The sequence below is a fragment of the Trachurus japonicus genome, chromosome 6, assembly GCF_045865225.1.
Source record: "Trachurus japonicus isolate A0001 chromosome 6, Traja_1.0".
Lineage (NCBI taxonomy): Eukaryota > Metazoa > Chordata > Actinopteri > Carangiformes > Carangidae > Trachurus > Trachurus japonicus.
In genome coordinates, this window is record NC_140912.1 from 28631 (window position 1) to 95356 (window position 66726).

Sequence of the window (66726 nt, forward strand, 5' to 3'; positions counted from 1 at the left end):
TCAGGAGACTTGGACAGAGGGCATACGAGGGAGTCAGTGGTTGGTGACAGGGTCAGTGTCTGAGAGGGATCGAGATGACACTGAGGCGAGATGAGGAATACTTAATGAGGGTGTGTAGAAGGAGGATCGCTGCAACTAGAGATTTTTTGTAGAATTGTGAGATCATATGAGGAGTACACGATAAGAGTGTGAGGAGCTGCGAGAGAGAACGAGACGAGAGAGACAGAGCGAGTTGGAGACATTCATATTCTATCTGAATCAGGTTTGATTCTTCGGTCGAGTCACGGCGAGGTAGTATGAGAGAGTATGTGTCGTAGGACACACCTTACGACACACACGGGCTATATGGTGTCGCTGCTGAGAGCGGATACGCTCGTAGGATTGCTAGTGGAGAGCGCTCAACGCAGGGCAAGAGATTGGGGATGGGGATGGGGGGGGGGTGGGGGGATGGGGTGAGATGTGACACATGGAGCAAGATAGACATGGTGGACCCTATGACGATGCTTGTGTGGGTGGCACTGGGCATAACGCAACTTGGATATTGGTCTAGGGCGTGAGGAGGATGTTGATTGAGTTATGATAGCACACATGGTCAGGTTTTGAGAGCACACAGGGACGTGATGTCTCTCACTCGAACGACTTGGACAGTCATACACACCGTGTAAGTGAGGAGTTGGACACAGCTAGACACACTGATTCCGAAGGGGAGATTATGGGATGATGATATGACAGGGAAACACATGTGGACGAGGAGTTAACACAACATTGGATGCGTCTAGGGTAGGTTGTAGAGGGGAACTATACGGAATGTGGGGGTTGATCATACTTTGGACACAAATGAGGTTATTACATAAGGTATGGCACAAATAGGTCGAGAGGGTAGGATGTGTTAGTTTGTGTGATCTGGAGTGTGGAGGGGAGAAGAAGTTCTGTTCTCCAGAGTGGGTAACTGGGAGGGATCGTGGATGAGATATGCGAATAGATTAGGTGAGAGAGAGATCTGTTAGATGATGTTATTGGTCATGAAAACGGAAGACAACACTAGAGCTTTCAAAACGGTGAGGAGGAGGAGCAGAGGGCCAGGGCGTTCTCTATTACACATTATTAGTGTGGAGTGTCTAACTATTGTACACATTTCTGGATACCAGGCAACAAACACTAGAGGTTAGAGGGACAACACACGACATACGTGTGTTATAGGCACCTGTGAGAGGAGTATGGTCAGGGGAGTGTATTGGGTTAGTGTCAGGACGGAGTTGGAGAACATAGATTAGACAGTGGTGCTAGTGTGTAGGTGGTCTATTAGTGTGTGTGTAGGGGGGGATGTGGGTGGCACGAGGTGTAGTGTGACACTTGTTAGTGTTATAAGGGACATTGATGAGTATGGGCTAGGCTCTGGTATAGAGGAGATGATCGTGGATGTTATCAGTAGGGGTTGTACAATCTTAGTCATTTGAGATGTCTTGCGGATCGAGTGCCACGATGAATAGTGTGTGGGTATGATGTCAATGGTATCAGATTGACACTTCTGAGTATGGTTGGAGAGATTCTTGACAATATATTTTAACACATTCAAACTACATGTGTCACTTATTAGTGTGAGGGGGACGAGAGTGTATATGTGTGTACACTAGTGTCTCACAGGTCTGTGTGTTGTGAGTAGGTGACACTGCAAGTGAGGTCATGCACCATGAGGTTTAGGTCACAGAGCACACACAGCACTGAATCAGGTGAGTCAGAGACAGGAGTGGTTTTAGAGACATTAGGATACAGTCTATGGCAGTACGGCTGCGTGGGGAGTGGACTGGTGGGTGCTGGGATGGGTTAATGGTGGGGGGGGTTTAGTGGGCGAGGTTAGGTATGATGCTTTATTGTATCCTAGAAAAGGATGGGATGGGAAAGGTGGATAGCGCTGATGGTGGACACGCAACAGACTTCGGGATACACAAGAACAGGACTCAACTGGGAGTTTAGCACAGGCAGATCTCTCTACTGGGGCAACGGACACACAACATTGGTGGAGATAGAGTGATTGGAAGGGGGGTGTAGATCGATCACTATATGAGAGAGGAGGGGGATCAGATAAGTCGAAGGAGGTGGGCTCGCTGCATATCTCTCAGTTGACATACTGTCGAGGGACGAGCTACAGCACAGTGTGTGGCCACAACTATGCGACAACGTCATTAAAGTCTACTAACAGCTGAGATACAGGATTTTCATGAAGGGTAATCATTAGACTATGTTGGATTGATAGTCAAGGTACACTGCTTCACGATGAGACACGTAGGAGAGGTAACAGTGTATGACAGACGTCTGCGAGTAGAGTCATGAACATAATTCGACACACAGAGACAGATACAGATCTGTAGAGTACATCTTTTGGGTTCTGAAGATCTTTGTGAGGAAGGTGCTCACAAGATCTAGTGGCAGTGTGGTAGTTTCAGATCAATACATGTACGTACACGTCGACATGGCTAGGGTCATTTCTGAGGGCTGAACCATGATAGCGACATCACGGTACCGTTGCGTCATTGGTGTGACGTGGTGCATTAAAGGGGGAAACAGGGAGTAATCAGAAGACATAGAGCGGAGAGTAGTGTGGATTTATATCGCGTACAGGAATTGATTAGTGACCTGGAATAGACCTAATTATGGTCAAGGGAGGGAGTCAACGTCGTAGATAGAGTTATCAAGATATGTAGCTGTATCAGGATAAATGATGAGGCACATTCACTACATAGCTCATAAGATCTTACGCGCATCTATAAGTGGTAGTATGTGAGACTCTACATCTTTCAGAACATCTTTCATGGGGTGTAAGGCATCTATGAGTTTATATATGAGTGGGTAATTGCGTGTGAGTACAGGTGTGGTGAAGCTAGCAGGGGGGACACGGAGTTTGACAACAGTCAGGGCGTGCGGGGAGGGGCATATTACACAGAACAATTCAGTACTATGATAAATATTCCAGAGATCGAGAAATAAGAGCACGGACAGAATAGCTCTTTGCATGGTGGAGGGAACTAACAAAAGTCACGTATAGTGACGCGTTAGGAGAACAGAATCTCGTGCCTTGTCTCAGCGTGAGATGGACAACAGAACAGAACTAGTGATGTCATAGATGATGCGAGCATCTATATGTTATGTTTCATGTCACAGCGCATGTGCATGCTCATCCACAGTCACTGTAAACTCATTCCACTGTCTACTACATTTGAGACAATACTCTCATGCGGTCTCGCGCAGCTATTCATATGGGGTACAGTGGGAGGTATCAAACATCCAGAGGTGGAGTTTGGCCTGACTGTTGAGTGCACAGGAATCAGAGCACACTGGGTCATCACTAGGGAAGGCCAACAGGAAGTTGTGAGCGTCGCGGGAGAAGGGAGTCAATTATCTGACGATAGGTGGGGGATACTATAAGAAAGGCAACTTTGAACAAATTCTGATGAATGGTCGATGAATGTTTGTGAGGTCAAGGGGAAGAGTAGTCGGGGGGGGGGGTGAGGGGTTGACAAGGGGGGGGGGTGACATCTGGAGGTTTACACTGGCGCGACAGACAACGACGAACTGCACACAGGGATCATCATTGACAAATAGTGTTTGACACACACAGTGAGAGAGACCTTAAGAGAGTGTCTGAGTATATGAGGCATAACTATGCAAGTAATAAACAACATGAGGTTGTGAGATAGGACTACCAGATAGAGTCATCTTCTCCAATAATCGGTATCTAGCGTCTCAGTGAGCATGGAACCTATTTCTAAGGTTATGGATTTCTTACTAGAGCACTCGTGTCTGGGTCGCTCACATATTCATAACTAATAGCATAATAACACGTTGATGCTGAGTCACGTTAGTTATTCACTCCATCCACTTCCTTCTTCTGTACACGATGGAGGGCAAACACACTAGTATCATTAGAGCAACGCATTGTGTCTACATTCCAGGGCGCACACTGCAGTAGGGGGAATAGATGTGCGAGGACATGACGCGGCAGGCAACACAACAGTAGGGGCTAGACGGCTTTGATTTACAGGGTTAATACTGCGGTCGAAGGTATACAGTTGGGGGTCGGCATGCACACCACTCTTGATAGAGTATTGCACAACATCAACGGCGGTTTATCGAGTCTATTATTATAACAAAGGAGGGAGGGGTGGTAGGCTTCTCACTTCATATAATTATCAACTACTTGAGTTTATCACTATCACACTAACTACAAACTGCTTTCACGTAGGGTAACGACGGGTGGGGCCACCAGCTGATGAGCTACAATGGAGATAATAACTTTCACATAACCTCACCTCTCCTCCAGGTCTGCTAGAGGATGAGCGTCTGGCCAGTGCTCATCAGGCTGAAGCTTTCACACGCCAGATCCAGAATCTACAAGGTAACAAAATAATATAACCCTCAGTAAAAAATATTTTAGACAGTAACAATAACTATTTAATTAGATTTAACATTTACTGTATGGAAACAGGAGGAATAATATAAACCATATACATCACCTTATGTCTGTCAGTAACTTTGCACCATAAACTGTAGCATTAATCAACAGGACTTCCTTCTTCTGAATTTCTATTATCTCTAATGAAGCGTTGCAGACAGTACAAGCTGCATTGAGTATATTTGGATGTAATTGAATGGGACATGTTAAATGCTTGCCCTCATTTGGCTAACAGATTTGGGGGCAATATCAAAGCAACATGTTTGTAAAATGACAGATTTGCTCTCATTATTATTATTATGAGAGGTAGAGTCGACTTTCCATTCCGGAAAAACTAAACTTATAATCAATTATCAACTAATAATCAATAACCCTTCTCTTGTGTTGGGGTCACCAGTGACCCGTTTTCAGGTTTTAAATGCTTACCACATAGATTTGTTTATAGCATCAAGACTTTTTGACTTTGTCAGGAACCTCTAGTTAAACAAAATAAAACCTTTTTTTTCTCACAAAATTCTAAAATGCTCTGGATAAAATTATTATTGGAGTCAATTTTTACCCGGTTATAACGATGAGAACAATAATGAGAGTTAAAACTGAAATCATAAGTGCAAAACCAACCTTTCCATGGATAAGGAAGCCTAACAATGTAACCAACAGATTAGAAACAAATGGGATGATAAATAATTGTTTTAGTGTGTTTTACAGCTGATTTAACACCATAGATGGTAGCAGAAAGCTGACAAGAAGCCAAGGAGTATACTGAAAAAAAAGTCCCAGAGACCCACACCAAAAAATATTAAAACCAAAATGTTCATGCCTGACAATGTAACTAAGAGATGAAAAACAGATTGGATGAAAAAAAATGTTTTCAGTGTGTTTTAAAGCTGATTTAAAACACGGGTCAAAACTGACAAGAACACCATAGATGGCAGTAGAAAGCTAACACAAGGCGAAGGTTAATCATGACTTGCAATAGAGAGTCACATAAAGAAAAATGACTCTTCTCCTCCTCCTCCTCCTCTCCCCACAGCCCAGCTGCGCTCTGTGCAGGAGGAGATGGACAGTCTGGAGGAGGAGAAGGAGAGCGAGCTGGCTGAAGCCCAGGCGGAGCTGCGTGCAGCTCAGGAGGAGGTTATCCTTCTCCAACATGCAGCAGAGGAGGCCGCTGCAGAGAGGGAGAACGACATCGCCTCGCTGCAGGAGGAGCTGTGCCGCCGGCGGGCCGAGCTGGAGCGCCTCAGCGAGGAGACCCAGGAGTATGAGCTGGAGATCACCACACTGAGGGCCGAGATCAGCATGAAGAGTCAGCGCAGAGAGGCTGAGAGGAGAGAGGGTGAGACATGAGCAAGATGGAGGAGGGAGATCAGTTATTAATGAATGGAATAGAAAAAACACCAGGAAGACAAGTCAATGTCAAAGAAGAGGGATGCAAGATAAAGTGGAGGTGGCTTCTGCAGACCGCACCTTCCATAAAACCTTATTGTACCGTACACCAAAGTCAAAATACAATAAGTCTTGGTTGGATACCTCATCTCACACTTTGTGAGAAGGGCCCACTAAAAAACACAAACACCTCTTGTCTCTGCTTGTGCCATGGAATATTTCCAGCTCCCTACAAGCATAAATAGCCCATGTCCCTGTCCCTGCTGCTATGAACACAAGGCGTGATGTTAAGGAATGCTCTATTTCCATGCTCACATCGAGTCAGCAGCCTGCAACAGGCTGTTTGTTTATTTGTTTATTTGGATCCTCATTAGCTGTTACTCCTGCAAGTTGCAACAGCTACTCTTCCTGGGGTCCATGTTAAAACATGCATATACTGTAAATCCAAATAACAATAATATTTTACATGAATACATACATGAATACAGTTTCAACACTAATTTCCCAACTACACATACTCACACACTCACACCCACACATACAAGCACACACACACAGCACCTGACAACAATCAAATTTATAACAAGTTACCAAAAACACTGAGATCAAATTTCATTAAAAAAAATCAAAAAATCAGCAAAAACAGGAGTTTTCAGGACTTTACCCGAAAATAACCTTTTTAGCTGTTTTTTTAAAAAAACGTTCTTTACTTGTTGCTTGAGTTGTAGTTAACGGCAACTTATTCCACTCAGAAATGGCTCTAAACATGACTGTTTTTTTCATGGCATTGTGTGTATGTGTGTATCTATCCAACAGGCATATTGCCTGGGTTACAGGCACTACAGAGACACATTGCCCAGGTCGTCGTTGTAAATGAGAACTGGTTCTCAATTAACTTACCTGGTTAAATAAAGGTTGAAATAAAAATAAAAATGCAGGGCCACTTATAGTCATACAGTAAAATTACATGGTGTGTGTGTGTGTGTGTGTGTAAGCTATACACATTCTTTTGTCAGGTCTACAATCTATATTTATACTGTGAAAGTATAAAAGTGCTCAGCCCACAAATACATTTACACAGCCCATATTCATGCACTTCATTTACTTTGTGATCCAGTCACTCTAGACCTTTTGATAAGCGTATTGGCCATGTTTAGTTATCACAGTTCAGTTATTACAGAAGCAGTTTTTCAGTTATTTTGTGAAAGTGAAACAAACATCTTGTGCTTCTATGGGTTTTTTAAAACCACTTAAAATAGTGGGACACATTTTGTTTAGAGTAGCCTCAAATTGTTGATGAGGTAGGAATATATGTGCGAATGTGTTCAGAATGCATGTGTGTGCGTGCGTGCGTGCGTACTGTACGTGTGTGTGTGTGTGTGTGTGTGGATGCCAGGGATATGAAGTCATTAGGGGGTGGACATAGACATCCAACACATGATGTCACCACTGGGCTCTGCAGCTGAGCCTTGGGTGGGGCTGACTGAGTGAAAGATCTCATATTGTGTAATTGTTGTGTTCTTACATGACAACATATCAGAGAATGAATTTTGTATCTAAGTGTAACCAAAGTCACAGTTGAGATCCGTCTGGCGACGGTGTAGTCCAGCAGTGAACTTTGTACGTCTTTTAAACAAACAGTATAGTATGAACTTTAGTACTGGTAGGTGAGTTTTGTCAACAAGTCAGACATAGCTGCAAGTTCATCTTGTGGAACTTGAATGTTGTAATGATTTTAAAGGCTCAAGCTAAAATGTTGTAATGATTTTAAAGGCTCAAGCTAAAAATGTTGTAATGATTTTAAAGGCTCAAGCTAAAGATGATCTCTGCTGCCTCTTTAAAACATCCTCATCTCTGACCTTCTGTGCTCCATTAGGTGACGTAGACCTGCTGAAGGAGGAGTGCCGAATGCTGAAGGAGGAGTGTCAGACCCTGAAGGAGGACAACAGACGTCTCTCTGAGAGGCTGCAGCTGCTGCAGAGACAGAGGACATGGTGAGGGGTCAATGGCTGCTCACTCATCAGCTGCGCTTACCGGATCAGCTGGAGGGGCATACCCCCTGGAATACAACACCTCATCACACAAATTCACATTCCATCTTATTTATAAAATACTGGCTACCTGTTTCATGAGTGTAGTAGATGTGAAGCATCACATATAAATGCTGAAACCATTAATTCAGTGTTTTTCAACCTTGGGGTCGGGACCCCACGTGGGGTCGCCTGGAATTCAAATGGGGTCCCCTGAAATTTCTTGTAATTAATTGTAATAAAATTGTTTTTTAAACTAATTATTATTCATTTTAAAATTATGATTAAAAAAACACACACAATCTTAAACAACTGTATTCTATACTTTCACTTTCTCAAATATAAATATAGTTGAAATAAAATGTATAAAAATATTTGAGCTGACACATCATGACTGACGGCCGCGAGATCATGTGACTGGGCATGATTGCGGGGCTGCCAAAAATGTGTGAATTGATTCATTGATTGGAACACTGACAGAAAATTAATCAGCAACAATTTTGAGACACAAAAGTTCAATCTTGATCTTAACAGTATTTTCCACATAATGTATTCTGTAGCTGGTCTGGGGTTTTCGAATGTGTCACATCATCTGCTAGTCCAGCTAATGCCCCACCATATATCAAGCTCATTTGAGATGGAATACGGGTCTGGAGAAGGTGTATTCACCTTGGACTTCCAGGAGGTGTGACTATGCACATAGATCAAAATGTCTCTGTACGCAATTATGAAGGGTCCTAAAGGGAGAAAAGGGAAACAGAAGACACAGAGGGGACAATCGGTGAAACAGGAAGAAATTGTATTGAATTGTTGAAACGACATTGAATAAGAAAAAGCCAAAGAATTTTAAGATGCTTCAGATTCGACAGCATCCATGGAGTGTGGTCAGATTGTTCTATCAATTTAACTTTTTCAGAACCAGAATCGGAATCGACTTTTATTGTCACTATACAGAAGTACAGCGAAATTACAGCAATCAACCCGTCCGTACATATACAGCATACAATATATACAATAAGACAGACATAACAGGATGACTGGGCGATAAGAAGGGGGAAGAAAAGGGGAGAAACAAGAGGAGAGGGGAGGAGAAAAAGAAGCAGATCCCAGACTATGCTCCTGTGGGGGAGTACAGTGTGGGACCGGGAAAAAAACCTCAGCAACATAGGCACATAGTCAAAACAAGATCGAATTCTGATGTTTTATCAAGAAATGAAAGAAAACAATTTGACTAATAAAAGATGACTGATTCTTAGGTGTAGTATTATTACAAAGCTGACTCAACAGAAAAACAATTAAAAGAAATAATGTAAGTTGAAAATACAGTGTTATTAGATTGTGTGCATACTGTATGTGACAACACAGGAAATAGAACTGACTACAGTATGTGTCTGATAATCACATGGTCATAATTTAATCACTTAATTATCAGCACATCAGGAGCCAGTTTTTCAGTGTACAGGTTCTTTAGTTGAAACACGTGTTTCATCTTCATCAATCTTTGATTAATTGTTGCTCCTCTCGTCCACCAACAGCTCCAGTGTCTATCTGTCACTGAAAGAAGAAGATGCAGGGGAGGACACAGAGGGGAAGGAGATGGAGACCATCACAGACGAAGTCATGGCAGAGAGCTACATGACCATGGACCAGGCCCAAAACTGTCGCCTGGTAGATGTCTCTATCCAGAAGAATATTTCATTTGATGGAAAGCCTGTGACACCAAGCAGCTTCAATGGAGGTGTTGGTGAGATCTTCTCCCTGAGGGACCAGCTGAAACAGGCTGAGGAGAAGGCCTCACAGGTTCAGAGAGAGGTATCATGGGAAAGTAGCAGAAATATCGGAAACACTTTATTTGACGCCTATCTCTATAACGCATTATAACCATACTTAGAATGAGTTATAACTTATAATGCAGGTATAGCACTGTATAACTATAGTTATAAACACTCATAAATGATCATAATGCTTTATAACAATAGTCATAACACACTATAAAGCATTTTATCATGACTTATAAGGTATTGTAATACGTTATAATTGTTAGTAATTCGCTGACAATGCCCACATCGATAATGCATTATAAATATAGTTATAATGTGTTATAATTGGCTTATAAATGTGTATAACTATCATTATAAACACTCATAAATGATCATAAGACTTTATAACAATAAGCACAACACATTATAGAGCATTATAACTCTATTATAATACTTCACCTAACAAGCCATTATAAAATGCTCTATGATGTGTTGTGCTTACAGCATTATGATCATTTATGAGTGTTTATAATGAGATTTAAACACGTTTATAAGCCACTTATAACACATTATAATTATAATCCATTATTGATGTTGGCATTGTCAGCGAGTTACTAACAATTATAACGTATTATGATACCTGACCTTATAAGTCATGATAAAATGATTTATAGTGTGTTATGATTATTGTTATAAACCATTATGATCATTTATGAGTGTTTATAACTATAGTTATACAGTGCTATAACTGCATTATAACTCAAGTATGGTTATAATGCGTTATAGAGATAGGCGTCAAATAAAGTGCTACCAAATATCAATCAAAAAAATTAGATTTAGTGTACATTGAAGTCCATCAAATACAATACATTTTGTTTTCAAGCCTGATTGTTTGACCTCTGTATCCTCCAGTGTGATGGTCTGAAGATGGAGCTGCAGGAGCTGCAGGTTCTATATGACAGCAGTCAGAGGGAAAGAGCAGAGCTGGAGGAGGAGCTGCAGCGTTGCAAGGCAGAGCTGGAGAAGCTGTCATGGGGGGCTCAGGTAAGGGGGCAGATATGGATCATTTAGTAGTATACAACTGGTATCAGAACAAGGGTAACTGATTCATTTTCACAGTCACTATAAAACGTAACAAAAAACCTTACAAAGATATGTTTTTACAGCTTCACCGTCAACTAACACATAACACACCTCCCATCACACTTGCTGTATGCCATGTTTGTTGAGCCCACTTTCTATGTGTCTCATACTACAGCAATACAGTATATGTTTTGATATGAACTGACCTGGCCTGTCAGCCCATATCAGTATTTCAGTAAGGCTGGAAAGCAGCTTTTCTCCCCACTGTGTCTGTGTCCTTACTTCTCTGTGATTGCAGTGCTTAAATACTGTTGTTGGACAAAAACACAAATCAATTGTGGCATTCAGCCATCAAGCCTGCTGGGCCCTTTCCACCACTTTGTGAACTTCAGATATTGTTCCAAAGTAATTAAAAGTAATTTTATCTTTTGATTATTTAAAATGCTTTTTCTCAACTTGAACAGTGGCCTCTGTTCATTTTAATTTGGTGCTGCATGAAAATCCTTATGCAGGGAAATCAAGAGGTAAAAAGGTAATTAAAATAATTAACAGCATGGCCAGTTTTACTTAAGTCACAGTTACACTTGAAACTATGGATTGTTTGTGTGTATTCAAGTGCAGTGACCAAATTTATTGTCATTATTTTTAGATCTATATTTGTTTATTGTTTGTGAATGCAGCGCAGTGTAACACTGTGTAGCAATCTGTTTCAACTGTATTTGCCTGCAATTACTCAATGTTCAGCACATTGATTTTCCCACGATTTTAAAAAGATTGGACAGTAGGACCCTCTGAGGGAGAGAAATATTCATCAAAAAACCTGAAAAGACCAAACAACAAATAAAAAACAACCACAAAACTATGCTGTTTTGGAAATTGTTGTAGCTTGGTCTATTAACACCTCTTTTAAATACTTATTACTGTGAAAAATAAATAGCTAAACTTGTGTTTTGTCTACAACAGCCATGATAACGTGTCCCTGCGCTCTGTCAAACTGTCTACCCGTGCCTGTCTCTGATGCTGTCCTTGTTTTTTGAATGTCCATGACCTCTCAGCTTGTTAAACCAAGTATTTAGCAAAAAATGAACTAGAAAATAAGGATAGGGAGATGAAAATACCATCATATATGCAAGTCACATCATTCATGTTGGATGTCTTTCTTTTTTTGTCACCATAATGCAGCCAGTAAATATCACACAGGACTGCTCACCATTGACTTGATGTGCATGTCACCATACAGTTATGCACTGTTTATTTAATAGGAAGTGTACACCACTCCATCACACCCCCTTCCCCTTGATATTTATATACAAAGCAGCAAACCATGTCACTCCTTTACTTTACTTGTCACATTTGTTTTATCTGTGTTTATTATTTTGCTACCTCAGTCCATCCGTTCATTCATTCCCTTCATCTCCATGGTCCTTGTGTTTGTTTTTTATTCCCTCCTCAGAGATTCATCCATGCATCTGAGCACCCTGTTCTCTCCATCCCCTTCATAGGAATGATTGTAATAGTAGCTGTGGTCTGGTGCTGGTTGTCGGAGCTGGCGTCCCAGAGGGCAAGGTATGGGCAGAGCCTATTTTTATCTGATACATCATGCTATAGGTGTGGTTATAGCGCACAGATAAAGATTAAAATTAAACAAAAATTAGAATCATTACAAATAATTTTACCATTTATACCACTGATTATACAATATAGCAATGCAAATGGGGGGTTTAGCTTGATTTACTCAGGCTTTGAGACATCTACCTATAGGAATTATGCCTACATCAGTACAATAGAGGTGAGATAAATTTGTTTCTGGTCATTCATGAAAATGGCAGAAGGTATCAACTGAGAAATATGACGTTAGAGTGGCTGAAATCACCATCAGGAATTGAACTGGATGGTAGTAGCCTAGGTAGTTGGTAGCCAACCAACTGATGCGTGAATTCTAATAGCTGAGACCAATCAGTTAATATGAGTACAGCTTCAAAACTCTGTCTGAAATTAAACTGTGCTTCACGTCCATCGAAAACCATTAAGAGTCAATTCTGTGGATTACTAATTTTTGTAATGGTTGAATTTTTCAAAAGTAGCAAAATTGTCTCCTCCATTGTATTGTGGCTAATAACAAAACTGTAAGATAGCCTAAATGTATTTTTTGATTTGATGAGCTGACCCATTAAATTTAGATTTTGGGAACCAATGTTACTTGTTTGGTTGCTATGGGAGTGTTGGCTTTATATTCAGGAAATTAAAATAGACTACTTAAAGATCCATCCATCCATCCATTGTCATTGGGAGGAAGCTGTAGTGCCTAGAGAAAGAAGAGGCATAGGGGGAGCATGGAAACTCCATCCAGAAATGGCCCAGGGCTGGGAATCGAACACAGACCCTCCTGGCTGACCCAGTGCTAACCACTGCATCACCGTGCAGCTCAGTGCTCTGAGAAATTGAGTATAAAGATATGAATATTGAGTACATGGACATGGGATGGGTAGGCAGTTTGTCACATTGAAACAGAATAGTTTATGGTAATGTGGTTATTCTTTCCTTGCCAAAAATTACATGAGAAGATTGATACCATTATTCTGGCTGTGGAGAGGGTTGGGTCCTTTTTTCTGCAGGCGGTAATTACAGTAAAAACAAAACTGCTATTTAGAACTGGAATCCAACTGCATTTGCCAAAGTGACTTGTCGCTAAAGCAGAGGAGATAGACACTGCATAAACTAGTGTTTCTGAATGAATAACAGCAAGTAGCCTACCTCCCCGCAAGAGCTTTTATATTTGTGTCTGGGTAAAACAAACAAGACACAAATATTACGTAGTGGACAAAACAAGCTCAACTCTTTCATTTTTGATGCTAAGTTAGGCTAATAGCACCCTGGCCCCAGCTCCCAATTTAACATAAGCCTGTACAGACATGAGAATGGTAACAATCTTCTCATCTTGCTCTGTGTAAGAGAGCTACGGAACTGCTCTTTTAAAAACAGGCTGTGGTTTATTTGTGGCTGATGGACTCTTTCTACTGCTTCTTAACACTCTTCTTTTCCTGCCTACCCTCAGGGGAGTGAGATAGGTTGGAACTCCATTTTGACTGTCACTGCAGCCACAGCAGTGCTGCTAATGATGACTAGCTTGTTCAGAGCTCTTGTTCGATGTTGACATGGACTTGGCAGCGGCTGCACAGGGACAGACTTCTTCAGACCGGCCCTCGGTGTCTCAGTCTATAGACTAAACTGGAATTCTCTAGATTCGATAGAGCTGACAACTTAGTAGTAGAAAATGTACAGGAAATTTTGTCTGTAATGAGAAGGTACTACATGCACCCAGAGATGGAGAATGATGCTCTCAGTCTCTTTTTAATGGTGTTGGATGAGAAGATTGCTATGCTGATGACCTGCAGAGAGCCCACAAGAGGAATGACCTCACTCCACTAAATGTGAGCGGGTCTGTCTTTTTCTTTTTTCTGTGATCTTTTTTTCTCTTTAGCTAAACAATAAGATAGAATTCATTTTAATGATTAATGTGCACCAAATAGTGTTCAGTTTATCTAACAATTATTTATTTGGTTGTTGAAATATTGTTCATAGCTGTCTCTGGTAGATAACAATGTCTGGAGTCAGAATATTTAACTCACTGAGAACCCTCACAAATTGTAAAGGTTTACATTTTTGTTTATAAGTTGCAATTAGCTACAGTTACATCAGTTACATCCCACAAAATACGAAATGCAATAAATGCACAAAAATCAGAGGTGAAAATTATTGAATAACATATCCTGCCACTGTTACCCTGCCCCGCTCAACATATCAGTGATATCCATTGTAAATACCATCAAATAGCCTAACATTACTAAGCAGCTGTCAGAGAAGCTAATGTTCTAGCTGACATCACCTCTGGTCAATGGAGATACAGTAACATGCCTCAAATTCTTGTGATAATTGACCTGACATAAATGAATAACGTTTTTTTTTTTTTTTTTATTTAAATAAAGACAATGTTTTTTTTCTTTCATGTTTTGCTCTTAATCAATAGCCTAATGATTGCAGGGTTTTCTAAAGGTACACAGTGTGTGTCTAACAACAAATCCTTACTTACAACATTTTACGTTTTCTTTATGTGACACTGCAGATATGATCAACACTGATTGGCATCTGGCCACACCCACAATTAAACTCCTGATACAGGTTAAGTGAATGATCATGGTGGGTTGTTTTTGAGGGTATTTAGACATTTAGACGCTGTCCCAAAAATGTAAATAAGAAGGTGTCAGATTTTTTTTTATTTGTCTAAGCATCAGTTATAAAATATATATGTGTATATGTATATGTGGAAGGACCCAGAGTATTGTTTACATTTGTGAAACCTTTTTTTGTGAAAAATCTTTTAGGGCAAAAAAGCATGCTACAATTATCAAGAAGCACAATATATAATTTATGTTGCTTATGCTGATTATGTTACTTTGTATTTCATGTAAATAGATGTTACATATAGTACTATGGGAGAGGAGATATTTCTTAAATCCATTTGTACTAGCTTTGTAGAAAGTTTATTATATTTTGAAAGATTATCGTATATTTGATAGCAAGATTGTATGCTATGTAAATGTCTAGTGACATCATTACCAACTATCGTTGCTAATCATCTCCCGTACCTCTAAGTTCAAAGGTGGTATAGTCATTGCATGCAATTAGATAACGTTTGATCTAATTTCACAATGTAGTGAAATAGTTTCTGAAACTTTTGTCATTTAACATAACTTTAGCAATGCCTGGCCAGTGATGTTTCTGCATATGAACATACACTAAGGAGAGAGTGTGCCACTGGACTGCAAATGTAACCACTGTCTTTTAAACTGACCGATTTGCAATAGGAAATAAATTCCCAATGACTGCAATAGTACACATGAATGTTGTTAGATTCAGGATATTATTTATCAATGTTTCATGAATATTATCTTTATCATAGTCTCATAAGCTTCTATATTGCACAGTGTTGCTCAGATTGCTGCTTTTCATATTAATAGCAGTGTTGCTTTCAATACAATTGTGGCTATTTTGTTACCTGAAGGTCTATTTTGTACTGTAAATGACTTAAAAATAAACATACTCATCCCACATGATGTCTGAGGGCTTTCTTTTCCTGGAAGGTGGCATCAGCAGCTATCACAGTCACAGGGTTTAAGGTGTCATGGAATCCCATTCATGAAATCAACGGCAGTCAACCTGAGTGAGAACCCTCTCTCCGCTGGCATCATGTTACATAGGTTGTGTGGATATTAATAACCTTCACTCCAGAGACGTGAGCTCACAGAACTACAAATTTTCAGATGGCGGGAACTGATGTATCAGTGTTCCTGATGAGATGTCTAAAACTAATCTCATTACTCCACCGCCACAACTTGTGAATGTGTGACTGTGTTCTGTGTATTACGATGGATCTATAGTTGTATATCTTACTGTGATGGACGTGTGCAATGTAGCGGCCTGGCACCCAAGACAAGTTTCCCTTCATGGGGCAATAAAGTATACTTTAACTTTAACTTTAACTTGCAACATTTAGGTGGAGATAATCATGTAAAAGTAGCATGGATGAGTCATGAGAAACTAGTCAAAGGGTACAATTAGCACGATGCTTCACTAAACATCTCTTAGTCACTGGAGGTACAAGTCAAACTAGTTTTCGAATCTGAACCTGGAAATATTCCCCACTAATTGTAAATCTGGTTTCTGTCTCATTTTATTTTCAGGATTATGATGAAAGAAAGGAAGTGTCTCAATGGTCAGAATGTTGATCCAGATCACCAGTAAACTCTAACAAACTGGCCTCTGGCCTATCTGTCCTAAAAATTCACCCCAAATCCCTTCTTGAATAGTAATAAGCTTTATTCAACTGACAGGCTAACAGGGGAAAGCTCATAGAAGAGATAGCTGATTTTGAGAAGAGCCATTTGCCATTCATGCACACAATGTCAACTGATACCTACAGTTTTGTGATTTGGTTTTCACTTTATTCACATATAGTTAACAATCACTCTCAAGAGTGGGGGAAGTATGTCGAAATAGACAGTTGTGTCACAATGTAACCAACTCAAATAGAAAGATGTTGATGTTCTGTAATGAGAACTGTAATTGTCAACAAGTCAATTCAACATTTTTGTGACAATGCACTTTGTAAGAGACGTGTTTTGTGGCCAAACAACAACCAACCAATCATACTGGCCTGAACTCTCATGACAGAGATCATTTCAATACTGGTGACTTTACAGTCTATGTGATTCATACTTTGACAAAGTAATTGTGAACAGAACAAATTGCTATTTTTCTTTTTTTTAAATGAACAAAATAAATATTTAAAGTATCTTGTTACTTGGTAGTGGACCCACACGGAGACCCCTGTCTGTGTATCCCTAGAATGCTTTCTGCATGTGTCACAGTTATTCTTACCTACCACTACTTCATCATGGCTGCTTCTGGTATCTGGTATCACTGCCATGTCACTGACTGCTGAGTCACAACACACAGTCAGAAAAGCTGCAGCAATAATTTGGAGCTGATTCATTTCAGAAAAAGTCCTTTACTCACCACTCATTTTCTGTCCTTGTTGCCCCTCGTAAAAAAAGAAAAAAGAAAAAAGAAAAAGGATATGAATAGACCACTTTACATGTGTAATATGCTAAAGAATTTTTGAATCAAAGTGAAAAAATATTGTTTCCAGTTGGTGACTTAACACATGGCCAACACTACATTTCCTATTCATTTTCTTGTTGGTGATGAAAATGGATTTGATTGGGTGTTAATGCCTATAACAGTTTCATTTAACCTCAAATATCCTCCCACAGCCCACCCCAGCTTGATTGGCCTTTGCTTTTTCACTCAAAGGCAGATATGTGAAATAGACATTATGCAGTTGCTTCTTCTACTTCACCAGGATGTCTTATAATACAGTACTGTATATTTCTGTGGAATCAGCAAGGGATGTTGATGTGTACAGATTAACTAATTATTCACTGTAAACTGACAATCTGTTGGGACAGGGACGCTACATTTCTTTTTTTAGCTCAATTGTTCAGCCACTTGGACCGTGAGCATGACATACATCCACAACAATCGATAAGAGCCAGCCCCCAGGCACCCAAATAGGAGCGTCTAAAAATAAGGAGCATGCTCCAACTGTTGCGCTGCCGGGGTCTGACCAATCCCTGCCCCATCCTCCCCGTAAACCGACCCCGACTCCTGTTATCCTTATGGATTAACAAATAGACTATGATCACAGAGGCTGGGTGACGTCGCCCGGGGGTCCTTTATAAACCCCTGTCTTTGCTTTCTCAACAGTCAAATAGAGTACGCTCAGAGTCAACTCCTTCAGTGCTGATCCAGCTCACCTGCCACTAAAGAGCCATTCTTCAAAAAGCGACATTCTTCTCGGGGCCATATGAGAAAGGACCGACTTGTCAGGAGGGTGCCAATTAAAACAAGCGACGACCAGCTGCCCTGCACGTTGTAAATCCGAATAATTTAATCCATCACTGCCTTGACCTCAGTGCTTTCTTCGCAAGTGCATCCGAAAAGTCTCTAGGCTGTTTTTTAAACTCCCCCCAAGTTTGAACTTTCCTCCTTGCCATCAACCTGCTAAAGTTTTCTGCGCTGCCGAACGCACAATTTAACAAGTAAGTGTCACCGGGGTATAAAAGTGGATACGGAAAAAGCCATCATGATGAGCAATAACTACAGCGACGAGCAGCTGCCTCCACAATACTACCAGGCCACCGACTTCGGGGAGGACGAGGACGACGAGATGCCGGCCACGGAGAAGGATCTGGCTGAGGACGCGCCATGGAAGAAGATCCAACAGAACACCTTCACCAGGTGGTGCAACGAGCACCTCAAGTGCGTCAACAAAACTGTCACCGACTTGCAGAAGGATTTTAGTGATGGGTTGAAGCTCATTTCACTCCTGGAAGTTTTGAGCCAGAAGAAAATGTACAGAAAATATCACAACAGACCGAACTTCCGTCAGATGAAACTGGAAAATGTTTCTGTGGCACTAGAGTTCCTGGACAGAGAACATATCAAACTGGTCTCCATAGGTAAGTTGGTTGGTCTCTGATGGCTTTGTTAATGTCAGTATATAACATAAAAAAGTGCCCAGGCTATTCTTAGAGTTAATAAGAATGAAGGACACTGACAGTGTGTGTGTCCAGAGCAGAATAAAATGCAGTGCAGTATTTCATACATTTTTATATTTTTAAAACTGTCACATTATCACAAACGCATTCTAGAGCTGTTGTGCTGGTATGTTATCATACCAGGTGTCAGCCGGCGGTGAGATATGTCTTTCACAGCCAGAGGTCAAAAGCTTATTGGAAAGTTACTACAGAGGTGTCACTGAGGTCACTCACTTGTGTCAGGGCCAATGGCCTAGTGGCTCTATAGTGCACTTTAGCTGCAGGACAACGACAGGCTGGAAATTCACTAGGACCATGCTAATGAGAATGACACAATGTATTCATGAGTACAGCGGTTACACACGTCATGCTGCTGCTATACACAAACACGCGAGCAAACTAAGCAGTGACAGGTCCAGGGTCAGAATAACTCAGTGGGTGCTCTCCGCTGCCATTCACTTCCTGTCCACAGACCCACCAGCAACTTGTGTGAGGTGGAGGATTAACTCTGCTGGGATTTTGGAGATCAGACTGAAGTAACAGACAGCAGAAGTTACTAGGGTCACTCACACAACAGGAAGGCTTCACTCTGGCAGAGGGAACAGGATGCCAACTCCTTTGAATGGCTGTGGCAGAACTAGGAGCATGGTTTGGAAAGCAGAGATATTGTAGTATGAAGAGCTATCGGCTTAATTCAACAGCTGTAGGCAGCAATAAGCCTGTGAATATTCTCATTTGTCCAGGTCATAGTTATCTCAAGGAACTGGACTTACAAATAACCAAGTCCTATTGCGTTTGATTTAAATTTCCTTGAGATAAAGGCTGCAATAGAACTCACACAGGGAAAGGTTGTTTAATTTTTTGGGTTTTGGTTAATAATAATGACCCTGCCACATACTTGAGTGAAAATTCCTGCATGACTGAGGCTTTGACCAGCAGACTGTGAGGACTCACCTGGACACACACTGAATGTTTGTGTGTGACATGGCACTGAGTCAAACTGTTCATGACAGTCTCAATCACAGATATCACCACAAAGTCTGCAGCAGTTGTGCCAAGGATAATGTGTGGAGGAATGAATATGTTTGTGAGTGTCTGGCAAAGTTGACACAGCTATGCAGACACACTAGGTCAGACTGTTTTGACAGAAACAGGGCATGATAATAGAAGAAGTTCCTGAATTTCACTTCCTAACACCCTCTTCCTGAATGCAGGTCTTATGGGGGGCAATGCAGCCCTGTTAATACAATGTCTAAGACTTATTTCAGTGACCTAGAGACACTAAAACAGGTTTAGCTGCACATATGTCACAGTGTGTAATTAGATAGCATTTGATGGATGTCTCTTTGACCACACAGTTATCCTTAAAGCCAGACAGGGTGGCAGCAAAACTACACTGTGCCACGTTGTGCCACCTGTCAGTGCCAGTCAAACAGTGACACATCAAACATTCCCCCCCTGACAGGATCCACTGATCTAGGGAAAGATAAATAGCCTCAATAAAACAGTCCTGTGATAAACAGCTGGCAAAGTGTCCTCCTTGCTGAATTAACTGAAGTGTATCACACAAGATTAGCCAATGTAACATTAAACTCTACTACTCCACAGTGTTGCTTGGCCGAAAGGATTTTGAATTAGGATATTAGAGTGGATATAAAACTGGTTGTTAGACAAACGTTTCCTTTGATAACTTCAGAAAAGGAGCTGTGTGCTTGCTGTCAGTGAATGAATCTAAACTCTGTCTGTTTGATTTATCACACTCCAGTGCTATAAGTTTTGGAGGTAATTGAAATCCAAGTGGTATTTATGCAGAGTGGGGATCCACTTCCACATATCCCCAGCTGTCGCTGTCTTCAGAGGACCATTGTGCCTGGATGACAGATTGTCAGGGGTCCACAGCCAGACAGCTGTCTAAGAAAAAGGGGCTTGGGGAAAGCTGTGAGGAGCATTAGATTCCTGTTTCCTCAGCAGTCACTCACCATTGTTTATATTTCTGCTCAGAATAGCTTGGTCATCTCTGCAGCACAGCAAGAAAAGAGTATTTCAATGTGATAAACTTATGGTTGGGCATTAGGGGGCAATGGTCAGTAATACAACATACTCACTCACTAGGAGATTGCTCAAATCTGCACCCATAAAAATTAAAGCTGGAAGAAGCAGTGAACTATAATACCATCCAATACTGTGAGACATGGTGCATTATGTGAACGTTTGGGAGTTATAAATCCTCATCAACAACTTTGTCTCCTCTGTCCAACTCCAGATAGCAAAGCCATTGTGGATGGGAATCTAAAGCTGATCCTGGGTCTTATCTGGACTCTCATCCTCCACTACTCTATCTCCATGCCCATGTGGGATGACGAGGATGACGAGGAGACCAAGAAACTGACCCCCAAACAGCGCTTGTTGGGCTGGATACAGAACAAAGTGCCCCAGCTGCCCATAAACAACTTCAACCGTGACTGGCGGGATGGCAAAGCCCTGGGAGCGCTGGTGGACAACTGTGCCCCCGGTAAGACAGTCCACAGAGAGGCTGGGGTAAACGCTGAGTCAGGGTATCTGCACAGCCTGTTGACAGGCTTGTTGTATATGGCGGTTTTGCTTGGTTGCTATGGAGGTCGGGGTCAAGCATGTGTCAGTCAGTGTATTTGTGACAGTATTATCTTCTCAAGAGAATTTGTCTCCTTCGCTGTGTATATCCCGTAGACATTCTAGGGCACACACACACACACACACACACACACACAGACGAGTACACGTACAGACTTGGCCGGATTCACCAATATGTTCTTAGGAAAGATCTTAAGAAATGTCTTAAGAAGAAAATTAAGAGGTTCATAAGAAAGTGCAATTCCTCAATATTATCTTAAGAACAGTCTTTTTTTTTTTTTTACGAATTTCTTATTTTTCCAACTTAAGAACTTCTTAAAATACATCACTGCATTGCATTGCACGCACCAACAAACAGCATATATATAGTTTGCATTTTAACTCTCAGTTACTCAAGGCAGGAGCTTGAGGTCATGGTGGATGAAATTAATGTACGAAAAAAATTACTACTGGGGAAAATGAATAATATGGGAATAACAGCGGAAAATAAGACAAGAGGGTGGGCCAAAGTGGTCGTTAACTAACATGCTAACTAACAGTTAACAGGCTCTTTGTCTAATTAGTTAAACATTGTATTTACTTACCATGACTCACTAGTCTAAACTTGTCTAAAATTTGTTAAGGAAGGTGATATTAGAGGTTTACCTATTCACCGTAGGAATTTTAAGACAGGTCAAGGTTGTCTTAAAGTTAAGATAAAAGTAAAGAACAAATTTGAGAACTTTGATTTCATGAATACCATTTATTTCTTAAGAAGAAAGTTGTAAAAATAGAACTTTTTTGGAGAATATGACACCAAAAAATGACACCAAAGAAGATTTTTTTTCTTAAGAAGGTTTTGTGAATTTGGCCCCTGGTTCGTATGCCATCCAGTTTGATCTGTATCTGGGGAATAGGCAGTGTGTGTGGGTTGTTGAGGGGTTGCTCATGGCCAGAGGACATCCCTGCCAGCTGTCCGGCACTGACTGAAGTTTTCACTCTTGGTGTTTCAAGCCCTGAGGCCCAAGCCCTGGCTTTCGTGTTTATAGCCTTGCTGCTACACAACACCCCCAAATTTGGGCACCATTCCTCCTCCGCTGTCAAGGGGGATGCTTGGCTCCGCATCAAAATGCAGAGTGATCTGTCACAGGGAGGTGTCTAAGCCCCACATCCAAGGACCACAAGTCCGCAAATTGAGTCTCTGCCAATTTAGTGCCTCTGCTTCCAACGCTAAACACCCCTGACTGTGCTTTATACAAGGAAAGGTGGACAAGTAGCAGAAAGTGTAGAACCCCATGTATAAACTATGTTTTGATCTGAGGAGACACATCTTTCAAACACTGTGCTGCAACACTGACCGTACAAGGCTCTGTTTTTTCATCAGCTATCACCAAACAGCAGGGTTGCTGACGAGTCCAACTCTGCTCCACAGACACTCTGCTTTTAACTCCCATACAAATAAGCAAAACACATTCATCTGATTTTTTTTACAAAGTTACAGGATATGCCTGCTTTACTTCTACATCTATATGGCTATGGTTTTAAGCTGACTTCACTGGTTTCCCAATAACAGTCTGAAAGCCCACCCTGGTTGCTCCCAGCCGACAGCTTTACAGAGTTTTTTTTTTCTGAACTGTTTTTGCAGATGCATATAAAACCACAAATACTGTGCTCCTCTGTATAAATTGGATTATGCTATTCTACAGTGCACGTATGCAGACTTGTTGAGTCCGTGTCCACTCTATTGCCAACACTAATCCAATTTAGGCATTAGCCGGCAGAGAGGAGGTTAGTGTCATCCACAGTGAAAGTGCCAGAGCGTCTGTCAAGGTTATTTCTTTTGAACAGTCGGATACGGAGACGACCTTCATTGTCCCACGTTTTTTTAAATATTCACAGCAGCACAGCAGCAGTGTGGGTGAGGTTGTAGTAGGACGCATAGGAGAGATAGCAGTGAAAGCCCTAGTGGCCTTATTATAGCAAGTGTAGCACTGCCTGCATTCGTCTGTGCAGATCATCTAATCTGTTTGCTTTCCAACAGGTCTGTGTCCTGATTGGGCAGAGTGGGATCCAAACAAGCCTGTACAGAATGCCCGGGAAGCCATGCAACAGGCTGACGACTGGTTGGGTGTCCCTCAGGTAAGATGCAAGATACTAGATATCAATTAGATTTTTTTAATCAAGTATACAGATTTTGTTTTTCAATGTACTGTAGCTCAGCTGGCTGTCAGATAGATGGACTTGGACTCAGCACAAGAGAGTCAAGTGTGTTTTCTCTGTTAAGCAACACATGCTCAGTGAGCACTAATCATCTCCAAGCAGTTTAAGAAACAAATAAAACATATCTGCAAATGCAAACATGCCTCATCACATGTGCGTACACCTGCAAGGCTGCACTGAGCTGCAAAAGGCAGCGCTGTGAATGATACAGAGCCCAGTGTTTTTCCAGGGAGATCACGCTGGAGGATATCATGAAATATTTATTACCCAGCTCACTTCTAATATTTCCATTTACTTCATTGTAGCTCTGAGTGAGTGTGTGTGTAGGAGTTTTATCTGGTAGATTCATGGAGTTGTGGAGGTGTGAGATTTCTTAACACCGTACAGCACCAGTCACAGAAACACAGGTGCAAATTATGTCTGCACTCATCAGAGAAACAGAGCGGGAGTGCAATATTCCCAGCTCCATTCTGAGATTCTGAGTCTTCATATTGTGATGTGCACTATGTAGGTTGTTTACTTGTTTGTTGGAGACACAGGGTTAGCTATTCTCCATGAGGCTTAGCATTAGTAAGATAGCTGGGGTGCTGTGTAATGGCTGTGCTGGGCCTGGGGGCTGGATTCCAGTATGGTGGTGTTAAGGAGATGTGGGGGAGGTCTGGCTCAGGATAAATCCCCCTGGCTGACTTATTGAAGGCAACAATCCTTAACCTCGCTGTCCCGGGGTTAAATATAACTGGCATGGAGCAGGGCTTTGTGCCACTGTGTGATAGACAGGCAAACAGGCGCTGCACTGTGAGAGCAGTCTGAGGTGGAGAAAACTAACAGTCTACACTGAATCCAATTGAAATCCAAATGAAAACCAAAAAAAGTTATATAAAGAGCCAACCACTTGCAAATGACAATACAATCACCTGAAACATAATGAAACATAAATTATTGTTTTACACAGTTTGTGCAGAAATGTTGCATATATCCACAAGTTTCCAAACGTCATCTATGGTCAAAACCGGAAGCCGGTTTTGCATTTCCGGTGGAATTGTACGTTTCCGTTTCCATGGTTTTCAGTCGTTGTCATAGTTGCAGTACAGTAAACGCATGGATCTATTAACGCTGGCTTTTAACACAGATGTCAATTTGTGTGATATCCATTGTTAAAAGCTGGTGTGATGATCCATGCGTTTTACAGATTTTCATTGGAAAAAAAAAAAATCCATGCATTTTCCGCAACTACTGAAACCATGGAAACGTAAACATAAAATTCCACCGGAAGAGCAAAACCGGCTTACGTTTCTGACGTTCGGAAAAAGGTGGATATACATCCAGCACTGAACTTCACACTTTCTGTGTGACTCATGTCAGTTGTCCTTCTTTCTGCGCTGTAGGTGATCGCGCCTGAGGAGATCGTGGACCCAGATGTAGACGAGCACTCAGTGATGACCTACCTGTCTCAGTTCCCCAAGGCCAAACTGAAGCCTGGCGCTCCTCTCAAACCCAAACAGCTTTTCCCAGACAAGGCTAAAGCCTATGGACCAGGTGGGAACCCTGCATGTCTACAGTTCACAAAGATATTAAAAGCCGAAAAGTTGAATATCAAAGCTGTGTGCCACTTACAGCACATACCTTGGTATCTGCAGAGTATTTCACCACATCCTCTATACTTATATGTATTATATGTATCGCAGGTATTGAGCCTCATGGCAACAAGGTGCTGCAGCCGGCTGTGTTCACAGTTGAAACTCTGGAAGCTGGAAGTGGTGAAGTCCTGGTGTATGTGGAGGATCCTGAAGGACACAAAGAGGAGGCAAGTAACAGCTAAAACAGCCTGAACACCTGCTGCTTTATAAGTTTAGTACACTGTCTAATCTTTATGTAACGCTCTTGTACTTTACTACTTGTTCTCCAGGCTAAGGTTAAACCCAACAAAGACAAAAACAGATCCTACACTGTCACCTATGTTCCTAAAGTTGAAGGTGTCCACAAGGTAAGGACCCTAGCTGCTGTTATTTACCATGTACATCCAGTTCATCGGACACGTAGCACAAGAAAGGAAACCCATTCTGTTTGAAGTGTCTCAAGATTTGGCTTGTTTTTTGATTCCTGTAGGTGAAAGTGCTATTTGCTGGTCAAGACATTGATAAGAGCCCCTACACTGTGAACGTGGCCAAGGATATGGTCGACCCCAGCAAAGTCCATGCAAGAGGGCCAGGTCTGGAGCCTACAGGCAACGTGGCTAACAAACCCACCTACTTCGACATTTACACAGCTGGTGAGTATGGAAACTTCAACCACTATGAAGACAACAGCAATGTGGTCTCGTAAAACAGTGGTTCTCAACCTTTTTTACATCAAGGACCCCTAAATTGACACAAATTAGACCACGGACCCCCATTGGACAAAATTTTCAAGCAAACCAGAAATACACAAATATTTGTTCTGAGACTGAATAACGTTACTTTTTTTGTACATTCAAATTAGTTAACTTTATACAGAAATTTCTGGAAAAAAGTGGTACAATTTCTCCAAAAACATTTAAACATTTGTAGGAAGAGGTGGTTAAAAAAAATCTCAAAAAATATAAAAAAAACTAAACAATAATAATAAAGATTCTCAAAAAAAAAGAAGGTAGAATTTCAAGAAAAAGTTGGGGACCCCCTTTAACCCTCTCAAGGACCCCTGGGGGTCCCCGGACCCCACGTTGAGAACCACTGTCATAAAAGACTTGCAATATGTTCTAAGAGACTGAACCTACAGTAACAGATTTGTCTATGGATACTGACTGTTCCTCTGTCACACTTAGGTGCTGGTAACGGCGACATCAGCGTGGTGATCGTCGATCCTCAGGGCAAAAAGGACACAGTTGAGCTCATCCTGGAGAATAAGGGCGACAGTGTTTTCCGTTGCACTTACCATCCCATGTTGGAGGGCCCTCACACCATCCATGTACTGTTTGCAGGCCAGGAGATCCCCCAGAGTCCCTTCACCGTCAACATCTCAGAAGGTGAGCCTCCTGTCTCTGCTGTAAATAACCGTCAGACAAATCAGATTTCTAAGTGTGCTGTTAGTTTCAGGATGATTGATCCATCACCATATGCACTCAGTCATCTTTATTCTACCTATAGGTACACTGCAAAAACTCAAAATCTTTCCAAGGATATTTGTCTTATTTCTTGTCAAAGTGTCTTTTCACTTAAAATAAGACTCATCACCTAAAAATGTACTTGTTTTTAGATAATTTTCATTTGTTTCAAACACATTTTCACTTGAAATACAGGTAAGTAGAAAAATCTGCCAGTGAAAGCAAGATTTTTGTACTTGTAATAAGAAAGAAGAACTTGCCCCACTATCAGATTTTTCTACTTATTTCAAGTGAAAATATGCTTGAAAGAAGTAAAAAGTGTCAAAAACAAGCTACTTTTTTACGTGATGAGTCTTATTTTAAGTGTAATGAGATTTGTTTTGACTAGAAATGACATTTTGACTAGAAATAAGGCAAACATTTTTGGTAAGATGTTGAGTTTTTGCAGTGTAAAACCACCCAGTACAGATGATAACCCTTTCACATATATATTTGTCGTTTATAGCTCTGCCTGTTGTTCCTCCCACGGGAGCCCCCCTGCAGATAGTCCCTCAGTCAATGCGCACCCCTCCTGGAGTAAAGGCTGGGAAGGGGGCTCCCCCTCCAAAACCCAGCCGTCCAAGTTAGTATGGTCTGCTAGGAGCCTTTGTCCGTTGCTCAGCCAGACCCATGCCCCCTTGTGCTTTCTCTGAGACTCTGGCGTCGCGGCTCAATGCGGTGTTTTTTTTTCTTGCGCCCTGCAGCTTGACAGTGTAATTTCATGATATGAGATGCAACGTTATGCCAATAGCTGACAGATTGTCCTAGTCTGCATTTCTGTCCACATCTCTGTGAAATATCTTTGCTTGTGCTCTTGACATGTTTGTTTTTTATTGCACATAAATTTGCATCAGCACAGCATTATGTTTAAGCCTGCAGTCAACATTTCTGATTCACTGATGGAAATGTTGGGTGAAGCTCTTTTGATGCATTTCATTTGTGCCAATATGCCATTCAGTGTTCTGTACTTGTGCGGTATGTGTTGCTGCTGAAAGCATCGTTCTTCTTTTCAGGATCTGTCAGTCAGCCTTTAAGGAATCCCATTTGAATTGAGTATTTTAATGTCTTTTGCCACTAACATCATTGTCAGCTGCTGGCAACTCTCACCTGCCTCTTGCTTTGCTAAATATTTCTCTCTTTCACACTTTGCTGTTATTCCTTTCAGCAATCAACGCAAATGCTTGCAGAGCTACAGGCCGAGGCCTTCAGCCTAAAGGAGTGAGGGTAAAGGAGGTTGCAGACTTCAAAGTTTTCACTAAGGGAGCTGGCAGCGGAGCGCTCAGCGTCACAGTCAAAGGACCAAGTGAGTCAGACAGCTCCATGCATCTCTCCTCCTTTTTTTTGGAATTCTTTGTCTTGTTGGAGTTGTTTCGTCTGCAGAGTTGCATTTTCTCAGTATGAGATTGCATTAAATTGTTTCTTTGACTTGTTCAGAATCCATACTGACTGTTTTATTTATTCTCAGCCGGAGCAGAGGAGCAAGTGAAAGTGCGCGATGCAGGGAACGGTGTGTATGACTGTGAATATTACCCGCTTAAACCGGGTAAATACACAGTCAGCATCACCTGGGGAGGCCAGCCCATTCCACGCAGGTAGGGTCCTGTTGATGCCCGTAGCTGTTCATCATTAACAATGCACATTCACATTTAGAGAAGGTAATATTGTGCATTCTTGTGCGCTGCAGCCCCTTTGAAGTGGAGGTGGGCGAGGAGGCAGGTTTTCAGAAGGTGAGGGCCTGGGGTCCTGGTCTGAAGACGGGTATGGTGGGGAAATCTGCTGACTTTGTGGTCGAGGCCATCGGCACTGAAGTTGGAACTCTGGGTGAGACATACAAGTGATGAAAAGAAGAAAGTGAATTTTTTTCTTTCTTTAAAAAAAAAAAAAATCTGTACTAAATGTGGGGATACTTATTTTTTTTTGCTCAGGCTTCTCCATTGAAGGACCGTCACAGGCTAAAATTGAGTGTGATGATAAGGGTGATGGGTCCTGTGATGTCCGCTACTGGCCCACTGAGCCCGGAGACTATGCTGTCCATGTCATTTGTGATGATAAGGACATCAAGGACAGTCCCTTCATGGCCCACATTCTCCCTGCAGTCAATGATGTCTTCCCTGAGAAGGTAATTCCCACTGGATGAGTTTGTCAACCACCCTTAAAGGGACATTTCACAACATTTTGGCAAATTCACCTATTGACATAAGCCCTATACTGTAGTCTTAGTGGTAGGTTCAACTCATCAAATACACAATCCTACAACTCCAATACTCTCAAGTTGTGACCTGCACATTCACCACGCTATGAAATAATAATGTAACATTATGAGACAGAGTTGTTTTCGAGGCAAATAAGTAACTGGAACCACATTCCAGACACTCGGCGGAGTAAGTAGTTCTGAGTATTTGCTTCATGTGTCGTAATGTTACATAATTATACCTTATTATTTCATAGCATGATGAATGTGCAGGTCACAACTTGTCTACAAGAGTGTTTTGGAGTTTTTGGATTGTGTATTTGATGAGTTTGATGAGGGAAATGTAAAATACTGTGCGCCTGCGTAGCGTTAGCTGAGCAGCTCGTGTCTCTGCCCCGCCGATCTCAAAACAGCTTGCACCGACAATTAAAGGTAACGAACCTACTCCTAAAACTGTAGGGATTATGGCAATAGGTGAATTTGCCAAAATGTTGAAATATCCCTTTAAAATGACAAACAGGTTAATGATCTAAATTTAAACTAAATTTTAAAAAATGTCTCTAAAAATGTGTTTTGTGGATGTAGGTGAAAGCCTTTGGACCTGGTCTGCAGCCGACTGGTGTCATTGTGAACAAACCAACAGAATTCACCATAGATGCTCGCATGGCTGGAAAGGGTGACCTCAAGCTCTACGCACAGGTATGCGGGCAGCGGTCGGTTAAAGTCTCATTGGTTATTTATAGGAATGCATCACGTGGCTGTACGGGCCAGAGCTGACATGCTTTTGTAACCACTAAGGACGCTGAGGGCTGCACCATCAACATCAAGATCACTGACAGGGGAGATGGCACCTATCTGTGTGTGTACACTCCTGTCAAGTCCATTAAACACACCATCATTGTCAGTTGGGGGGACGTCAACGTGCCCAACAGCCCCTTCAGGGTAAGATTCATACACAGATCTATACTGCATGTAAAAGTCTCTTTTTTTATGGTCATACTCCACCAAATAAAGATAAAGTAAGAGGACTGCAGTAGTTCTACTTGAACCAATAGCTTCTAACTCAAGCACACTGTGAATTCATTAGGTGCTGGTTGGAGAGGGTTCTCATCCAGACAAAGTCAAAGTCTATGGGCCTGGAGTGGAAAAGACAGGGCTCAAGGCCAACGAGCCAACATACTTCACTGTGGACTGCAGTGAGGCTGGTCAAGGTGAGCATGCACAAGGAGATGATGTGGGTGGTTACAAAAACACTTCTAAGTTTAGCCGACTCCTGGTGAAGTGAGTGCTTTGAATGTTGAAAATGTGAAGCATAGAATTAACAGAGACAGTGAATCTATTCAGCCATGTTGACCAGGTCAAGTTGACTTAGTTGAAATATATAAAATCCAGTTCAAAGACGACTCTAAGCAGCAGATGGACTTGTGGTTATAGAGCAACTTTAATTCTCGAGATCGACCTTCATTTAACTGTGCTCATTGCTATGCAACAACAGGGGACATCAGTATTGGAATCAAATGCGCCCCCGGAGTGATCGGTCCTGCAGAGGCAGACATCGACTTTGACATCATCAAGAATGACAATGACACCTTCACTGTTAAGTACACTCCTCCTGGTGCAGGCAAATACACCATCATGGTGCTGTTCGCTGACCAGGTAAGAACAGGGTTTCTCTTGGCCTGTGTCACATTACTTATGAAATGATGGATATTATATTTTAAATTGTTTTTTACATCTTCTCACAATTGCCTTTATCAGGAAATTCCCGTCAGTCCATTCAAGGTCAAAGTGGATCCTTCCCATGATGCTGGCAAGGTGAGAGCAGAGGGTCCTGGACTCAACAAGACAGGTGAGATATACTGTACACAACAACAATCACTCACTACAATACTTTCTGTCACAGAAATCATGTGATTTGACCAGGATTGAAAACCTGTGTGTTTCAGGAGTGGAGGTGGGCGCTCCAACCCACTTCACCATCTACACAAAGGGAGCTGGCAAGGCCAAGCCTGAGGTGCAGTTTGCTGCATCAGGCCCAGGAGAGGCGGTTCGTGACTTTGAGATCATCGATAACCACGATTACTCCTACACTGTCAAGTACATGGCTCTTCAGCAGGTACTGGAAGACTCCAATACCATTACAACAGGATTATTCACAGTAAAACGCCAGTTCAATAATGTTCATTCTTTTTTATAATGTTTTTGTAGGGTAACATGACAATTTCAGTGACTCATGGAGGAGATCCCATACCAAAGAGTCCCTTCAACATCACAGTTTCACCACCTCTGGATATTGGAAAGGTGAAAGTGAAGGGATTAGACACCAGTAAGTCGCAAACTAAATCCTGTTCTCTTGAGGTGCATTATAAAAATAATGAATAGCAAAGGTTAAGTGTGTTGTATTACATTTTCTTGCAGAAGTGGAGGTTGGAAAGGATCAGGAGTTTTCAGTGAACACAAAAGGTGCTGGCGGTCAGGGCAATGTAGGTGTGAAGATGGTTTCACCCTCTGGCCGACCAATCCCGTGCAAGCTGGAATCTGACAAGACCAATGGCACTCACAGTGTGAAGTATATTCCCCCAGAGGAGGGACAGTACAAGGTTGATGTCAGCTATGATGGAAACCCAGTGATGGGAAGCCCCTTTGGGCTGGAGGCGGTGATGCCTGCAGATCCTTCAAAGGTAAAGACTGCTGCATGTCGTTTTACACTCTATCCAGACTTCTTGAACACCTGAACACTTGAACAGACTGGCCTGCCCTCCCTGCCTTTCCTCAGCTCTTGTTAACAGTTCTATGTTTATTTTCTTGTCTGTATACAGAGGTTTCTCCAATTTTTCCCAGTTAAAAGGGTTTACCTATAGTTTTTCCTCCATTCCTTTGGATGTGAGGGTCTAAGGACAGAGGATGTTGTTATGATGCTGTGTAAAGCCCTTTGAGACAAACTGTTTGTAAAAATGGGCTATACACTGCAAAAACTCAAAATCTTTCCAAGGATATTTTCTCTCAAAACTAAACTCTTTTCACTTAAAATAAGACTCATCACCTAAAAATGAACTTGTTTTTAGATAATTTTCATTTGTTTCAAACAAATTTTCACTTGAAATAAGTAGAAAAATCTGCCAGTGAAAGCAAGAATTTTGTACTTGTAATAAGAAAGAAAAACTTGCCCCACTATCAGATTTTTCTACTTATTTCAAGTGAAAATATGCTTGAAAGAAGTAAAAAGTGTCAAAAACAAGCTACTTTTTAACGAGTCTTATTTTAAGTATAATGAGATTTGTTTTGACTAGAAATGACATTTTGACTAGAAATGAGACAAATATTCTGAGTTTTTGCAGTGTACAAATAAAATTGCTTTGCCTTGCCATATCTCAAAAATTGACCTAACTGTTCTCATCACAGGTGAGAGCCTATGGCCCAGGCCTGAAGGGAGGCATTGTGGGTAAATCTGCTCCTTTCACAATTGACACAAAAGGAGCTGGTGCAGGTGGACTGGGCCTGACCGTGGAGGGGCCCTGTGAAGCTAAAATGGAGTGCCAGGACAATGGCGATGGTACATGCTCAGTGTCCTACCTACCCACTGAGGCTGGGGAGTACGCCATCAACATCCTGTTTGCAGAGCAGCACATTCCCGGCTCTCCTTTCAAGGCCGCGGTGCGTCCGGCCTTCGATCCCAGCAAAGCCACGGCCAGCGGTCCCGGTCTGGAGCGGGCCAAGGCGGGAGAACCAGCGACCTTCACCGTGGACTGCACCCGGGCTGGAGACGCCGAGCTCACCATCGAGATCGTGTCGGAGACCGGGGCTAAGGCCGAGGTGCACATCCACAAAACTGCAGAGGGGATCTTCTCTGTCACGTACATACCACCTTTCCACGGCGCGCACACCATCACCATCAAGTATGGCGGCCATTCGATTCCTCAGTTTCCCAAAGTACTGCAGGTTGAACCATCAGTGGACACTAGCGGTGTGCACGTTTACGGGCCGGGAGTGGAGCCCAGAGGTAAGAAGACCAAGGAAGTATTTAGCACTTTATGTTCAGTTTTGATTACACTTATGTACTAGTGTTAAAAAGATAATTGTAAATTCAGTGTTTCAAAGTGAAGACATCACCCTTGACTCTTGAAACTGTAGCAACAAATTGATTTTTCACTGCCACATCTTAAAGACTAAATGATTACTTGATTAACTTATAATGGGAACTGGCAGTTGCAGCCGTAAGATCTATTAATTTAACTGGGTCACAAACAGCTGATGAATCAATCATAAAGATTTATAATGTGTCATGTTGGGACTGTTGGAGTTGTTTGATGTTGCTCTTTGGCAACAAATCACATGAAATGTTTCTGGCGTTTCAAGGGGTCCTCAGAGAAGTCACCACCCACTTTATAGTGGATATCCGCGCCCTCAACAAGGCTGGAGGAAACCATGTGAAGGTTCACATTATCAGCCCCTCTGGCACCAACATAGACAACTACATCACTGACAAGGGAGACGGCACCTACAGAGTGGAGTACACAGCATTCGAGGATGGTAGGAGCCTAGAGAAATTACTTAATGTCATTTAACAGTACGACTGAAGGGTGAGGAGGAGAGACGTTAACAACAATGATGGATCTAAGATCTTTATTGAAAAAGCGTGACAGACTTTTAGAAACCTGGAAGCATCTATTTGTCTGTTGTGGATTATCAGAGCTGTTTACATAGAGAGCCTGTCAGAACATATGTATATAGACAGACAGAGAAATCACAAGCACCGTTTGGGAATAAAGCAGGCGAACGGGGAAAAGAAAGGCAAGGGAGAAAAGGGGTATAAATACAGAATGATGCAGTGAAGCAAAGGTTTAAGAGGCAGAGAGCAGGGAGTCAGGCAGACAGGCTCTGTTTTATAAATAGGGTGCTCTAAAACAGAAGCTCTTAACCAGGCAGGTATGTGTGCTGAAGGCTGCCTGCATGCAGCAATACAGCAGGGGAATGACAGGGTATATTAATAGAGACCTATAGCACAAAGCAAAGAGATCACAGAGCACTTCTCCACCACCAGACGTGCTCTGATATCAGTGCAGTGTGGCTGGGAACCTGGCATGTCGGCCTACTGAGAGGGCTCTGTCAGGAAAATGTTGTAACAGAATAATGAATAGGGAACAGATGTAATTCTTTGCACGTTCACCAGTTCATCTGCACTCTAGATGGCATCTTTTATAGATAAACAGATGTTGGATCTCCCTAAAAGGGAATTTGTCTGCCCCATAATTAAAAGCAAGTGGAAAACATTTGCTTGCTTTGAAAACAGAGACCTTGTATGACATCACATGCTGAATAGGTGTACCTGTTTGTGTTTAGGAATGCACCTGATTGAGGTGCTGTATGACGATGCACCCGTGCCTAAGAGTCCCTTCAGGGTGTCTGTGGTGGAGGGATGTGATCCCACCAGGGTGCGTGCCTATGGACCAGGTCTGGAGGGAGGAATAACCAACAAGTCCAACTGCTTCACCGTGGAGACCAGGTACTATGAATCCCAATGAATGGAGACCAGAGATGGTAGTAAAAGTACCCAGATTCTTTACTTGAGTAGAAGTAAAAGTACCTGTGTAAAAAATGACTTTGGTAAAAGTGAAAGTACTGATCCAAATATCTACTCAAGTAAAAGTAAAAAGGTATAGGCTCTGAAATGTACTCAAAAGTATTATTGAAAGTAAAAAGTAGCCTATTTCTATTGCATGATTCACTACAAAGCTAATAACCACACGGTAATTTATCTGGAATCCATTTCATCAATGTTTGAACAAACATTAAGTTTACCTGCCAGACACAAGATGTATCCTAAAGTACTTCACTATTGTCAATTATATGCATTTGTATTGTACAAATGCCTGCTTTGTGAGTAAGTTTGGAGCTGATGAAAGGAGAGAAAAAAGACAAGTCGAGCTGTAATTTTATTTTGCCGCGGAAACCCTGATATAAAAAAAGTAACAAGCCTTTTTGGGAAATGTAAGGAGTAAAAAGTACCGATATTTGCGCAGCTTAAGCAATGTGCAATGAATGAAGAGTTGTGTCTTCTCTCTCAGGGGCGCCGGTACCGGAGGCCTGGGCCTGACCATCGAGGGAGCCTCAGAGGCAAAAATATCCTGCAAAGACAACAAAGACGGCAGCTGCAGCGTGGAGTATGTCCCCTTTACGCCTGGAGATTATGACGTCAACATTAACTACGGAGGTCACCCGATCCCTGGCAGTCCGTTCCGTGTGCTTGTTAAAGACCCTGTCGACCCCAGCAAAGTGAAATGCTCAGGTCCAGGTCTGGGCACCGGGGTGAGAGCGCACGTCCCTCAGACTTTCACAGTAGACTCCACCAAGGCTGGACAGGCCCCACTGGACGTCAAACTCTACGGCCCGACAGGTGTGGATCTACTGGACAACTGTGACAAATAATGCATAAATGTAGCTGTGAGTTTGTGGTATATGTGTTTTATTTCCATAATGTCCTATTTCCAGGCACAGTGGAGCCAGTTGGTGTGAAGAACAACGGTGACGGCACCCACACGGTTCACTACACCCCGGCTCAGGACGGCCCCTACACTGTAGCTGTTAAATATGCGGATCAGGAAGTCCCTCACAGGTTGAGTATGAGTTTTATAAGAACCCACTAATCCGGGCAGTATGTGTAGATATGTCTTAATTAAAGCACTGCTCTGTCTGACTGGGCTGTGGAAAGAGAAGAGCAGCTCACCAAGTTTTCTCTTCCAATTTCTGTCTTTTGTAGGATTGAGTTTAGTAATTACACCTGATAACACTAACTTTCCTCTATAGCCCATTCAAAGTGATGTCTCAGCCTGGGCATGACGCCAGCAAGGTGCGTGCCAGTGGTCCTGGTCTGGATGCCAAAGGTGTGTCTGCAAGCCTGCCTGTGGAGTTCACCATCGATGCCCGTGATGCTGGAGAGGGACTGCTCACTGTGCAGATTCTGGTGCGATCAGCTGCATTCATTTCATTCCAAGATTTCTAACTTTCCAATCATGAGCCGCTGCCTAAAATAACTGGATATCCTCTCACCTGCAGGACCCCGAGGGCAAACCCAAGAATGCCACCATCCAGGACAACAGGGACGGCACCTACACCGTCTCCTATGTGCCGGACTCAACAGGCCCCTACACCATCACCATTAAATATGGGGGAGATGAGATTCCTTACTCCCCGTACTGCATCCAGTCCCTGCCCACTGGAGACGCCAGCAAATGTCTCCTCACCGGTGAGAAAACAACTGTGGACCCATCAAAAATACAATTACAGTACAACATCCTGTTGTCCTTCTGTTCCCCTCCTCCATCCTTCCTTTCTCCCTTCCTCCTTTCCACAATCCTTTTCCCCTTCCTTCCTTCCTTCTGCTTCCTTCCTTCCTTCCTTCCTTAACCAAATCTGTTCCTTTCCTCCATTTATCTTTCCTTCCTTTTCCCTTCCTTCCTTCCGTCCTTCCATCCTTCGTCCTTACATCTTCATCCTTCCTCTTTTGATCTAATTGACCCAATCTGTTCCCTCCCTCCATATTTCCTTCCTTCCTCTCTTCCTTCCTTCCTTCCTTCCTTCCTTCCTTCCTTCCTTCCTTCCTTCCTTCCTTCCTTCCTTCTTCCTTCCTTCCTTCCTTCCTTCCTTCCTTCCTTCCTTCCTTCCTTCCTTCCTTCCTTCCTTCCTTCCTTCCTTTTTGACCCAATCTGTTCATCTATCTTACCTTCCATTTCCCTTCCTTCTTTCCTCCCATCTCTCCCTTTGTCCTTCCTTCCTTCCTTCCTTCCTTCCTCACTTCTTCCTTCCCTTTTGACCCAATCTGTTCATCTATCTTACCTTCCATTTCCCTTCCTTCCTTCCTTCCTTCCTTCCTTCCTTCCTTCCTTCCTTCCTTCCTTCCTTCCTTCCTTCTTTCCTACCCCGACCCAGGAGGACAACAGGGGTGTTAATTGTATTTTACATGTGTATTCACTACTATGCTCTCTTTCCTTCCAGTGTCGATTGGAGGACATGGCGTGTGTGAGTAACCAAGAGTTTTTTTTTTTTTTTAGTTCTCTACCTTTTATGACTTTATTTGTGGAGTCCAGGCATTGGTGCTGCACTTTTTCTGACCTCCTTTTCCCCCTTTTCATCTCTGTCCTGAGCAGCAAGTCTTCAGAAACTCCAGACCTCTGAGGATACAGTCATCACAGTGGATGCCAAGGCTGCTGGGAAAGGCAAAGTGACCTGTAAGGTGCAGACCCCACAGGGGATGGAGCTGGACATGGATGTAGTGGAGAACCACGATGGGACATTTGACATTTACTACACAGCCCCTGAACCTGGGAAGTATGTCATTACCATCCGCTTTGGGGGACAGAACATCCCCAAGAGCCCCTTCCACGTGGTGGTGAGTGAAGCTGCTGCAGCTCTGCACTGTTTTCTTTTCCCTGACATTTAGTTGTGTCTGTATGAAACAACTATTTCTCTTCTCTCCCTATCGACAGGCCACAAATGAGCCAGTTGCTCCCCGCGATACCGTGGATCCTCTCTTCCGTCCTGTTAACTTCCTCGTCCCCTTCACGCCCCAGCAAGGAGAGATCACAGGTGTGACCACCACCATTCATTTCATACTGAAAACAGCTCCCCTCCCATTTGCTTCCACAAACACACACACAAAACATTATTTTTTAAATCACTGAAACTTCTTCTTCTGAAACTCACTTTCCACAATGCCTGTGTATTGTATGATGTAGCATTTAGACTCAATGACAGACTGCCATCTCATCCCAATTTCTTTACCCACTCACGAATACAACACGAGAGGGAAACAACTTATAAAGGGAAAGTGACAGAAACTGAAATGTACAAGTTTAGTGTGACCATTAAAGGACCAGAGACTTGGAATGAGATTGAGAGCACGATGAAAGAGTCTGCATCTCTGTCTATTTTTAAAAAGAGATTAAAACAAAAACTGCTGCAGAAATATGTTTAAATCAAGCTCGGTTTGCTGTTTTCTTTGTTTCATGTACCCTTTTTACAAGTCTCAAGTCATGTCTGCTGTATATTATGAATTGAAAATGTATTTTTGATTTTAAAATGATTTGTACGAACCTTGAACCTTGAACCTTGAACTGACATCTGACCATGCTGCCATTATTTCTAGGTGAGGTGAGGATGCCTTCAGGCAAGACTGCCCGCCCACATATCACCGACAATAAGGATGGCACCATTACAATCAAGTACCAGCCCACAGAGAGAGGCCTGCATGAAATGGACATCAAATGTGAGGGAAACCACATTCCAGGTGAGAGACACGCCACATTTAAAGAATAGAAGATGGCTGACCTAGCCTTCTAAATATTGGAAAGCAAAATATAATAACTGTCTAAAACCCAGATGACGACACACACAGAGTCTTAATTACTCCCTGGCAATATATTCCCTACAGGAAGCCCCCTGCAGTTCTATGTGGATGCTGTGAACAGTGGAGTGGTGACTGCTTATGGCCCAGGTCTGAGTTACGGCATGGTCAATAAAACCGCCACTTTTACTGTGGTCACCAAGAACGCAGGAGAAGGTAAAATAGCTTTTATTTCCTGTGGTAATGTAGTTTTTAGAAAACTGTCAGTGCACTGCAGATCAGATCAACCAATCAGGGCATTTCTTCTCCCTCCCAGGTGGTCTGTCGCTGGCGGTGGAGGGTCCCTCTAAGGCCGAGATCACCTGTAAGGACAACAAAGATGGTACATGCACGGTGTCCTACCTGCCTACAGCTCCTGGAGACTACAACATCATTGTCAAGTTTGACAACAAGCACATTCCTGGCAGTCCCTTCACTGCTAAAATCACTGGTGAGATTTTTTTTCTTTTGTACTTTTTGTATATTTATACATTTATAGTATTTTTTTATGTTGTTGATGAGTAAGGTTTTAAAGGTTGATAGACATCTAAAGCCTCTTTTTTAATGTTCAGGGGACGACTCCATAACGAGGACATCCCAGCTGAATGTCGGCACAGCGGCTGATGTGTCTCTGAAGATCACAGAGACTGATCTGAGCTCTCTGACTGCCAGTATCAGAGCTCCATCAGGCAATGAGGAGCCCTGTCTACTCAAGAGACTTCCAAACAGACACCTTGGTGAGATTATATTCAATTGACAGGCTCAGAGTGACAGGAAGGGCAGAACATTTTTTTTGTCTGTTGGAAACATTTAGATTAACTTTTTATTCTCCTCTCTATATCGTTTATGTGCACAGGTATTTCCTTCACCCCTAAGGAGGTTGGGGAGCATGAGGTCAGCGTGAGGAAGGACGGCATGCATGTAGCCAACAGCCCTTTCAAGATCATGGTCGGCCAGTCAGAGATCGGAGAAGCCAGCAGAGTCAAGGCTTTTGGTAAAGGCCTGGTGGAGGCACACACTTTTGAAATGGCTGAATTCTTTGTGGATACCAGGAATGCAGGTAAGCATCAGAGATGATATGTTTCACCTCTATGGAAAATACTGTTGGAGAAAAATACAAAAGAGCAATTAGTGTATCAACCTTGTTATGTTTCCCTCTTCTTACAGGTTATGGCGGTCTCGCATTATCAATTGAGGGTCCAAGCAAAGTAGATATCAACTGTGAAGATGTAGAGGATGGGACATGCAGAGTGACCTACTGGCCAACAGAACCTGGAAGTTACACTGTTAATATCAAGTTTGCTGAAAAGCACATCCCAGGTTTGAACCTATTGCTTGAAAAATAATCGAATATGAAAGAAAATTAAATTACACATAAAAAATTTAAATATATTTAGTTTGTACTCTCTATTTATTTTTCCCATTCAGGAAGTCCATTCACAGTCAAGGTGACAGGAGAAGGAAGGATCAAAGAGAGCATTACCAGGAAGAGACAGGCGTCTTCTATTGCCTCAGTGGGCAGCACATGTGGCCTTAACCTCAAGATCCCAGGTGAGTACAGAAGCCAGAGTGAAGCGGGCGGCCACCTAAAACACCTGATCCTGCTCCATACTTATATTTCTATCCTAACTGTTTTCTTCTCGCGACAGGAAACTGGTTCCAGATGGTTTCAGCACAGGAGAGGCTGACCAGGACGTTCACCCGCAGCAGCCACACATACACCCGGACGGAGCGCACAGAGATCAGCAAAACTCGCGGTGGAGAGACCAAGAGGGAGGTACGAGTGGAGGAGAGCACCCAGGTGGGTGGGGGAGGAAGCCCCTTCAGAGATGTGTTTGGAGAGTTTCTGGGCAGAGAGAGCCTCAGCAGCTTCGCCGGCATCACAGCCAGACCTGAAGGTGAGAATCCAAATGTCTTCCTTGTTAACTGAAATACTGATCATTTTAACCCTCCTGTTGTCCTCCTGGGTCAAGGAAGGAAGGAAAGAAAGAAGGAAGGAAGGATAAAGGGAAATTTGGGGAGAAAGAGGAAGGGGAAAAGGAAGGAAAGATAGAAGGAGGGAGGGAACAGATTGGGTCAAAAAGGAAGGAAGAAGTAAGGACAAAGGGAAAGAAGGAAGGGAGGGAAAAAGGATTGTGGAAAGAAGGAAGGAAAGAAAGATGGAGGGAGGGAACAGATTCGTTCAAGGGAGGAAGAAAAAGGAAGGAAGAAGGGAGGAAAGAAGTAAGGGAAAAAGGATGGAAAGAAAGATGGAAGGAGGGAACAGATCAGGTCAATTGGATCAAAAGAGGAAGGAAGAAGAAATGAGGACAAAGGGATTGTGGAAAGAAGGAAGGGAGAAAGGAAGAAAAGAAGGAAGGATGGAGGAACAGGTAGGGTCAATTTGACCCAGAAGGACAACAGGAGGGTCAAGTATTTTACCGTTTTTTTGTTGTTATAATATGAACAACATAAACATGTTGTATCTAACCTGGTGTGCTGCTCTGCCTCACCAGTGGAGTGCGGCTCCCAGGCCATGACAGCGCAGGTGACCAGCCCCAGTGGGAAAACCGTGGATGCCGACATCGTGGACGGAGGCAGCAGCACCTACAGCGTTCGATTCATCCCACAGGAAATGGGACCTCACACAGTCAACGTCAAATACAGAGGGCAGCATGTTCCTGGAAGCCCCTTCCAGTTTACTGTTGGACCCATGGGGGAGGGAGGAGCGCACAAGGTCCGCGCAGGAGGACCCGGCGTGGAGAGAGGCGTGGCTGGATCACCCTGTAAGTTCACCATGTAGACCTGAGGAACTGAGTTTTCTTATTTATTTTTTTTTTAAGTATATTTTTTGGCGTTTTTGCCTTTATTGGATAGCACATAGTGAGATAGACAGGAAAGGGGGAGGCAGAGAGAGGGGGAACGACATGCAGGAAAGGTCTGCCCGTCGCGGGATTCGAACCGGGGACGCCTGCGTTGAGGACTGTAGCCTCTACATGGGGCGGCCGCTTTAACCACTGCGCCACGCACCGCCCCGAAACTGAGTTTTCTATCATAAAAAATAGGTTCATTAATGACGGCACACAAACTTAAAGGTATAATATGTAGGAATTCCCCCCATCTAGCTGCATATCTGAACGTATTCTTGATGTTGCATTCACGTGAAATCGGGCAGACGTCAGACAGACAACAGACACTGCATGTAACAGGATAAACAAGTCTATGTAAACAAGTGGTCCGCTAGTGACTTCAGTGAAATACGTATTTATGAAAGCAGTATTTGATTTTTGCTAATAAAAAGCCAAATAAGTTACATACTGCGGCTTTAAGCTGATCTGACTTTGTTTTACCTTTATCAGCTGAGTTCAGTATCTGGACCAGAGAGGCAGGTGCTGGTGGTCTGTCGATTGCTGTAGAAGGCCCGAGCAAAGCTGAAATCTCCTTTGAGGACAGGAAGGATGGTTCCTGCGGAGTCTCCTACATAGTGAAAGAACCAGGTAACACCTGTTTTACCTGTGGATAGTTTGTCTCTGCACCTTTAACCTCTTCAGTACTTCTTCCCGTACTATTCTACTATTCTATGTAACCATGACAGTTAACAACCTGTCCACTTCCGCAGGTGACTACGAGGTGTCAATCAAGTTCAACAATGAGCACATCCCCGACAGCCCGTTCATTGTTCCCATTGCCACGCTGTCAGATGAGGCTCGCAGGCTCACTGTCACAAGTGTTCAGGTAAAATTACACACAAACACACACATACACGCATTCACAGGCACATGTGCTCACACACTTTACAAAAGCCAATTTATTCAGATGCACAAGTTAAAAACATCTCACACACAGTCACAGAATGTGTGAATAACAGATTGCATTTAACATAATGTGCGAATAGTTGAGATATATCTATCAATAGTACTTTGCCCTTGAAATAGACTTGAGTGCCAGTATTGGAGTGTCCACAAGTATAATGCTGTGATGCTGGCCAGTGATGAAGGGCTGGATTAACTGTCCCTTGCTCATGTGGGACAACACATGCTGTACTATGTGTGGGCAGTCGGCTAGTCTGTGTGATTGTGTTTCTGTCTGAGAGGAAGTAGGTTCATTGAGAGGGCGATTAAGAGATACCTGCATCGGCTCCTTACTTCACAACTGCTAGTTTTATTTGCATCAATGCTAAAAAAAAACATTTGTTTTTAGCTGAAATGCCGCCTCCAAGAGCTTTCTCCATAGCTAGGATCATGGTGAAGTGCAATATCAGACCAACATTTAAAATGTCACACTACCTCTTGTATCTTCGAAGACCACTTGTCCTCTCAAAGGGCAAAACTCCTCGCCGTAAACTCTGACCTTTCTCGCCTCTCACACCCAACCGCAAGAGCTATTCTTGTTCAGGCATGATGAGTCACAAGCTCTGTGTCCCTCGGGGGCGTGGGCACACACTCACACAAACACACACACAATGCACACATATGCATATATTCTAATGGCACTGTTCCTTGTCCGCGGCAGGAGAAGGACTTGAAAGTAAACCAAGAGGCATCCTTCATGGTGCAGCGAAATGGGGCTCGAGGTGTGGTAGATGCCAAAGTTCACACCCCCTCTGGCTCTTCTGAGGAATGTTATGTCACTGAATTTGACAGCGGTAAGCACTTACAGTACTGTACAAAGTAACAACTTAAGAGTCACAGAATTTCACATTTTATCTGTAAGAGTGGTGTTTCAGAGTGTGAAGTTGTAACATCTCTACCTCTCTCTTTATGCCTACAGACAAAAATGCAATTCGCTTCATTCCACGGGAGAATGGAGTCCACTCCATAGACGTCAAGTTCAATGGATGCCACATTCCTGGAAGCCCCTTTAATGTGCGTGTGGGTGACCTGGGGCTGATTGGAGACCCAGGCATGGTAACTGCACATGGCCCTGGACTACAGGGAGGAACCACAGGTATGACGGAAATATGTTTAGCTTTTTTTTTTTAGATTATAATATGCAACTTTTAAGGGGAGCCACTACAGGTGAATAGGGTAAACATTTTAAATAACAGATACTGTATCACCATGAAACTAAGTTTATCACTTAGCCTACATTAAGACAAATATTTTTTGTATTACAAGTTTTGTCAAATTTTATGTTTAAATGTGTAAATGAGGCAATATCTGATGAAATATGCGCTCATTTGCATACATTTCCAGAACCGAAATCTGAACAATGGATAAAGCTCCTTTCAAAATTCTTGTTTTATTTTGTTGACATATTAGAGTCAGAAGTTTTTACAGAGGGGATTTTGTATATCTCTTAATGAGAAAATACTGTCACCAGCCCTAAAAAAAAAAATCAAATTTCGCCCTGTTTTTAGGAATAAAATCCCCTCTGTAAAAACCTTCAGAATATAGACAGGAATAAAACTGGAAGGTTTGTTGTCTCTAAGTGCTGCTGAAGTGGAGATTTCGGGTATGAGGAAAAACTCATTTTGAGAACTTGTACTGTAAAATTCCATAGATTGTTAATGTAAATCATACTTTTACGATTGGTTGCTGATAAAAAGGAAATGACCATTTTTGGAGCCTACATCATTGTTCAGGAGAGAGAGAGCTTTACACTGATACCTGACATGACATGGGTCAGATAACAAGCACAGCACAGTGTGTCACAGTAGCATGTTAACTTTTGGTGAATTTAGGAGAAATCTACTGACAAAAGAGACAACATTAAGTAAAATAACCACTTTAATGTGGATTTTCTAGCATTTCTTTCAACTCAACTTAAAGAATATGAAAAATAGCCCAAAATCTCAAAATTGATCAGTGCATGACAAAACAGTGTTTTTGCCTGTAGTTCCTTCACCATCTCTGTCTTCCTTCTCCCCCAGGTGTATCCTCAGAGTTTGTGGTCAACACAGCTAACGCAGGCTCAGGCACTCTGTCTGTAAACATCGACGGGCCATCCAAGGTGAAGATGGACTGTCGGGAGTGTCCTGAAGGATATAAGATCAACTACACTCCAATGGCACCAGGCAACTATCTCATCACCATCAAATACGGCGGGCCTCAGCACATAGTGGGCAGTCCTTTCAAAGCTAAAATCACAGGTCGGTTCCACACTCATCCTTCCATCCATGACAAGTGTCTCTCACTTTGAAACAAATGTCGCTCTGAAAAAAGTCAGAAGAATGTTATGTCATTCAGCTCAGTGTCACATCTTACATAAAAGCTGTCTTTTACTGACACTGTAGCAATATATACTTGTCAGTAACATGTGCATAGAGATGCTTCTTTTTTTATACTCTCAGGATTGAAAAGAATTCCCATGAGTCTATGAGTTATTTTTTCTATTTTAGCTCAGGGCACAAATCCACTCTCTTGCCCTTCTGCGGAGGGAAGCTCTCCCCATGAGCAGCAGCATCTTTGTTTCCCTTCTAATCTCACTCAATGCTGAATGTGTTATGCAATGTCTGGACTTAAGCTTGATGACATTAGATAATCTCTTTCCCTCTTCCTCTACCCTAGGTGCCCGGCTGTCGGGGGGACACAGTCTCCACGAGACCTCCTCTGTCTTGGTTGAAACAGTTACCAAGACTTCCAAACTGGGCGGTGCCTACAGCGCCACCTCGTCCACCACCTCAACCAAACTGACGTCTGACGCCAGCAAGGTGGTCTGTCGTGGAGCGGGGCTGTCCAAGGCTTTGGTGGGACAGAAAAACAACTTCACGGTTGACTGCAGCAAAGCAGGTAAGACAGTTGTTCTCAAAAGACAAGGACAAAAGCATTAGTCTAACAGTTCGCATCAAAATTCCATTGCAATTATTGCAACCTAATGAATACAAGTCAGGATTCTCTCTCTTTGTTCCATACTTACTCCTAATATCCAGCTCTTCAGCAGCAAAATGTACTGTTTTGTTCACCGGCCAGTCTCCAGCTTTATCTGTTGACTGGTGCAGGGCAGATTGTGTGCAGTTTTATCAATGCTTTTCATACTGAAAGGAGCTGTGTGCTAATGCTGGAAACAAACGTCTCAAGGGAGACTAGAAATAAAACATTCAAATTATGTGTTATAAAGAATAAAACAAGTTAGGTAATACAGAAATACACATAGCTGTGTAACTTTTGTACACCATGATGATTAAATCCCGCTCTGCCTGCTTCGTCCAGGTACCAACATGCTGATGGTGGGTGTGCACGGGCCTCAGACGCCCTGCGAGGAGGTGTACGTCAAGCACATGGGTAACAAGCTCTACAACGTCACCTACACCGTCAAGGAAAAGGCCAACTACACTGTCATCGTCAAATGGGGCGACGACAATGTCCCTGGAAGTCCCTACAAAGTGGCTGTGCCCTAAGAGAGACTGCACCAAAATTCCATGGCTCCTTCCCCACGGCCTTTTCTCATCATGTGCACGCATCAAACTCTGCAGTACTTAACTCTTCAACGGATTACAACATACTCAACATTACACTAAAACCTGCAAGAGCAATTGCTTACAGCTGTTGTGATGATAGAAAAGCTATTGTGCCAAAGTTTTTTTTTTGTATTACTCCAGAAATTACATTTACATCCACGTTCAGAGTGATGTAAAGGCAAGTGTGGTTTACGAGCCTTTAAGTAATCTTTGTTAAATCTTGCTCAGTCCATAAAATCTCTTTTTTCTCCTCTCTGTTGTGTTGTAAGCGAATGGCGTACTATATAAATGTTAAGAGATGTTGACTTAATCAGCAGTATTGAAGTGTGATGCTATGTGGTTTTGTATCTAAGAATGAGAAACTGACTTTTTTTGTTGTATTAACCTATTTTTGGTAAGTCTTTGCAGACCTAATAAACATTTACTTGCTTACTTTCCAGACAAATGCGATTGAATTGTTTGATTTCACACAGTGCTGCCAGAGCCTTTGCTGGTTCAGCGGGAAACAAAACTTCTTTTTATATATAGTGTCACCATACAGCTGTTTTCTGACCACAGCTGGTTTGCCCCTCTCTGCAGCTGTCAGGATGTTATTTAAATCTCAAAGGCTTTGAGTGGAGCACCTGACCTACACCTTGTCTACTGGTTCACCTTTGGCCCATTTACTTTTGACGTCAATTCCCTGTTTAGTATAAAACAGACCAGTCTATTCTGTAAGTGCACTCTTTTTTCATCCTGTACTGGTCTAGATACAATCACAAGATGGCAGCATAGTCAAGCCATCTTCTTAATCTACCAGAAGAAAATATCTATTGTTCCCACTGAAGATTAACTGTGCGGAGCTATAGAAACCAGAGGCACCAGCTTCCATTGTGTGTGTAATTAATCCTGTTGGATCAGCGATGGAACACAAGTGGTTTGTGTTTTGGCAGCCTCACGGGGGGAGAGGCAGACCCTGCTGAGCCACACATCAACAGGGAAGATGGGCGGTCTAGCCTTACGCTTGTGAAATCACTTCTATGGCTTATGTCCTGTCCTGTGCGGGGTCTGTGGGCTTCCGTCCCCCAGTGAGTCTACCACCCAGCCCCCCACCACCACCACCACACTATGAGTACCGCTGTCATTCTCTGTGAGTGAGAGGGAGCTAGGGGCCAGACAGACAAGCGAGCGGTTTACATTTGTTGATCAGTGCGTGTCTTCATTATATCTGGCCAGGTGGCCGCTGCTGCCGGGTGCAGGGCCCACCCACGACAGTCTGTCCCCCCAGCACCCAGGCTGCCTGTCCACCACAACATGTTGTCTCGTTTGGCATCATGTCTGAGATGCCGGCCCTTGCTATGCAGACAGCAGTGATGAAGCCAATTTTGAGTAGTGTGTGTGTGTGTGTGTGTGTGTGTGTGTGTGTGGGGAAGAGAATGGGATTAAAGGAATCCAGATGGAAGAAAGGAAGACAGGCTAAAACAAAGACAGACACACACACACACACACACGAATCAATGCTCCAGATTCATTTAGAACATGATAATATAATGTAGCTGAAGTTTCAAAGCAATCATAAATGTTGAACTATGTGTGAAACGGTGATGAGTTAAGTCTGTTCCAAGGGGGATCAGTTGGGGGCTGGTGATTTACATGTCTCATCCCTATATGCACTGCAGGCACTCATGCACACACGCACGCACACTCCATCTCAGCAATCTGGATTATGTTAAGAATGAAATTGTGTAAAGGCATGCCCCCAAAAGCTTTTGGAGCTTGTGCTCTCACGGCAAATATCTCATTCTCTGGTTTGCCCACATAATGCTGACTTCAGCTCTCTCCTTGCTTGCCCTCCGCCCCCCACCCCAAATTAAATTTTTCCTACCCTCTCTAAATTCTAATCAATCTAAGCTTCTTCAAATCCAGTGGTTTATGCCCTGTCTCACTTCTTATGCCCCCAAGCCTGCTTCTTCTACTTCTGACCTTTATCAATGCAAACAGTCTCTTTGGCTCAGATGGAAATCCCTGTTGAATGTTGCAAGACACCGATGTCTCTTGAACCAGGTGGGGGGAAAAAAGCAAAACTTCCATGGCTGAGTGAACAGACAAACAAACAGCTAAATAGATGTTTGCACAAACAAATGGCTGCCCGGTTGCATTAATGAATACACATGTATAGAGAGTGAAGGGCAGGATCGTTGTAGGAATTCATCCATTTGGTTTCCATCCGAGCCCCAAGGCCCTGCTACGTAATTGCTTCATGCATAGTTGATACACCGCATAATCAACCAAATACACTAGATTTTCTCAGGGCGGCAATCGCATTTGCAGGCCATTGGTGAAGTTTAGATTTTATGGGAGGTGCCTTATAATGGAAAGACTCATTCATAACTCAGTGTTTATGTCTATCTTTTAAATGGACAGACACACATTGTAAAAATAAAAGGTATGCTGTCCTGTGGTTGAACTGGGACCATGTTGTGTTTTATTCATATAGAACAAAGATGAAATATTCATAATAAAGCATTGTTGTTCTGGCTTCTGCTGCATCTCTTATCTCTCATATATACAGATACTGATTAAAAATCAGATGGAATATGATATACATTGGTTTCCTTAATGTTGAAGTGTGAAAACGATGCAAATGCATTGACGGAGTCCCCAGGGGGCATCATGTTCATGTGGCATGCAAAAGCATGAAGATGATCCAGCCTACCTCAACCAAGTTAAGGGAAGCAGAACATGCAGCAATATACGGAGGGATGGATTTCTGGTGATGCAAGCCTCAGACGAGAGATGCATTTTAAAGACTACCCCAAGACAGTATTTTCACACAGGAAGAGCAAGCACACAACATTACATACATTATTCTACAGACACACATACACACACAGAAATAAACAGCATGATTTGGCATCCTGCAAGCGCATGAACAGCAACAGCCTGGGGCAAGAAAAATGACAGGAAGGTTAGCCCTCCTTTTGTATGAGAAAGTTTTGAGGGCAGCAGGAACATGTCAGGGGCAAAGTCCTCATGTCTCCGTCTCTAACTGGAGCACATCTCTCTGCTGTCGGCCTGTCCCCATCGCACTATGGTGGAAGCAGGATGCTGTGCTAATGGATCCCCCCCTGTGGAGAGCTTGTCCTTGATGCACTCGGTTGTCTGTGGCTCGTGCTGAAGGTAGACTTCAAATTAGAGGCAAATCAGAAAATTTGTTTGTCTTACCCAAGCAGGGTGGGGGACATTCAAGGGGAGAGACAGTCCGTGGCTGTGATGGAGTGGGTCGGACCAGTGCGACAGATGTGTGTTAGTGTGACTGATGCGTTCTGGGTGAGCAGGCTGTGTAGTGTCACCAACACCTGGTGAATGAACAACAGCCCGTCCAAGGAAGGCCCGGGCACACTGACGCCGAGTTTGTTGTGATTAATGTCCAAAAGGCGGTGGAGTGGAGTCAAAGGTAGATTTTTGTGATAACACCTTTCATGAAGATTTAGGAGAAGATAACAATGTTATAATTACCTGTGCTAAATTGCAACTGTGGATGTTCAATGAGCTATACACAAGGTTACCCTTGGGGTAATTGTTGCAAACCCTGCAACAGTCTGGTCCAGCAATGGTGAAATTGGAAGGGGGGCTATTCTGCAATTTCTCAGACCACTGAAGCGTGTCCGGTGTGTGGGCTGAAACTCGGACTGATTTGAAATGGAAGCATAACTTCTTGTTCCCACTTACTGTAAGATTCCAAGTCATTGGTCTCAATCAGCATTTAACCTAGAGAGGAAAGGGGTCTGTGGGTCATTGGGCACCACCTGCACTGCTTTTTTACATTTCACTGAGTATGCCAATTCCTATTACAGGGAATTTCTTCAGCCATGGCCACAGTGTTTCCATGAAAATCATGTTGTATTAGAAATATGTGCACAGGTTGTTAAATCTATGTTCCACTGGGCAGAAATGGCTGAACAGAAATACATCCTGTTTGATGCCCCTTGCAGATGTGCTGTCTGTTAATATTAGCATAATGAAATTCAGAGCACACTCATGGAATTTCACTAATTCATCACAGCATCAGGCTAAGCTAAATAATGCTGTGGCCCTTGAGCTTTGAAAGGCAGTGTTTCCAAATATTAGAGCAGATTGACAGCCCAATACTTAATTAGATTTAATTGTTGAATCTTAGTAGCAGCAGGTTGGGCATTGCATATTAGGATGTTGTGTCCATCCTGCAGGTTTGCCCATAGGAAATAGATGAGTTATCCTTCTGATCTTGCTAGCTTACACCTCAGCTAATATCCCATAATGTAACTGAAATTCACATGGTCTTGCTGCTGTGATCTCCCTCTGATGTCCAATCATTTCCTGCATTTTGCTTCTTGCATCTGCCCAACAGCTCACTTTAATGCATCTCTGTGAGAAGAACTGCAGCTAGTTTTATTAAAGTTTGAAAGATGAGAGAAATCACAACAAATGTGCTACACCAAACTAATGGGGGGATGTCATTTCTGACTATTGTATGAGAAAATGTTTTATAATGCATGATTGCTGTGTGTGAAGTCACATATATTAAAACACACCCATGAATTGATGCATTTACATGCACAGGCGTGCACGCATTCACACACACACACACACACAAGTTGTCTCACCAGGATTGCTTCAAAGTGCATGCGTTGCAGGCACTCTGTCTTCCCGACGTGCTGCCAGCCATGATTAATAACGTGTTGCTTAAATTATTTACAATCTTTAAACTGGATGCAGCTTTATTAATATGCATTTTACAGTATCATAGGTTCATCCCACGCTAGCGTCATGCAGGCCCATCACAACCTCAGTGAATATAATTAAGCATGTTGTCTTAGTGTGTATATTAACATCAGGATGGATGGATTTGTCGTTGCTCGCAAGTGAAAAGAGACAGAAATACTGACTTATTTGAAAGAAACACACCTGGTGACAGAAAGAAAATAATAATGTGATCATTGAATAGAAAAAAAAATCTGTCTTATCAGAATCTCATTAAGACACTTTCTAATATGAGATGATTATTTTATATAATATAATTTACAAGCATTTTTGCATAACTAATGATTATAATTTCTTAGCTAGACGATCCTACACGTAACTAAAATACAGTAAGGCCTGTTTTACTGCTGTGTTAAACAACCATTCAAGCCTGACACTTACCCCTAAGGCTAAAACCTGACCTTAGCCCTTACCCATCACTGAGCATGATTACATCAATTTAGCTGCTGTTTACAATCAGTCTGTGCATTAAGAGGCATGTCAATCAGTGTGCGGTACAGAGATTTCTATTCAGCGTGTCTAACTCTGGTGATTGACCAAGCGTCTTGATTTTCTTTTTAAAATAAATCTGGATTTCTTTAAATATGGATTGGATTCAGTGTCAGTCATTAAGGGAATCAAACTGACATTATTATAACTGTTAAAACCACTGAATAAAGCAGTGTCACATCACAGGGCTGGGAGCTGCTGCTTCTTACCTTTGTGTTGACGTTCTCTGATAACTTATGACTTAACAGATGTTCAGGAAGTTTTTACCTGCAGTGGCTGGTGACTTGGAGCTGAGTGACCCCATTTTTAGAAAAGTCCATCATGAGCTTCTAGCCAGCAGTCACAATGCCATCCCATGCACACAGGACCATTAAAATCATGTCTCTGACAATTACATTATGCCTAGTACTGGAAACATGAGGGATAATTTAAAGCTTACATTGTGTAGGAATTCCTCCCATCTAGCGTTGCGGTTGTATATCAGAAGCAACTCAATCGTATTTTTCATGCTGCATTCACATGAAATTGGGCAGACGGCAGACGGACAACAGCCGCTGCACGTAACGGCATAAACAAGCCTCTATGTAAACAAGTGGTCCGTCAGCACGAGGCAAAACAATACACGTGACAATATGTTGTCATGGCGATGTCGTATTGTTTACCTGACCCACATTTTACCGGCTTTCTCTCGACTTCTGTGACTAAAATGACATCTGGTTTGTTAGCGACGGCCGTCTGCCCGACTGCACGTGAATGCAGCATCAGTGTAACGCTCCATTCCTCCTCACTGCGTTACCGCGGTGACTTTTCACAGACGCCACCTCGACCTGAGCCGACAGCTCCGGTGTCTCCGCTGAGTTTCCGTGGTTTCCTACCGTCACGCTGCCACTGAACATAAAAACATGGCGACACCACATGGCAGCAGCACCGAGCTTACCGTCTCCATGGAGATATGAATGATATGAACGGCTCATTCAGAGCTGAAAGGAACACTTCAGTTTGTTGATGGGGGGGATTACTGATTAATGAAAAACAGACTTTTGAACCAAATAATCTGTTTTCCTGAATAGATAACAGGAGAAGTTACACAATGTCCCTTTAAAGCAGAAGTAAGCGATCCGGTCGTTTTGGCTAATGCTGCGTTCCAGGCAGGCTTTTGAAATCGTAAATTACAGCTTCAAGTCACAACTTACGACATTGTAGCGTTCCAGGCAACCCACTCGTGTTTTTCCGACCTGTTTTACCTGTGAAAGTCACTATACTGGCCACTTGTAACTTCCGACCCGTGAACTCGTACCAGATCGAACTGGTACGACTTCACAGGTCGGAGTTACGAGTTGCCTTGAACGCACCATAACAGTCCTCGTCCCTACGTCGCCACATACAGGCGCGTCCCTTGGCTGCACACACAGCCCTGCATGCCGTTCTCTCTCCTCATTGGATAAAAACTGTAGGATACGATAAATGTTTTCTCCTCGGCTCAGAGCAGAGCAGAGTGACTGACAGACCCGTGTTTCGGTCCAAACACTCTATGTAAGTGATTGCTGTCGGAAGATATAACTATTTAAGACTTATATTAACACAAATATATCACTTACTTCTGCTTTAAGTACACAACATAAAAATTACATATCATTACCACCTAGTATTAATGTCTAGATACTTTGTCCTAGGGATGGCTATACCCCCTTTCATGGAAATTATAATGTAGTGAAACCTTATAATTCATTTCTAACATCAGAAGTCTTATTATCATGTGGTAAGTTGTTCCTCTTCCCTCAGCCCCTCTGGAGGGAGAGGGGGAACATATGCGTCTGTGTGCTGATGTGTATACCCATGTGACCATGTGTTGTCTGTTTTGTGTTTATGGATTTGTCACTCCAACGGGAGGGGAGAAAAGGGGATACAATTTTGTCTGTTGTGATCCAGTCCCAGCTGTGTCTCATTAACTGCTGTCATTTTAATCCTCTTAGTCAAATCCCATAATTTTGTCCATCAACAAAAACATAAGCAACAGGGCAATGATTAAGCTACCCAGTTCCAGCTATTCAGAATGGCGGAAATCTAGATAGAGTCTCCACCATAGTGCAGTCACATTCACTGTGGAGTTGTGTAAAACAATCGGCCTTTCCAGTAAATTTTCACTGACTACTTGTACAGAGAGCGCCTGCTAATCTGGTTTGGACTCTGCAGAATTCTGGGAGCTGAGAGGATTTGATGTTTGTAGCTTTCCCTGTTCTTCTGTGGGTTCTCTGGGGAGGATGAGCAGTTCAGTTACGTTACGTATCCCCCTGGATTCAAATTCCAGTTTACCCAAGTGCATTTATTTGAAAATGTATGACTGATTCAGTCTCTGCCTCCCCCTGGCCGACACAGTCCTCTCTCCCCATCCTGATGAAAGCTATTTTCTTCTCTTTACCCACACTGGCAGCTGGTGCGCTCTTCACCAGCAACACTTCAGCGCTAGACCAGCTCTATGTATAGATCTCTGTCATTGAAAAAGCCTATTTCAGTGGCTCTTGCTGCTATGAATATATGTGCAACATTCTGCCGCGCTTTATTTCCGATCCAATTGCCTTTTTCTCTTCAAATGAGCCCCAGTAATTCTGCAATGCACAATCTCTTCAGGGTACATAAAATCCAACTTCTTTCATGATGAGAAACTCCACATGATTGTCCAAATGTCAAGCTGTCCCCCCCAGAGGACTTGTAATGTACACGGAGCTTGTGGTTCGTTTTAATTGTGACATTTATGAGATGTGGGGGAGAAACATTTGTGTTCCCTTTCCCCCAGTGCTAAAGTCACCCAGAGGATTCTTTTCTTTCCCCCGTGAGAGCGAATTGTCTATTAATTGTGGGTACTACTGGTGAATCGATCTGTCAAGCAGTATTTTCCTGAGCTTGAGCTGCAAGCTAGTTTCCCTGGAAGCCGTGTGAATAACTATGAGGGTTGCATCATGTCTGTGCCATTAATACCATTGTGTTGCCATAGCTTCCCATGATGCCAATAAAGTTCAAATCAACACATTGCAATTACCATCCATTCCTTTAGTTTTCTCCAGCGTCTACCTCCACCAGGAGAGCTATAGGACAAGCTTCATCGCTTTATTCTATCATGTGTCATCTTGGGCTGAAAAACAAGATTAAATTGGTTCTGCTCAACTATTTGCTGTCAGCTAAAAGTAGATAGTTCAGACTCAGAAAAAAGGAACGAATCAGTGACCAGACATTCATTCAAACAGACAATGGAGGCATGTAAACACATACAGATGTGGATGCAGAAATAAAGATTCCGAGATGCATAGGAAAAAAAGCATTCACAGAGACATGCTTCTGCACACTCATACACCAACATGAGAATACACACTCAGTAAACACACGCGTCGTTAAGCACACAGCCCATACAATCAAACATTAGTGGCATGTCAGAAGTCTGTCATTTCTTGTTTGGAAGATGAAGGCGTAGGCCGCGTTGGTGACCTTTGTTGTGACTGTGAGGCGCGTTTCTCCCTCTTTGGAGAAGATGATTAATTTCTGTTATTTACATTACTGCCCTGAAGGCTCCTCAATAGGCCTCACACATTTGTCATTTCCGCTGCACTGTTTTTCAAATGGAAATGAAATAGAATGTACAGCCTCCTGGGTCCGCCTCACTAGCCTCTTTTAAGCAGAGAAGGCACAGGAAAAAAAACAAACTGTATTTGCTCATAATAAAACAGCCATGTCAACATGGCACTGCAGCAGTCACACAGTGCAGGATTCTTTGGCTCGGGCAAACAACAGAATCTCGAGGTGCTATGTAGCCATCCCCCATACTGTTTTTTACTTCATTAGAGCTCTGATTGAATGGGTACAGTCAATAAAGGAGGCATAACACTGATTCAATCCAGCTGTAGATGTTCACTGCTTTTTTAACAATGCTTTATAGCCTCCAGGAACCATGCCATATCAAGATGTCCATCTGTATTGACACACACAGACAGATAGCACACAAACCAACACATCTTACCATGTTCACCCTCTTCTCACCTCCTCTTCCTCTTCTCTTCCAACGGTTCAGGGCTTATTTCTCTCACCTCATGGGAATGTGGCAAAGGAGTAAAAGAAAAGTGAGATGAAGAAAACAGGGAGTTAAAGCGAAAATGAGAAAGACTTGAAGGTGTCCTGAGAGCGATTTTACTTTATGGAAAACACGGTGACTAATCCTCTGAGTGTCACAGCACTCTTCACATCCTAAATAAGAACTTTGTACCTCTCAAGACATGACTTATCTTCGCTGTCCCTCCCCCCATTTATTCATGCAGCCCTGGAGAAAACAAAACACAAAAAAGGCTGCATGGCTCCTGGCTTCATCATGACCATCATTAGCTTCCACCAACACAATTAGACATTTTATGCTGCTGGAAGAAAAACAGTGCAAAGCGCAAAGTCACTGTTCCCGTCATTAGGGCCCAGTTGGTTTCACTGAATTGATCTGCTTGGAAAAAAGCAGCTATGATGATTTATAAATGAGTTATGGTCATTTTGTGTTAATTGGAGCTACAGTACACACACAGCACACACACCTTGTTGTATGTTAAACAAACACTTTATTTTCCCAATGAGAGGGGCTGGCATTCCCTCCCTGGGGTTGTATTACTACAGCTGGCCTACAGCTATGATCATAACTTAAAGTCCCAGTAATGGGCTAGGCCCTCTAAACAAGCTGACCTCTTAGGCTGCTTGGCAGCAGTAATTACACATGTGAGCCATTTAAATGAGTATGATTAGCAGGCAACAAGCTGAAAAAGTGAAAGGAGGTGATTGTACAACTGCATGCTGATTCATCCACTAGTGGGAGAAAACACCTGCAGGTGAATTTATATGTGTGTGGCTTTATGCAGTTAAAGATGCTCTAACAATAGTTTAACTGTTGGTGGTGAGCACACCCATAAGGAGAATCTTTCATTGTGATGAAATGTGGTTCTAATGCTTTAATTTAGAGAAAAGGCACTAGGGAGATGGAAGTGCTTTTTGCTGTGCCTGACCAGGGAGAACACAAAGCTGAATTCTATTTAATATGAGGATTTCCGTTTGGGTCACTCACCTTGTGTTGATTTCAGTCTCCTTATCAATATAATCACGTGTTTGGGTTGTCAGCACAGCCAGGGAAGCATGCTTAAAGCCCCTGCATTGCCCTCTGTGATATTTTTTTCCATTTACAGATGAAGAAACCTGTGGTTTAACATATCAAAATATTGCACGTTAGTGTGGCAGGTTTATTTATAGAACAAAGTATTTATAATTATTTCAGCACCAAAAGACACACTGGAATGTGTCACAGGCGTCAAAATATGTGATAAGCAACTACGGGCACATCACTGTGTTTTTTAGATTTCAATAATACTCCTTGTCCAAATTTATTTTTCCCATAATTAGAGTAAACACATACCTCTGCAATCACTTTAACAGCCACTGCAGTAATATTTGATTACCTATGAAGCCTATATTAAAATGTTTAGGGATGATCATGAACTCTGAATTGAATTTTGACTTATCGAAATATGACATGGAGCAGACAAAAACAAGAGTGTGACTGTTATTTGTAGGTCATTGAATGATCAAATGTTGAATCAAATTGGACTCAGTGATTACTAGCCTTCAGTACAGGTCACCAATACACAATACATCTTCAGTAAAGACTTGCAAATGCACATACCCATGTCCAAACACTTGTTTTATAATGATCCTTCACACAACTTGAATTGAGTTATACAGCAGCACGCTGGTTGCAGCAGCCATGGTCATTGATAACATATTAACAATGTTTGCTTCAAATTGTAATATCTTAGCAGATGCTCAATTGGAAATTCATCACAGATGTGGATGGGCTTATTATTAGTATGTAGCTGAGGAATTATCGGAACGAGGCCCTTGGCTGCCTGTCTGTCATTACAACACTGTCAGATGTGCTTTGGTTACGGGGCCTGTTAAAGGGAGCACAGGGACTTATCTTCTCAGCTGTAAAATGATTTTCTGTCTCTCCAAGAGGAGTGTGTGTGTGGGGGTATCAGTGATCTGAGAGTAATTAAGATACGGGCTCACATCACACAAGGGCTTTGCATGTGGGAGACAAGCAGATAAAATTCAATGTGAAATAGTTGAGTTTAAATGGGGGACTTTGATTAATTACAAAAACTCTCAAAGGACGGCCCACCCCCACTTAAATTGAGCTGCCATCCAATAGGAGCTGCTGTGGAGCTGATGACCTCAACACCTCAACTTTATCTTTAATAGGCAGGTTATCTCGTTATTCATTGCAGCTCGCCCATTCATTTGCTATATTGCTCTTTAGGCAAGACTGGACTACATCATTATCTTTGTATCAAGCTGGTCCATGTAAAGATTTTCTCTAAAGGGTAAGGCAATGGTATGCTCAATGGAACTACAATTGAGTTTATGACACACAGCCTATCAGCACTGGGCTTTTCATTTTGAATGAGCACTCTTTTTGCTAACTATCATGTAGTGTTTCCCCATTCTGAAATGCTGGTAATGTGATATTGTGATTCTAAGAATGTGATACCACACTCATATCTCTTCATTAAGTTCAAGCCTAAAGAGACTGTGAACATGGGGAATATAGTTATCTTAGCTCTAAATGAAAGTTTCAAAATCTGTGTACCAGCAGCTCTGCAAAAACCAAATCATAAAGATAGCAATTTGCCGCTTAATGGAGGGTATTATGTATGGGACCGTTTCTCACTATTTCTGAATGGTTACCAGGCAACCAGCAGAGGTCCCAGGAAGTTTCTACTCAACCAGAAAATACCTTAAAGCAGTAAGTCTGGGGTAAAAACAATAAATCTCTAGGCAACTGAATCAGGTCAACTGGACTTAGCGTTTGTCTTTGAAGACGTTGTCCAAGTGGCTTCATCAGTTCGTGTAGACGAGATTGGCTAGTCCAAAAAATGGTGGATGACTAAGCTTTGTGAGGGTGACACCCAGGTTTGGTGTGATGTCCCAACCCCTGTAAGGGTGACACCCCATAGACTCATGCTGACGATGGTCGTTATAGGTATAGGGCTGTTGCTAGGAATTCTGGGCCCCCTGAAAGTGGGCCCCTGCCCCCTGACTTTTCCACTTTTTTTCTTTGAATACGTATGTATTATCATTTTTTATTTAGCCTACTTTGTTTTAAAGCTAATGCAGCGTTACTATGAGTATTAGTCAGGGTCCTATGCAGAATAATTCAGTCATACAAAGATTAGACTACTGGGGTTTTTTGGGGGGGCCTACTGGGCGCTGGGCCCCTAGAATTATCATCACCTTTCTCCCCTATGCAACGGCCCTGTATAGGTAACAACTCTCGTCCCAGTTGTTTGATGGTAAAGAAGACAGGACAGTGTTGTAGATAGGGGAGAGATTGTGGCGTAAACTCGCTCGTCTGTTGGGGGAAGGTTTTTTCACTTTCACATAGATGGCTTTCTCTCAAACTGTCTTCCCTGTCCAGAATGTGGACATCACTGTCTTCACAGGAGTGTGCCTGTTCCTTTTTTGCACAGATAAAAACAATAAACTATCATTTTTGTAATTTGGCTTTTTTATGGATTTACTGTAACTTGTGTTATTTATTGAGTTTTACAGGTGCTGGTGGGTATGTGATAATTATAGAACATATACTGTAATTTAGCCCCTTTTAAGAAAGCCATGGTAGCTGTGTCTTAGTGCTAAACTATGCCAACCAGCTGCCAGCTTTAGTCTTGTGTATTTTCCAAAATTTCGAGCTCTTCTTTTGATTGTCAGTGGTAGAACATCACTCCTTAGCCCCCTGTTCAGTTGTCTGGTCGAATGCTTGGACTCTCTTCGCACAGAAGATAATTGCACATTTAAAATGTCTGAGTCAGTGGGAAGTAAATGTGGAAATAATGAAATATACTAAGAAAAGCTACCCGCACTGGGCTTTCTTATACAGATTGATCAACATGTGCACTCCCTGTTGTTGCCTCTGTGTCCCTATAATTTCCTGTGACTGTGTGTGGTTAGTGTGCTTTTTTAGCAAAGCGTAAATGATTTCGCTAAAGCAGCTCAAAGGAGCTTTAGATTACAGTGCCAATGCGTATTGTAATTTACTGATGTATTTAGAGAAAACCCTCCTTCATTTCGTCTACCTCCAAGCTGTGATGTGTCCTCTTGATAAAACTTTCAAAATGAGTAAATTGATTTGCCTCTTCCCAACAAGGTTAATAGGCTGCACTTTCATACACCACACAAAGGTTCTGTTTGTTTTTGTCTCCCTGGGTATGTGGACTATATTACAAGATTTGAAGTCCAATGACAAACCTTATAGTTCACGGTTGTTTCACTGCATGAATACTCTTCACTGACGATTCCCTCATATAGGACTATAGGGCATGGACAAAAGAAGAAGAAAAGGTATAAGGATACAAAACTGAGAGAAGAAGTCCAGATAAAGGAGAAGTGGAGCAGCTGTGTTCTGTGCCTTCATGATGATATTTTACCCCAAACAAACAGGCTAAGCCTCAAAGAGAGAAGAAAACATCGATCCACCCGGCTCCAATAATAATACATCCACTTTTCCCCAAGTTTACTTTCTGGCATTCTATCAGGACTTTATAAATTATTTTGGGTGACAAATCGACAAATCGATCCGTTGCTTGCTTCCCTCTCTCTGCTGAGTGAAGGGAAAGTTGATTGTCAACACTGTGAATGTGTGTGTCTAGCTAAATGTGTATGTATGTATGCGTGTGCGTGCGTGTTATGTTTGTGTGTCATCTGCTTTGGAGGCATCATCTGCCATCTGGCCTCAAAGTACAGAGGCCACATGGTGGGAAAGCAAATGTCACTGGTCAGGCCAGCCAATGCCAAGTCCCGACAAATGACGTCAGGAGAAGCCCACACTGCCACTGCCCGCACAAACAACCCAGCCACCATGTCCAATCCCCTCCTGACCCTTTGCCACCCTGGCACTTGCTTGTAATTGATGGTGATAGTGATCTAGGAATTAAAGCTTATCCTAGCGTAGCACTCACTCACACAGTGACGGTCCCTGTTGGCAAGGGTTGAATGTCTAAACTCAAGTTGAATATCTTTAGGGATTAGTAGTATGGGGAGTGTGGAGAAAACACTGTCGGCCTGACCTTGAGTATTTATGAACTGTCACTCTGGTCAGATTATCTAAAATGACAATTTAAAGGGATAGTTCACCCAAAATTGAAATTTCACCCTCTTGTCGACTAAGGGCTGGGAGAAGTTTCAGAGTTATCCGTGGCTTCTCTGAGTTACAGGGGGTCTTGGCATAGCAGTGCATGTCCATATAACGGTTGCAAATAGATACCAACTGTCTTCGTAACAAAAAGACACACCAAAAAACATCCAAATACCTCCATGCTGCTCGTATGTAATGTCCGTCTTGTATTGAAGCCCCGAAATGCGAAATTGTCCTGAAAAAAATTAAATAAGTCTATATTTCAAGCTTGTTTGTAGCGGAAGTTCCTCTTCCTGGTTCGTCAAATTTGGATGAACCAGGGTCTGTCCTCTTCCCAGTTCGTCCAAATTTGACGAACCGGGAAGAGGAGCTTCGAGAAGCTTCCGCTACAAACAAACTCTGAAACTTCTCCCAGCCCTTAGTCGACATGAGGGTGAGTATATAATGAATGAAATTTTGGGTGAACTATCCCTTTAAACTTAAAAAAAAAAAAAAAACCCGCTTCTGAGCACACTCTACTTCATATTTATCAAGCAAATATGATTCCACTGCTGATACACATTGAATCATACTAACCCTACATGCAGGTAATGAGCCTCATCTGCTCCAACATGCTAATACGTGTAGTACACCAAGGTGCGCAGTGAACTCTGAATGTGTGGTTATTGTTAATGTAATGTATTTATATAAACAGATGTTCACATAGCATCTACTCAGCACCTCTGCAATGGCAGATGAGGTGGTAAATGGTGTCCTTGGAAAATAATTTCTGTTTTAGTTCGGGTTTGCCAGCCAGGTGTCATGCTGTCTTAAGGATTTTAAAGGTAAGATATTCACCTTATGTAGCCCCGCCCACTTTGCCACTTCCGGTTTGGCCGCGATTGTGTTACGACTTCCGGTCAAATGCGGAAGTAAAAACTGATGTAAACAATCGACTGAATTTGCAGTATATTGCGGGACAATTACAATACAGACAATCAAATCAACATGGACAACACTTGAGGGGTGTACTTCGAAGCGAGTTTAGTGGGTTATATTTTATAATTATATATTTTTTATTGAGTCTAAAGCCAGGCTTTCCTGTACTCTCTCTTTCAACCCAGCTAGATCGCCATGGAAACTTATGGTAACAGATGTTTAGCTCATATATTCAGAGTTTAATCCTAAAATCGGCTATAAAAGCGCCGCTGTTTCACAATTTAACTCATTTACAGCGTGACTTTTACTTTGAAATCCAAGTGGAGCTGGCAGAACCAGTACGGAGGGAGAGATCGCGCTGATCCGCTGCTGTTTACCAGCTGTTGAGCCGAGCGTCAGGAGCTCATTTATATATAGGCTATTATATTACTTGGATATAAGCTGCAGCATGGACGTCGGAACTATTTACTGAGAGAGGGAGGGGGGGGTTTGTTGTGAGGGTCGACTGTCACCTGGAGCAAACTGACAACTATATGATCAGAAACTCGTTCAACTCTGGACTGTCTGTGAAGACTGACGGGAAGCTGGCCTCAGCTGCTTCAGAGAGAGCCTTGCACTATCGGACCTGGGTCTCTGCTCCGTGTCCAGAGCCTGGTCAGGTCGGGACACGCTGTTCACGCTGTGAACCTGCTCGCTAATGTGTAAAAGAAATAAACGGAGGGATTTAGAAATAAAACCCTCCCTCAACTACTGTAACTTAAATGTGGCCATGAATAAACTTGTTTCGCCTACAGCAGTATTGCCCAAATGCAAATATTGAATACATCTCTATTTTCACAGTTAAAAATGTCTTTGTCACCTAAACTACCCCCCGCCCCCTCCAAAAAAGAGAAAAGAAAAGAGAAACACTGTAGCATATTTTCATACGCACACCCAGCCTGAATTGCGATCAGTAAAATATATAAAAGTAGGCTATAAAACACAATTTAAACATGAAAGTTGTTCCTCTAGTTTATTTTGTTTAAATGGATAAAGCTTCATAATTAAAAGTATAGCGCAATGTCCAGCTGTCAGAAATTAAAAGCAGCCTCTTATGTGCATTAACAGTGTTGCTTCGGGCTGTGATAGCGTTTTTTTTTTTTTTTTTTAATTCGCTCCTACTCTCCAAACAAGCTGCTCACCTTGGCTGAAATCAGCGGGGACACGGGGATTTATTTAATTATTTTTAACCAGACTCTAGAGTAGATGGAGGTGGGTGCAGGTCATACAGAGCTCCACACCATGTTTCCATCCAAAGTGATTCGAATTACTGGGAAATGCGCATTAAAAGAAATTCGAATCATGTGTGTTTCCATCTACGGACTTTGCATCCCCCCCCCTCCCGGCCGGACGGACGGACGGTCTGATTTGAACACATTAGCGCGATTTAGCGCATATGTTTATTACCGTCATAACGCGACCCGTGTGTGTGTGTGTGTGTGTGTGTGTGTGGGAGAGAGAGAGAGAGAGTTGCGCCGCCCCAGACTTTATTAATGATAAACGCTGGACGCGCTGCTGATAAGTTTGGTTTTTACTGAGGAGGAACTATGAAGAACTGTGCAGTAATCACATATGAAGGTGTGTGGGGGCTTTTATTTTGCCGTGGCGATGCGCCACAATTAATTAATTGTTGTGTGACAGCGGAAACCCTGATGTTGTCTTGTGAGTGAACTGCAAACACGGGAGCAGATGGGGTGAAAGTGCGCTACGTCACACTTGATTCGCATACAGCTGTTTCCATCCCATTCGAATCAACCAAAACCCGGCCATAGCGAGCGTATTTCATTTTGTGCGAATCAGAGGATTTTAATGCGAATCACGGCGTTTCCATCATCATTTTCCGATGCGATACATCTCGATGCGCATCTAAACAGCTGATGGAAACGCACCTACTGGGACAGAAGATGAGGTCGATGCTCAACTGCTATAAAAACTCACACGTTTTCTTCCAGTGATTGTAGCTTCCTCTTTATAATGCTCGTCATTTTTTGCAATCGACAACGGGAAAAAAAACCCGGATTTGCCAACAAGAAACATCTGAGAACGGACTCAAATAATCAAGCTACCGCTAATGTACTATACGACTTCCGGTCGTCGCCGGAAGTTCCAACACAATCTCACAGCGTTCCATTGACTCCATGGTTGCCCCGGAGAATAAGGTGAATAGGGAAGTATTGTTTGGTTTAGTTCCTTGGCCTTGGTTGACATTTTCTAGGAGATGTACCCTTCTGCGGTGGTAGTTAATGGTGCAGTAATACACGGTTCTCAAGGATTCCTCAGACACCACACACATGCTGCAGATGTATGAGCAATAGCTATAGGTTCAAGTATTCATAGTGACAGACACCTCCATTTCCCCTCTAATCCCTTCTACTGTACACCTCTTCACCAGATGACAAGAGCTACTTTTCCTATCGACACAGTGAGAAGGAGCTGGGTGAAAATTAAAAACGTGCTAGTGTGTGGAACACTTGTCCCCATCTCATTGTCTCCCATCCAGAATACACAGTACATAAACACTAGAATCAATTAAGGAGTAAGATTATATTCAAACCACTAATTTATTTGTTTAGTAGCTGTAAAGGCACTAGTCATATAGGTATGAGATATTTTGCTGTCTCCAGTGGCAGCAGGGAATGAAGGTGCACATTTGAATGTGCTATAAATGCTTAAGAAATACAGGTAGCATTACATATGTTTTGAACCAGACACAGCCAGTGTTCTTTTGTAGATTTCTGACAACCAGTAGTTGTTAAATTACAGATTATCCCAACAATCCTGACAAGGATAAAACTAGGCATACGGTCCTCAAGCACAGACATCAGCCTGGCAACTCCCTTCTCTGCAGTACACAGCATACACATTCATGAACAAATATAAATAGCTTTACACATGAGTGCTTGCTTGCATATACACACACACACACACACACACACGCACACACATATGAACACACAGAGAGTCGTGGGCACAAACACACCAGCTGCCATACGCAATAAAGAACCAAGAGGACCTACTCTATTTTACACATCCACAGGGGGTCAATAACTCATTAGAGCTGAGGAAAGGCAGAGGCAGCTGAGGGAGATGTCGTGGGGGGAGATGTGCTGTGTGTCTGTGGGATGTTCACCTGAGGAGATCAGCATGTCATAGTGGCCAGAGGTCATGGGGACGATTCATGACTTTATTAGCAGTATGTCATAAAACATGCCTGGGAGTTTCCAGGCTTGAAATAGGGTACTAGTGTGTAATCTGCCTGTTTTATTTGTCTCTATCCCTTTTCTCCCTTTCTGGGATTTTTACTGCTCATTCTATTGGCTTTTTATTTATTATCCTTTTATCGCTTGTCATGAACTTTGCATCTTGTCAAAATGCTCCATAAAAAGAAAGTTTATTAAGATTAAACTAGACCTCTGCCCCACTCCTATCCCAGTCAGTGCATTGCACTGGTCTACATTATTGTCTTTAAAGCCATTGTAGGCATTCAAGCAAATATCTCTGCTGCAGATGATTCATTCCCCTCACTTGTTATTTCAGGATTAAACTTTCAAAATCACCGCTGTATTTTCAAATATGTAGAATTTTCCTGTTGATGTCCTGCATCAAATGCAAGTTGCCACTTCTTCCTTAACAAACCTTGGCATATCTCCAGCGAAGGGGACTCATCTGTTTCATCATCTCAATCACTGAGCCGGGCCTGACTAAATATAGCATACAGAAAACAGGCTGCAGTGTGGGCTGCATCAGTGTACTACAGTGGACAGACTGCCACTGTCACTGGATCAAATGAAAAAAAGATGCTTTTGTGTGTGCGCGTGTGTAAGAGCCTTCATGGATGCCAAAGGGTTATCAGACAGCCAGTGTATGTGTGTGTGTGTGTGTGTTGGTTTTGGGTCTGTGCCTTTGCGTTACAACACCGAGCACACTTAAGGACATGTTTACCAAATATATCCTGTTGCACAACCTAATCCCAGAGGCTTCAGCATCATTTCAGTAGTACAAGTTCAAAATGTCAGCAAGCACTCTCTGGCTATAAGACTACAGACTGATTATGTATTATTATTATTACTGGAAGCTACTGAAAACTGAGACTTGCACATTAATTCTGCATCCAACTCAGTGATTTCATCTTTGTGACTGATGTTCATGTGAAAACAAGGATGAGCAGTTCAACCTTGTTAAGGGCACAGGCTAATTACTTCATCCAAAGAGTAAATCCAAAAACACACACAGACAATGTAATTAAATCATCTGCACAGCTCTGTGTCAACACCAATCATCTGAAATGACCTTGGAACATGTTGAAAGAAATCATGTCAGCACAGACACAGACCAAAGGTGAACACATTTTTGAATAATTAAACAAACCTTTATTTTTACTTGGGAATACACTCTTTTTTAAAGCAAATTTCAGCCAAAAAAGAAAACAAAAAACAGCAACCAGAAATTCAAATTGCAGGATATGTGGATGTTAAATAACCACTTTTCCTGCCATTTAGATTAAACCACTAAGGCTATCTCTGCTTTGACAACCTTGCAGCTAGTCTGGCATCAAGCTCAGTTCAGATGGCTGTTTGGTGCCATTTGGCAACCACTGGAATATTTAAATGCCCTAATGAATACATAGCCCCTAGGCCTGACTGCTCACACGGAACATAGAGTGTGCTTTGATATGGTCAGCATACACTAATGGGACAGTCCTGTCTATTCATCCTACAAAAACCCAGCATTGTGCCACAGGGGGCCGGTAGCTGGGCGTGAGTGTAGTCTGGCTAAAGATCTGGGAGGTAAAAGGCCAAATGTCTGACTGCTGCAACATCTAATGTGTCCTTCAGCATCCACCCATAGCTCCAACTGTCCTTGAGGAAGGCGCAGAGATCTTTCCTACTCACCTGTTGAAAATGACAGTACTGTGTATAAGCCTAGCTGTTTCAAAAGGGAACGAGGCTGACTTCATACAACTACATGCCAGCTGTAAAAAAAAAAAAAAAAAAAAAAAGCTGTAACCTGCACGCGCGTAGAGGCGCAAAAACTGACGTCTGAAGAGCTGTTGAAAGCTCGGGAGCTGTCCACGGTGCTGAAACACAAAAACGCTGAAAACAGGGGTCTGAATCTGTTAAAGGTCCATCGGGAGCGCGCTCTTTACGTTCAAACACGTGAATAATATGAAGGCAAATATGATGCAAAGCCGCAACACGTAGCCTACTCCACAGTGGACACAACACAGCTCCCTTGACTGACTCCCATCGGGAATACAAGTGTTGTGTTATGGAACACAAGAGACATTTCATTGATTATGGTTATTTTGGGAAAATGTCAGTGGAGCGGTGTATAGCCCGATGATGTTGACCTTTAAAGCCGTAACTCCCGTTCGGTAGCATCACAGACCACAATGCAGTTCAAAAACATTATCGATCACAATTTGCTGCAGATCTGAAATCCTTACAATTACGCTACTGTAGGGAGAAAAAAAACACACACCACCAAACCGAGATGCCCACATGTTGCAGGAACCACCCGCAAGGTCCCTATAGACTGATTGCTGCT

At 42.5% G+C, this 66726-nt stretch overlaps 2 protein-coding genes across 4 annotated transcripts; both read left to right on the forward strand.

Annotated features, from left to right (window-relative positions):
- Positions 1-4316: 4316 nt before the first annotated feature.
- On the forward strand, positions 4317-15801 carry LOC146985263 (uncharacterized). 2 transcript variants are annotated; one of them, XR_015035962.1, is made up of 8 exons: positions 4317-4393; positions 5484-5786; positions 7713-7830; positions 9402-9678; positions 10539-10670; positions 12163-12275; positions 13765-15484; positions 15518-15801. XR_015035962.1 is itself a non-coding variant. In XM_085778124.1 (7 exons), exons 2-7 carry the CDS (start codon positions 5510-5512, stop codon positions 13775-13777), a joined length of 930 nt encoding a protein of 309 aa, XP_085634250.1. In that variant the 5' UTR covers positions 4317-4393; positions 5484-5509; the 3' UTR covers positions 13778-15801. The 2 variants fall into 2 exon arrangements, 1 of the variants encoding a protein (XP_085634250.1); XM_085778124.1 differs by having other exon boundaries at positions 13765-15801.
- A 2167-nt stretch (positions 15802-17968) lies between these two features.
- On the forward strand, positions 17969-46180 carry LOC146985264 (filamin-C-like). Of its 2 annotated transcripts, XM_085778131.1 has the most exons (47): positions 17973-18790; positions 21132-21380; positions 23499-23596; positions 25063-25213; positions 25363-25481; positions 25584-25661; positions 25784-25946; positions 26478-26678; positions 27262-27378; positions 27961-28098; positions 28261-28387; positions 28480-28616; positions 28721-28914; positions 29572-29685; positions 29785-29928; positions 30074-30197; positions 30482-30642; positions 30745-30835; positions 30933-31102; positions 31195-31312; positions 31405-31667; positions 32389-32986; positions 33343-33516; positions 34327-34489; positions 35052-35380; positions 35476-35599; positions 35791-35947; positions 36040-36229; positions 36979-37002; positions 37131-37372; positions 37470-37569; positions 38129-38269; positions 38414-38542; positions 38643-38816; positions 38938-39102; positions 39222-39425; positions 39533-39685; positions 39794-39916; positions 40015-40263; positions 40861-41130; positions 41704-41841; positions 41964-42079; positions 42857-42989; positions 43115-43291; positions 44217-44435; positions 44854-45075; positions 45496-46180. In XM_085778131.1, exons 1-47 carry the CDS (start codon positions 18415-18417, stop codon positions 45681-45683), a joined length of 8235 nt encoding a protein of 2744 aa, XP_085634257.1. In that variant the 5' UTR covers positions 17973-18414; the 3' UTR covers positions 45684-46180. The 2 variants fall into 2 exon arrangements, with proteins under 2 accessions (XP_085634258.1, XP_085634257.1); XM_085778132.1 differs by lacking the exon at positions 27262-27378 and having other exon boundaries at positions 17969-18790.
- Positions 46181-66726: the final 20546 nt, after the last annotated feature.

Bases quoted from the DNA above. Each gene is read 5' to 3' on its own strand.
- LOC146985263 (XM_085778124.1), top strand. From the start codon at position 5,510: ATGGACAGTCTGGAGGAGGAGAAGGAGAGCGAGCTGGCTGAAGCCCAG. The intron at 9,679-10,538 runs GTATCATGGGAA...TGTATCCTCCAG, and splicing joins CCTCACAGGTTCAGAGAGAG to TGTGATGGTCTGAAGATGGA. The intron at 10,671-12,162 runs GTAAGGGGGCAG...TTCCCTCCTCAG, and splicing joins AGCTGTCATGGGGGGCTCAG to AGATTCATCCATGCATCTGA.
- LOC146985264 (XM_085778131.1), top strand. From the start codon at position 18,415: ATGATGAGCAATAACTACAGCGACGAGCAGCTGCCTCCACAATACTAC. The intron at 23,597-25,062 runs GTAAGATGCAAG...TCTGCGCTGTAG, and splicing joins ACTGGTTGGGTGTCCCTCAG to GTGATCGCGCCTGAGGAGAT. The intron at 43,292-44,216 runs GTATGACGGAAA...CTTCTCCCCCAG, and splicing joins ACTACAGGGAGGAACCACAG to GTGTATCCTCAGAGTTTGTG.